Source organism: Miscanthus floridulus, chromosome 18, assembly GCF_019320115.1.
Source record: "Miscanthus floridulus cultivar M001 chromosome 18, ASM1932011v1, whole genome shotgun sequence".
In the NCBI taxonomy this organism is placed as follows: Eukaryota; Viridiplantae; Streptophyta; class Magnoliopsida; order Poales; family Poaceae; genus Miscanthus; species Miscanthus floridulus.
In genome coordinates this window covers 9,185,049-9,257,137 of record NC_089597.1, presented here as the reverse complement: position 1 = coordinate 9,257,137, position 72,089 = coordinate 9,185,049, and the positions used below count along the sequence as shown (strand labels likewise).

General features: G+C 43.6%; 2 protein-coding genes, 1 long non-coding RNA gene and 1 pseudogene across 3 annotated transcripts; 3 read left to right on the top strand and 1 right to left on the bottom strand.

The window, feature by feature from the left end:
• The first annotated feature begins 21,013 nt into the window (after positions 1-21,013).
• LOC136523818 (coronatine-insensitive protein homolog 1b-like) lies at positions 21,014-24,437 on the top strand. Its single transcript, XM_066517370.1, has 4 exons — positions 21,014-21,427; positions 22,997-23,070; positions 23,171-23,376; positions 24,051-24,437. The coding sequence occupies exons 1-2, from the start codon at positions 21,198-21,200 to the stop codon at positions 22,998-23,000; spliced, it is 234 nt and encodes a 77-aa protein (XP_066373467.1). The 5' UTR covers positions 21,014-21,197; the 3' UTR covers positions 23,001-23,070; positions 23,171-23,376; positions 24,051-24,437.
• A 25,368-nt stretch (positions 24,438-49,805) lies between these two features.
• Positions 49,806-51,084, top strand: LOC136523250 (probable cinnamyl alcohol dehydrogenase 8A). The gene is made up of 2 exons (XM_066516994.1): positions 49,806-49,942; positions 50,136-51,084. Exons 1-2 carry the CDS (start codon positions 49,806-49,808, stop codon positions 51,082-51,084), a joined length of 1,086 nt encoding a protein of 361 aa, XP_066373091.1.
• Positions 51,085-52,292: 1,208 nt separating this feature from the next.
• LOC136523819 (uncharacterized) lies at positions 52,293-55,475 on the bottom strand. Its single transcript, XR_010776166.1, has 3 exons — positions 54,669-55,475; positions 54,308-54,376; positions 52,293-53,142 (listed from the first exon to the last, which is right to left on the bottom strand). It is a non-coding gene; the product is annotated as an uncharacterized lncRNA (long non-coding RNA).
• A 1,634-nt stretch (positions 55,476-57,109) lies between these two features.
• On the top strand, positions 57,110-59,773 carry LOC136523249 (uncharacterized; annotated as a pseudogene).
• The last annotated feature ends 12,316 nt before the right edge of the window (positions 59,774-72,089 follow it).

Here is a 72,089-nt window from a genome sequence, read left to right as displayed (position 1 = left end):
GGCTTACGTCCTATAGTCAACACGGCTCTGATACCAATCTGTCACACCCAATTTTAGGGATAAAATGGGGTGCAAAACCTTATGTGCGCTCAGAGATCAATCACACACATAAGCCGACAAACTATGAATAGTATCATCACCAATGTTTATTACATCACGAATAAGACAGAGTTATTACATAATTATAGCGAAGGTAATAAAAAGATCTCTCGCGGAAGCTCCATTTCACAGGGACGTCGACTGGTTGACCACAAGTCTAGTAGTCCTCAGGAAAATCATCATACCCAAAGTCATATGTTACCCATCTGGGATTTTTATCCAAATAATGAAAATAAACAAGCGTAAGTACATGTCGTACTCAACAAGTGTAACACGGGGTTCATGAGGCTCAAAAGGCTTGACATAGGTTTAACAGCATTCATCTTTTAGTTGTCACACTTTTAACTTAAGGGTAGCAACAAGTTGTTTCCAATTCCCAATGCAAAGCACATGATCAAATGTAAACATGAGTAATGAATAGCATAAACAGATATTACTTAGTGATCATCTATTCCATAAGGGTTCCAAGGCCGCTCGTGACTGTGAGCACGGCTGATATACCGGTTTTACACTCTGCAGAGGTTGTACACTTTCACTGTGAGTCGTGATACCCATATACCCGGGTTTATAACTCCCAAAACACTTCCAAGGTAAGCAGGCAGGGGTCACTATGAAGCCTTTCAAAGGTTCATCTAACAAGTTAGGGCCGCTAGGTTTCTGTGGCCTACGAATGTAGAGCTCCCCTTCTGGCAGGCACAATGACGCGCAGCCTATACACTGACGGATAGAGGCCGCACTATATCCAACCCGGAACACACCCCTCTTGCGCCATAAAGGTAACCACTAACAAGCTAGAAAAGGTCCTCATACTAAACTAAAGTCAGAGCCATGTAGCCCTCACAGCTGTACTGTAAGTCCCGGATGATCACTTACAGATAAGTCCTTAGGGAGAGGAATCTGAAGCATTTAGAAAGTAGCTAAACACTCCAGCCCCCTGTTTCCATGTTGCTAAAAAGTCATGTTTTAATGTTTATTGCGTATACCATTAGTCAAGTTACAAGATCATGGTTTGATTGAGCTCTAGCAAAGCTACCTAAATGCATAACCCATAGGTGACAAGGCAATAGTTCAATTCTAGGGAATCCCTATCAAGATGACACATGCAACATGAATTTAATGAATTAAAGTGAATAGGTAACAAGCATGATCCCATGCTATACTTGCCTTGAGCAAAGTACTCCTGCTGGTCCTGCTCGTCAAAGTCGTACCCTTGATCTCCCACGAACTGCTCACCGTCTATACTCGATAACCACAGCAACATACAAGCATCCAGGAGCAATCATGCAAAGCAAACAAGGCTATAGATTAGAACAGTACACCAACAGCAAAGAATCAAGATGAAAAGTTTGGAAAACGAATCTACGTCTCGCTACGAACACACAGACGCGAAGATCACGAAAATCGGATCTAAAACGGAAAAGTTATGATTTAAACAAGATTTCCTATAGGCAAATAATAGATTAAATCTAAGCTCGAATTTTAAAAGTTGGAAATCTACTTTACAGTAACATAAACATGTAGATCACATAATTATGAACCTAACGCAACTTGAACGGATCAAATCGGAGCTAAAACGAAGATTTCACGGCTAAAACAAGTCGAATGGCAAAACTGTAAATAGCTGAAAACGTATTTCAATATAACCGAACCAAAGTACGCTTTTAAAAAGAGAAAACGAAATCTATAAACGCGCTTTGGACTGCGGGTTAAACCGGGAATAATTGTAAGGGCTTATACGCAAAATTCCTATCGAAGGGGTATCCTTCAATTTGAACCGCCGGATTAGATCTAGACGACTTGGATTTAATCTGGCGGAAGGCACCATTGCCGCCTTCAATTTATACGCAAGCTTCCGACGGCGGCACCATTGCCGGCTTGCTGAAGCACTCTGTTCACGACCTCCAGTGCACTATTCGACCAAAGAAAGGTACCGGGAGAGAGAGGAAGGGATGGGGATCTCACCCGAACCGGAAAACGCGAGAGGAAGGTAGCGAAGACGGCTTGGCGCTCGGTGGACAGCGGTGGTCGGCGGCGGCGCTGGAACGAAGCTCGGCTGCGGCTGCTTGGCGAAAAAAACGGGTGCCAGATGGGATAGGAGACAGAGGAGGGGTGCGGGCGCTATTTATGGGGCTAGATTCCCTTGGGCGTCACGGCACCACGGGTCGTGGCCGCTCCAGACTCGGCGGCGACGCTCGGAGGTAGAGTCCGTCCCGGCCACGGCGAAAGGAAGGGGAAGCCCCTGACCTGCGGGCCAGGGCTGTCAGCGAGCGGAGGAGGCTTGCACGGGCGTGGCTTGCGGCTGGCCAGCGAAACTGGGCTGCGCGAGCTGGGCTGCCTCCAGCGGCTTGCGGCGTGGGAGAGCGTGGGCCAGCGCTGGAGCAGGCCGAGTGAAGCACTGCGGGGAGAGAGGGACGCAGGCCGGCGCGGGGAAGAGGTGGGCCACAGGCAGCAGCGGGCCTACGGGCCGGAAAGAGGAAGAAGAAAGAATTTATCTTTTTTTTTTCTAATTTCTTTCCAAAGCAATTTTGAAGACAAAATTCAAATCAAGTTCAAATTTGAGTTCAAATCAAACCATTCCAAAAATTTATATGCAGCAGCATGAATGCACATTCATTGTTGTTAACCTATATTCAATTTTAACTTGATAAACTTTATTATTCTTCCTAAATTTAAATGCTCACAAAAATGCTTAATAAATCAATTTTTTCCTACTTTCAATTGTTGTAAAATTTAGGGTGTTACAACATGCTTGCCTAGCATGCTTAGTTACTCACCACTTAGCTGCTGATACTTCGATTACCATTCTAACCAAGGCCTGGTGGAGTGGTCCATGGAGGTGGAAGTGGACCTACTGCACTGTAGTTTATTTGAGTGCCTGATCCATGGGTGTCAGTACGTACATTGCAAACCGACCAACAAGGAAGGAATGGCCGCCTTGTTTGAAACAAAGGTACGCTGTACGCGGTGGGCAACGTAGCAGCACTGCTTTAGTGCACATAACAAACAAGCATGTGCCAGCCCGCTGGTTACAGGCATCAGCTGTTTTCTTTTGCCAACTAGTGTGTGTATATCTATCTACTCCAATTTCATGAAGAGTTCCCTGTTGTAAACTATATATCTAGTACTAGCATGGGCCAGCACTATATGATACACATCATGGCCACTCCCTTAGCTCCCGAACTGGATAGCAGTTTCCATAGACATATCATGGATACCTTTAGGTCCGATGCAAGTGTCAAAATTGATGAAATTAAATACCCTGTAATATTTTGTCCGGTAGTCAAAGTTGACATGCTCAGGCTCCCCGCTTGCATGCATAATACACATATACATACACATCTTTATCCAATTGTGATAGACTTCCGTTACACCAATTAGTTTATATGCTTCATTGTTTGGCGTATATTTAGTTGAAACAAGTTGATCAACCTGTGTTTGATGTGGAATCGATATGCTCATTTCTTTTTGCATACACGTACGTACATGTGGTTACAATGGCAACATATATACATCATGTATAAATTTTGAATTAGTTCTTTTAGATCAACAATGGTAGAATTGAACAATTTACAAACATATATAGTGTACTTTGATATGTTTCTTTTGATAATGACTGAGGTAGGTAATTTATATGTACATTTAGGATTTGTTTGTTATTTTTAATAATGGCAGAGATAGTTAATTGATATGCAAATTTAGGACCTTATATTAGGTTATTTTCATAATAATGACATTGGTGGTGATAATTTAGATGCAGGTTTAGGTAACTAGATAAGTTAGCTTCTTGACCGGACTGGCGCTGTAGTGGTTGGGTAAAAACACTAGATGAAGCTTAGTGCACATCTAGATATATGCTTCATTTAGGTTTATATATATATGATCAAACAATCCAGTGGAACCTTAGGCGAGTTTTTTTAAGGGCATAATTCACCCTGCCCCTTCAGGACATGCATGCACTGATTCACTGCAAATATAGAGTGTAAGGCACGTTGCTGATTCACACACTCTAATGTAGTCCCTCCAGGGTGAGTGTTCCATGGATAACCAAGTCGTAACTTCCAATCATTGCTAAGATTTTCTGGTGGTAGCTTGACCAGGAGGTGAACAAGTGTGTGGATAGATGGCTGGGAGAACACGAAGCATGATACATTCTTGCATGAACAGCTTTTTATCATTAGACAGTGACATATTTAAACCCTACCTTCTAAACAACCAAAGCATAGGAAAATCATGCTTGAAATAAAACCTATGTGTGATCGTATTATTCTAGATTTACATATACGTTTGGCCTTAATTAGTGCATCGTGGGGGGTCTGCTTTATATAGTTGTCCCTGTCTGGCACCACTAGCAAGAGCAACATAAATATTAGTAAAATAATAAGCAACATAAATATTAGTAAATTAAGTATAAGCGCAAGGAATTCTAATAATTAGAATGGAAGGCATCTCAAAAGGAAAGAGGCCAGCACTTGCTCTTTGACATGATCCATCCTAAAAAAACTCGATCCGCGGTGGCTAGACAGCCCTTGGGTATTGCGGCTTAAGAAGAAGATCTTCTCACGCAGATCGAGAAAACCCCCGAACCCTTACCTCACCCATATATAGCGGCACCACAGCTCCGTGAGATGAGCTGGCCACAGACCTGTACTTTGGATGGGAGTTTTTTCCCCCTGGTCACTGCAGGACATGATCCATCCTTAGAACTGACCATTAGTGGACAGTGATAGATCAGAGTAGATGAGAAGATGGGCACTATTCTCAACTGTGAGAATGAAGATATATATGCACCTCATGTTACGGATCAGAGCGGAGCATTGCTGAGCCATTCAGTCGTCAGCTTTAGGGCTGGTGTAGGCGGTTGGACAAAAATTAAGCCACAGACGTGTTCAACCATTAACTATTGTTCAGCACTACTAGTTAGGTCGCTACTGTTCAGAACACGGATATAATGGGATGGAATCGGAGCAGGAAGCCACGAACAGCCATACCGCCGGAAACCCCTGTGAGACTGAGGTGCTGGACTTCGTTCTGGTATGGTGTGCCATTGCTCTAGTCTGCAATTTTGTTTGTTACCGTGGAAATTTCGAATCCTGGTAGTGTGTGGACACAATAGTCGCAATGGAAGAGTTTGGCAGGCTATTTCCGGGAGACTACCATTCCTAGTGACCACGCGCAACATGCTCTTTTATTTCTTTCTCCTATGTTGCATGATAACTTGCTTGGTTGGTTCATTTCAGGGTATTAGGAAGGGCAAGTACCATAGTGGTGCTTCAAGTAGCTACAATCACTAAATATATATAGCAATACCTACTCCCAAAATTTAAATATATTCCTGCATATTATTGCTTGCATTTGCATTGGTAGGTAACACACCATGATGGACACCATGACTTGTTTGCATTGTGAAACTGAATCACACCATATATAGTTCAGAGGGCTTATATTTACTTTTAGCAATGTAAATTTCATTTAATTTATTGACAGGAAATGATTCCTTTGGATACACGAGCTTTAATTCTTTTATATTGCTTTACACTTGGAGCTGGCTGCAAAATATCATTCCAAATCACAAGTGAATTTTGCACTCACATATTGTGTACTGTATTTCACAATCAATACACCCACAAAACAAATAGTAACTTGCATTATATTCTGTACCATGTGGCGTTTTGAGGGTGCCATTATATACAACTATATAGTAGTATTTGTTACTAGTTGCTAGCCAGCATAGCTTGCTTGGTTCTTCTGTCCAGCCAGCCATTCATTCTGCATACATTTCCATCAACATTTTTAGACGACTATACATCACTAGGAATAGAAGGTGCCGGGATGATATGTCAACATGCACAGTCATTCGAAACTGGACCTTAGAAACACGAGCCATTGTGTAGCTGAGCAGAAGTGCGCAGCAAGACGAGTTAGCTGTGGTGGTTGTGCAGAGGCATACTCACACCTGCTGGCATGTATGCAGAAGCGCAGAGTGCAATGGCAGCCTCACTTAGCACGAGGCTGATGAGAACAAAACCTGCTACAAACGAGAACAAGTGATCCTCCATCTATTGCTAGATTACATAAGATTGTGCACCGATGCTTTGCCCAAATCCAGAATGTTGGCTGGCCATCATTGTCTACATGCGAGGAACGGATGTGCTGGTAACTCTCCATTAAGTAGAACGTACTCCTCTCCTACAATGCATTACCTTTCCTAAGACTCCATTAAGTAGAATTGAGGAGGTGCCAAACCTAAAGATCAGCTCCATCTAGCTCAACCATTTCATTCCAAATCTCCACTTCAAAATCTCCATCATGAAAGTGTGCTCAAATTTGTCAAAAGTTTCTTCAAAATCTAATTTTAGGATGACAAGCTCTTTCTTTGTTTGATGACTATTTCTAGTTTACGCTTGTCACAATTTACTTGTTCTCATGTGGTATATAATATATTTGCCCATAGTGCACCATGGGCTCTGCTTTTATATACTTGTAACGTATTTTTTCTTTAGTATGGCACCATTAGGTGCAAAGGGAATAGAAATTTGCATAGAGGAGAAAGAGCAAGAAGGGCATGTTGCAGCGAATGAATTCCTACAACAAGAATGGGAGGCAGGTTAGCTAGCACCAGCGCTTGCACTTTAATATGTGTTCTTGTAATAATCATCATCATCATGAGCGACATATCACCCACCACCACTATGCTACCTTACTCTTCCCTTCTTATCTTTAGTTTGTCATTTCTAGGAGGAGGAGCAATAGAAATTGCATCTGCAGATAGGCTTAAGTAGCACCTAGCACTAATCGGGTGGTTTCAATGCATGTACCTGTGTGTAGCAAATACCAGCTTCCTTGAATGCAACGTAAATGCACTAATTCATTGTCATAGTACATGTACATCCACCAAACAACCGGGATGTAGGGTTTGTTGGAACTGAGCAGCGAACTCAGGCCAAGATTGGTGTTCTGTTAACTCCCGGAATGCTAAGCAGCCATCGAGCACGGCAAACTCGAACATACACAGATGGACCTCACAAGAGAAGCTAGCTACCTAGTGGACACACGCACACAGAGTTTTGCGGCGACAAAGCCCACGGCGACCAACACAATACAGCTGAGTACAAGTCCAGCTTTAAAGGCCAGCATGTCGAGCAACAACCTGATACTGCTGACCACTTCTCGCGTGTGCACGAATGCACGTCTCCACGAGCCACGAACTCGAGTAGTGCGAGTCACCGAGACCTACGCGCCACCACGTGTAGCATCTGAAGAAGCGGTCCTCACAGACACACAACCACGCCTCTGCAAGCTGCTATTGGACTTAGGATCAACAGACTTAAGGGCCTATTTTTTTTTGAACTGTCAAGGGTGGGGGAATCCCCACCTGAATAATACTGTGATGAACAAAGTACTACTATGATCTATTCATGAGTACTGTAATGACCTGTGGTGACTTTGGAGCTACATGTGATCTGTGTTGTGATGAACAGAGTACTACTTTGATCTGTGTTGTGATGAACAATGATTTGTTACTGTGATGAGTTTGAAGCTAAGTGAAGTGGCCTGTGTTTTGTGTTATCATGTTATATATGTGAGATCTGTGTATGTCATTTGTGTGAACCTGTGTGTTCTATGCTGTGATGTGGCGGCATTTCTGATAAGTGCCAGAAAATAGACCGGAGCTTTAAAATGCGTCTGTAGTAAGAATAATACTACAGACTCGTGTAGACTAGCAGCGTCTGTTGGTGCACTTTTACTACAAACGTGTTTATAAAGTGTCATCTGTAGTATTGTTCTTACTACAAACGCATAAAAAGAAAACGCGTCTGTAGCAACTTCTTACTACAGACATGTCTTGATTTCTTACTACAGACGCGTCTTGACTTCACCCATCTGTACTATAAGCAAATAACAGATGCGTGTTTAAGTATCAGAGATGCGTTTAGAGTTCACGCGTCTATAGCATATGCTTATTACAGACGCAGATTTACGCATCTTTGGTAAGCGGTAATCACAGACGTCTTATGGGAGACGCGTAAAACCACGTCTGTGATACACTACTGGATTCAGGTTCTTTGCCGAGTGCCTGAGGCACTCGGCAAAGGCCAAATTGCACTCGACAAAGAACACACGGCAAAAAATTGATCGGCAAAGCCCTCTTTGCCGAGTGTCTTTTATCGGGCACTCGGCAAAGGCTTTGCCGAGAGCCCGAGGGCACTCGGCAAAGAAAAGCGGCCGTCACGGCGCCGGCCCCGTTGACAGTGGCTTTGCCGAGTGCCAACCCTGCAGGCACTCGGCAAAGATTTTTTATTTTTTAAAAAAAAAATCTTTGCCGAGTGCCCTCTGGCCGGCACTCGGCAAAGTTTGAATTTTTTTTTAAATTCTTTGCCGAGTGCCCTCTGGCCAGCACTCGGCAAAGTTTGAATTTTTTTAAAAAAAATTCTTTGTCGAGTGCCCTCTTGTCAGCACTCGGCAAAGTTTGATTTTTTTTAAAAAAAAATTCTTTGCCGAGTGCCTTCTGGCCGGCACTCGGCAAAGTTTGATTTTTTTTTGTTAAAAATTCTTTGCCGAGTGCCATGGTCATGGCACTCGGTAAAGCTGGAAAAATGGTTTTCCGAGCGATCATTTTCTAGCTTTGCCGAGTGCTGTGACCATGACACTCGGCAACGGGGTCCTTTGCCGAGTGCAACACTCGGCAAAGTGACCCAAAACGACAATTTTTAATTTTTTTTACATTCCATCATGACAAATAAATTCATATAATCATATGTCTCATCCATCACATATATATCTCATTCATCACATATATATCTCATCCATCACATATATATCTCATCCATCCACACATCCATCCGCACATATCACATCCATCACAATATATATCACATATATAATAATAAGTGCTCAAGTCCATCCAAATAAATCCACAAGTCCATCAAAGTCTACAAGTGCATCACAAGTATATCACAAGTCCATCACCAAGTGAACAACAAATAAAAAAAATACAACGTGCACTCATCTCGGCAACTACGACTGTGGTGAAGGCCCAGTTCCATCATTCGGAGGTGCATGAGGTGGATTATTCGAATCACTATCAGATGGAGACTGCACAAAGGAGAAAAGATTGCATGTGAGACAAGATTATTTGGATAGCTAATCTATGAAGGTAGAGGCCATACAAGCAAAGCACAAGCGAAAGTAAAAAACTTTCATACTCACAGGAGTAGCTAGAGCTGCAGGACGCGGAGGCAGAGGTGGAACCAATAGCCCAGCTGGCAGAGAGAAGCCCACACGTTGCCCAAGCCATTGTAGGAACTCCATAATGTCCGTCAGCCTCTGCGCCTGGGCCTGCCGCTCGGCCCGCTCGGCCTCCCGCTCAGCCCGCTCGGCCTCCAGCTAGGCCGCCATCCTCTGGTGCCCGGCCTCCAGCTCCAGACGTTGTCTCATTTCTTGTTCCAGCCGGGCCTGCAATATTTCACTCCAATGTTTCAGTAATGCAAGCTAATTAAGGTGTGTAAAGATCAATGTGTGACGAGTAAAACAGGAATAACCTCGAGTGCGTCGACCCAGTGCGGTGCAGCGGTCGACCGTGTGCGAATGGCCGGGCTCTCGCTCGTGCTCCGTGCTCGGATCTGGGAGAGAGAGGGAGTAGAGGCCGTGTCGATGACGCCGTCGCCAAGCCAGAACCACCCATGCTTCTTGCCTTGCCCCGCCCTCATGACAGCCTCTCCATCTAAGTCCTGGGTGCTCGGATCGTGGTCTGACCCATGGAGCGACCTCGCCACCTCAGTGTACTCACTAATGCAGGAGTGGACGCTCGGGTTCGTGTATGCCTCGGGCGGGTCCTCCAGGTTGAAGGAGACGTTGGACGTCGCATTGCCCTTGTGGGCCATACACCATGCCTGGAAGTCCGAGCAAGCCTGGCCACTATGTGACGTCGACTGCGAGAAAGACAGCACGATGATTAGAAATCAGGTAGAACTGAGCGTCACAATAGATAAATGAATTCGCGTACCCATGCTTGTTTGTATCCGGCGAGGCTGCGACTGCCTTGATGGTGTGCTGGACCTTGCATCTGCAAACGACGGTCCCGGGCATCCCTATGCATCTTGAGGTACTCCTCCGTGAACCACCTCTCCACCATCATCGCCCAGCACTCGGGATACACTTGGCACCACCAGGGAATTATCTACACGTCATCAAGTATTGGACATATAAGAAGATCAAATTAAACCAACTTAATCTCAAAACGAATCAATATTAATGTTCTTCATTTACCTCAAGGTACTACTCCCAGGTCAGCTATATCTCTCTTGCATCTTTCTTGGTTTTCCTCTCTCCATGCTTCGACCCATAGTAGGTTACGATGGCCTGGATGCGCACCTCGTGATGCATGTCGATGATGAGTTTTTTACAAGCTTTGGTAGTCACCTGCTCCGCCCTGGCCTCAAATCCCTCCTCGCATCTATAAAAAGTCTGCATACAAAAGCGATGTATCCATTCATTATTTCAAGAAAAGTCCAATGAATACGACGTATTGAGCAATGTTGTGCGGGGGAGACTTACCCAAAACTCTGCCTTCACCCGTGCCGCCTTGTTGGGGTACTCCGCATCGGTGGCGACGGCATAGTGGTCAAACGAGTTGGCCGGCTCCATCTTCGATGCGTACGTGATAATGCCGGGGAAGTGTTGCCTGCACAGAAGACCCAGGATGCTGTTGACTAGCCGTGCGCAACCACCCAGTTCCTGCACAAGTGATTAAGAAAAATTATTAGTTTTTTCTCATCATATCATATGAAGTAGTGGTGATAACATATAAAGTTACTTACTTTTGCCCTTCGGGCGAATCACTGGGCGTTGGTGAGGAAGCAGAACCTGTGGGAGGCTCGCGGGAGCTCGCAAGTAGACACTCGAAGAGGAGTCGGAGGAAGTGGAACCCGTGCCTACCGCCTCCAACTCGTCGTCCTCGTGCGGCCCCTCCTCCTCGTCCATCTGCCAAACCAGCTCATCGTCCGACTCATCCACGGGTGCCACCTCCTCCTCCGGCTCCTCCTCACGCGGCGTGGGAGGAGACAGCCCCCTCCTACGTCTGGCAGTCCTCCTCCTCCTCCTCCTGTCCGATCCCTCCGCCGCCCCCTCCGCCTCCTCCTGTAGCCGGCATGGTCTTTGGTAAATCGAGTTCACGGACCTATGACGGTCGCCCGCCATCTTTGTTCAATCACCTACAATAAAAAAGAAAAACAAGACGTAATTAGAAATAGGTGCAAAAATGAACAAAACATAATTACAAAAAACATAGTAATACATGTATTAGAAATATTTGCAAAAATGAACAAAACATAATTACAAAAAACATAGTATTACATGTATTAGAAATAATCTTCATGATTGAGATTAGCTGGATCATAGGTCTCGTCATCACTTTCAACATTGTCCAACTCATCAACACTATCCGAAGGAGGAATGTTGTCTTCATTGTCATTGCCTAAACGTAATCGCTCAAGCATTTGTATGTCCTTCAGATTTCGCACCTCGTCTCCAGCGTCCTCGTCATCATCCCTTTCATTGTCTACTTCCTTTCCTATCTCTTTGGTTAAGTCTATGTCAAACCTCCCTTGTAGTCCCTCTTCTTGATAGAACTCTCCATCATATGTGTTTGGGTTGAAGTTGTAATCTTCATCATTTGGGACAGGTAGTTTACCATGTGGCGATACCTTGTGCACAATAGACCAACCCTTAAGATGCTCGGCATCTTTGCACGCGTATGACGTATAATAAACCTGGACGGCCTGTTGAGCCATAATGTAGACATCTTTTCCTGGACAGATGGAATCCTGTCGAATCTCGACTAGCCCAAGCTTAGGGGTCTGTCTCGTTACTCCAGGATGAAACCAGTGGCATTTGAATATGATAGAAGTAAGAGGTTTGGAACCATAGAATGATAGTTCGTAGATTTCTTCAATTCTTCCATAATAGTCGAGTCCATCAGTGCCGGGCGTAACAACTCCGTTGTTTGTGGTTTTTCGATTGGGCCGACTCTGCTCGTAGCTTGCTATGTGAAAATGATATCCATTCATGTCATAACCGGTAAATGACTTGACCCTAACGGCACAGCCATTTGCAACCTGTCTCAGCTCGTCACTTATAGGCGCATCAGTTTGGGCTTTCTGTTTGAACCAACAAATGAAATCAGGGCTCCTTGGTCCCGCACCCTGTGAAAGAAGGGTATCATTTTCTTGCGGGGTAGGTTTCCTTGATCCATGCCAGGATTGACGAAGAAATTCCCTGTACCAATGAGAAACAAGGGGGTTGGACGAAGAAACAAGGACATACGGCGAAATGAAACAAGTTCGTTCAGAACTTACCCAATGAATGGCTGCACCTCGACAAGGTTGGTCAACATATATAGCATGATACTACGCAACTCTTCATTTTTCAATTGCTTAGTGGTCGATGCACTTGCGCTTCCGAGTTGCCCTTGGAAAAGGCTGAGGTTCGATTCATTTTCGCCAGCATTGTAACGAGGGGGTGGATTATAAATGCTAGGAAGTTTCTCAGTGTAGTATTTCTCTGTGAAGTTCGACACTTCCTCTAGAATGTATGCCTCTGCAATGGAAGCCTCAATTTTGGCTTTATTTCTACTTTTTTTGTGAAGAGTCTTCAGACATCTCTCGATTAGATAGCACCAACGGTTCTGCACGGGCCCCCCCATCTGTGCCTCATACGGGAGGTGCACAATCAAATGCTGCATCAGCAAGAAGAAGCTAGGTGGAGAGATCTTCTCCAACTTACAGAGCAACACGGGTGTCGCTTTTTCCAAGTCATCAATGACGGTCCGAGAGAGCTCCTTGGCACAAAGCTGGCGGAATAAGTAGCTCAACTCTGTCAGCACTTGCTAGACATGCTCCGGAACATAGCCTTGAACCATCGCCGGAAGAAGCCGCTCAATCCATATGTGGTAGTCATGACTCTTCATCCCGTTGACTCGTAGAGTGCCTAAGTTCACTCCCCTCTTTAGATTCGCTGCATACCATCAGGGAACATTAGCGTCTTGATCTATTCAAGTACTTCCCTCCTTTGGTCCTTTTTCAAGACGAAATCAGCCTTAGGCCTTCTCCAGGTCTTGCCACGACTAGGAGGCTGCATCTCTTGATTTGGTCTATCACACAACGTTGCCAGGTCCACTCTAGCCTTAGGGTTGTCCTTAGACTTTTTAGTGTCCATGAGTGTTGCCCAAAGTGCCTCGGTGACATTCTTTTCAATGTGCATTACATCAATGTTATGTGGCAGAAGAAGGTCATCGAAATAGGGGAGCCTCGTCATGCCCGAGATATGAGTCCACATATGTTGCTCACCATATCCCACAAAACCATCTTCTTCATTGGGCACGAGAGCATCTATCTGAGCATGAACCTCGGCACCAGTCATCATCCGTGGTGTAGGGTTTGTCACTTTGATACCTTTCATAAAGTTCTTGATGTCTTGTCTGAATGGATGGTCAAGAGGTAGGAATTGACGATGTATGTCGAACGATGAATACTTGCCACCCTTCTACAACCAAATGAACCTCACACCTTCCTTGCATATTGGGCATGGGAACTTCCCGTGAACACACCAGGCGTAGAATATCCCATACGCCAGGAAGTCATGCAGGGAGTAGTGGTACCAAACGTGCATTTTGAAGGTTATCTTTGTAGCTCGATCATATATCCATACCCCTTCGTCCCAAGCACGGACCAATTCATCAAACACGAGCTCCATGAACACACCCATATTACTCCCTGTGTGTCTAGGAATTATCAACGACAAGAATACGTTATGTCGTTGAAAGGAGACATGGGGGGGGAGATTAAGGGGGATAACGAAGATGGGCCAACATGTGTATGGGGCAGCCATCATTCCATAAGGATTGAACCCATCTGTTGCCAGCGCGACACGTATATTACGAGCCTCATCTGCTTTGTCACGATGTTTGTCATTAAAGCAGATTCAAGCTTCACCATCGGATGGATGTACCATCATGTCAGGATTGTACCGTTTGCCATTTTTGTGCCATGTCATCTATTTCGCAGATTCCTCGGTCATGTATAGCCGTTGGATCCTCGGTAGGAACAGAAGGTACCATAGGATTTTCACTAGGATCATAAGTTGCCTCTTCTGGCCATCATCAGAGTCTACCTCCAGGTACCTGGAGGATTTACACTTTGGGCATAACTTTGCATGCTCGTGTTCTTTCCTAAATAGAACACACCCCTTCGGACAAGCATGTATCTGCTCATACGACATCTTAAGTGCACGAAGGAGTTTCTGTGACTCATACATGCTCTTTGGCAGAATGTGGCCCTCCGGAAGCAGGGTGCCAATCACGGCCAACATCTTATCGAAGCCAGGTCGACTCAAGTTTAACTCGGACTTCAACCCCATTAAGCATCCAATGGCATCTAGTTGAGACACCATTGACCGATCGTGAAGGGGTTTTTGTGCTGAGTCCATCATGTCGTAGAACGCCTGTGCAACTGCCTCCATCTCCTCCTTCTCACATCCCTCATCGAACTGTTCTTGGTGAAAGTCATCTAACATGTCTGCTACCCCAGCATCAGCATCAAAAGCCTCCACCCGTGGTCTCACCACCTCCTCTCTCATATGATGGGCTTCACCATGGTGGACCCACTGGGTGTAGTCCGGCGTAAATCCATTCTTCACAAGATGTTACCCATTTCCACCTTGTTTATGCTTCTCCTGTTTCCACATTTGCTGCAGGGACACAAAACTAGGCAATGACCTTTAGCAGCCTTGCCAAATGCACTGTTCAAGAAAGCATCAGTCTTGTTCATCTATTCCATGGTGTAATCACTCTGACTTCTCCAGCCCGTGTACATCCACTGACGGTTATCCATCCTCTAACATATGTATCGGCGAGTAATGTAACAATCAATTGCATCTACATGGTGTTCCTACTGTCTAATAGGTGAGGATAGGTCCTAATCCCACCCGCGGATGCGTAGATGAGGTTAGTTTCCATGCTCTACTCCTATCCAAGACAGAATTTCGGCAGCACCTCCCCGCTGTTCTCTAGATACAGGTCCTGCCAAAGAAGAGTGCGTATCCGGAGAACAACATGGAGGTGATGCCAAAACTCTGTCTCGGACCGAAGCAGACCATGGAAACTAACCCATCTATGCATCCGTGGGCTGTCCAAAAAACATGGACAATCCAAAACAGATACGGTCATAGATATGCAAAGATCTGCATACCTCCAACCGTATCTCTTTCGAACAGGAGACGCCTAACTAGGTTACGCGATCTACGACCATAATACGGAAAGAGGGGTTATACCTAGGGTGGCGGCGGAGTCAGGCTAGCGGGGCCGTGGCGGGTCTGTGCAGTGGCAAGGCGACACGGTGCAAGCAGACCGACACGGCAATGGGAACTCTGACTCGGCTCCGACGGGCTCTTCTCTACAAAAATGGAACAAAATACTGTCATTTAAAAAAAATTTGGCAGAACCTCCCCTGCACGGTGAGGTTTCCAAAACCTATAAAAAACAACGGCACGATGGCCGACAAGCACATATGTCTCAAGAGAAGCCATGTAGTTTGGATATCAATCCATGCAGAAGAATATATCCAAGTAGTACCACTACTTCTACTACTACTTCCACTATTGCTACTACTACTACCACTAGTTCTACTACTACTACTACTACTACTACCACTATTGCTACAACTACTACCACTAGTTTTACTACTACTACTACTACCACTACTTCTACTACTACTACTACCACTAGTTCTACTACTACTACTACCACTATTGCTACAACTACTACCACTAGTTTTACTACTACTACTACTACCACTACTACTACTACCACTAATTCTACTACTACTACTACCACTAGTTGTACTACTACTACTACCACTACTTCTAATACTACTACTACCACTAGCACTACTAGTACAACTAATACTACTACAACTATCACTACCACGATAACAAGAGAGAAGGCATACCTGACAGGCGGCCGGGGTAGGGGCAGGCGGCGTCGGGCGGCGTCGGGGTCGGGGTCGGGGTCGCCAGAGTCGGGAACGGGGTCGGGCAAGGGCGGCGTCGGGGCGGGCGGTCCACGGGGCGCGGCCGGGGGCAGGGCGCGGCCGGGGGCAGGGCCGGCGGCCGGGCAGCGGGGCAGTCGGGCAGCGCGGGCGAGCGGACGGTGGCGCGTGCGTGTGTGCATGTGTGCGGGGTGCGTGGCCGGCCCAGGGGTTAAATCCATAGTTTGCCGAGTGCCCCCGATCTGGCACATGTGGAGATGTCCTGGTTTGTAAGCATCGTACGTGACAATGTGCACCAAACCTTCTCAAATTTTTATCATAGCCTCCACATACGATATCACGACATCTCAACAAGTTTCATGATTTTCGGACTTCGTTTGTTTTTTATAGAATTTAAAAACACTTCACACGCAAGTTCGCGGTCATGTTTCGTGAACAAGATGTCCGAAATTTCGGGTCCGTTCCTGGATACAGCCCCACACTACTCTCAGTAACATGATTATCATTTTTTGAATCATTAAATTCCATTATTCGTACCACGTACAGTTCAAATTTATATTTTTCAAAAAAAATCAAGTAAACGAAATAAAGTAACTAAATATATCAAAAAGCCACAAAAAATCCCTAAATTCTAACTAGGAGTTCCTGATACCTTAAAAGGGCTGCACAAAAATTTGGAAAAAAAAACTTTGCCGAGTGCCGGGGCATGGCACTCGGCAAAGGGGATCTTTGCCGGGTGCCAAGAATAAGGCACTCGGCAAAGAGGGTTTTGAATTTTTTTTAAAAAAATTTCCTCTTTGCCGAGTGCCTTCACAGGGGCACTCGGCAAAGACATTTCGAAAAAAAAATTGCTTTGCCGAGCGCGTGTCAGGGGCACTCGGCAAAGTATTTTCCAAAAAAAAATCTTTGTCGAGTGCCAGATCTAGGACACTCGGCAAAGAATTTTTTTTTAAAAAAACCTTTTGCCGAGTGCCAGATCGGGGGCACTCGGTAAAGTATTTTCCAAAAATAAAAAAAAAATCTTTGCCGAATGCCAGATCTGGGACACTCGGCAAAGCATTTTTTTTTAAAAAAAACCTTCTTTCCCGAGTGCCTAACAGCAGGCACTCGGCAAAGAAGGACGTGGCCGAACACCGTTACGCGGGGCAGCCTATGCCGAGTGCCGTGCTTTTGCCGAGAGCCTGACACTCGGCAAAGAAGTCCTTTGCCAAGAGTCTTTTTTTGCCGAGTGCAATTCTTTGCCGAGTGCGGCACTCGGCAAAGAAGGTCTTTGCCGAGTGCCCGATTTTTGACACTCGGCAAAGCAGTTTGCACTCGGCAAAGATCCCGTTTCCAGTAGTGATATGAGTCTGGACGCGTCTGTGATCAACTTTTTTTTACATAGTGAGATGAAAGTGTTTATTGATGGATGGTACCAACTCAGATGCAAGGAGATGAACGTGTTTACGGATGGATGGTATCAAGACTCTACAGATGATCTGAGTGGTTTAGTGGGAACCTTGTGTGACGTGGCTTCACGATGTTGCTGAAAAAATATGATTGTGGGGTTTTGCTTTATAAAAGATATATAGATTTGTTGAATCAAATAGTTTCAAAGTGTGTAGGTAGCAGGTATTAGTACAATTGAATGCAATGAAAATACGTACATTCAAACACTGTCGTATTAAATACACTCACCAATCAATCAATATAATATGTTGCTTTATCTTATTGTGTACGTGGGGTGCTCTGAAGATGGCATAGATATATAGTAGCAGCATGTATCTGTTACTACATAGCTACCTTACTACCAAGAACAGTAACAATTGCTTCGCGATCCCTTCCAGCAGCTAGCCGCTCATGCTTGCATGCATGCCAGTATTTTTAGTAGTATAGGAATGGGAGGTGCCTGGATGTAGGTTTTCACAGTCCATTTCCCAGCCGGCAACAGGAGCTTGCAGACTTGTATGAATGGCACAAATCACACCTCGCAATACTGAGAAGATTGGACCTAAGCATGTTTAGCTGCCCACAACTTTGTACAATATGTTAGAAAGCCTGAGGAACCACGCATGAATGCTCATATTGCCCACAACTTGCTGCAACACCCAACAGGGCTGAACTGCTTATTAAGGAAACAAGCAAGTCGATCGAGTAGCGATGGCGTATCATAACATGGAACCTCCAAGAAGGAAAAAATGCTTGATGATCCATCTCTCTCTACAGTGAAGTTTATCATCATGTACCTACACGATGGTTGAGTAGAAATAATATACTTGTCAATAATTCTGTTCCGTTCTAGTGGCCATTATATTCCAGCCGATCATCAACTGAACCAACTCATCATGTGTACTATACTTGCTGAACACAAAGATCAGTTGGTGATATCTACGTACAGGCAGAAACAAGAAACTTGAAACACTGTGTGGACACTGTTAAAACTAAACAATAGAAGAAGAGCAATAGTTATATCTTCCTGCAGGCAGCGTCACTAGTTACCATTTGGAACACCGCCATCATAGCGGTATTGAATCCGAGCAGGAGGCAGATATCACTACTGGAAACGGAATCTTTGCCGAGTGCAAACTGCTTTGCCGAGTGTCAAAAATCAGACACTCGGCAAAGAATTGCACTCGAGTGCCGGGCACTCGGCAAAAGCACGGCACTCGGCAAAGAACTTCTTTGTCGAGTGCCAAAAGCACGGCACTCGGCATAGGCTGCCCCGCGTAACGGTGTTCGGCCACGGCCTTCTTTGTCGAGTGTCTGCTGTTAGGCACTCGGCAAAGAAGGTTTTTTTTAAAAAAAAAATCTTTGCCGAGTGTCCGAGATCTGGCACTCGGCAAAGATTTTTTTTTTGGAAAATACTTTGCCGAGTGTCCCCGATCTAGCACTCGGCAAAGGTTTTTTTTTTTAAAAAAATTCTTTGCCGAGTGTCCCAGATCTAGCACTCGGCAAAATTTTTTTTTTTGGAAAATACTTTGCCGAGTGCCCCTGACACGGCGCTTGGCAAAATTTTTTTTTTCGAAATGTCTTTGCCGAGTGCCCCTGTGAAGGCACTCGGCAAAGAGGGAATTTTTTTTTAAAAAAATGAAAACCCTCTTTGCCGAGTGCCTTATTCTTGGCACTGGGCAAAGACTCTCTTTGCCGAGTGCTATGCCCTGGCACTCGGCAAAGTTTTTTTTTTGGCCTCTAAATTTTTTGTGCAGCCTTTTTAAGGTATCAGGAACTCCTAGTTAGAATTTGAGGATTTTTTGTGGCTTTTTGATATATTTAGTTACTTTATTTCGTTTACTTGAATTTTTTTGAAAAAATATAAATTTGAACTGCACGTGGTACGAATAATGGAATTTAATGATTTAAAAAATGATAGTCATGTTACTGAGTGTAGTATGAGGCCGTATCCAGGAACGGACCCGAAATTTCGGACATCTTGTTCACGAAACATGACCGCGAACTTACGTGTGAAGTGTTTTTAAATGCTATAAAAAGCAGACGAAGTCCGAAAATCATGAAACTTGTTGAGATGTCGTGATATCGTATGTGGAGGCTATGATAAAAGTTTGAGAAGGTTTGGTGCACGTTGTCACGTACGATGCTTACAAACTAGGACATCTCCACATGTGCACCAAACCTTCTCAAATTTTTATCATAGCCTCCACATATGATATCATAACATCTCAACAAGTTTCATGATTTTCGGACTTCGTTTGCTTTTTATAGAATTTAAAAACACTTCGCACACAAGTTCACGGTCATGTTTCGTGAACAAGATGTCCGAAATTTTGGGTCCGTTCCTGGATACGGCCTCACACTACACCAAGGTTTAAAATAGCGGGCTATTGCAAATAGCGGCATCTTTTTTCCAGAAGCTATAAAGCTATAGCGCAGCTATAGCGAAGCTATGACAGATAGCAGTTTTTAAGAAAACCATAAAAAATCAAGTAATTATTTCATAAAAACACAAGAATAGTAAAAATTACTGAACATAAATATATTTTCAAGGCTTTAGGAGTCTAGGAAATATTATATAATATGGCATTATAGCACGATTTGTGAGACTCAAGTGTTCAAGTTTCTAAAAGATCAACTTAACAACAAAAGATAGATATATAATAAGTAGATTGTCACTCTAAATGCTAAAGTTGAAATAGCAGCGCTATTTTAAAGTCACAGCTAATCAATTTAGCGACGTTAAAGCATAATATAGAGGTTATAAATAACATAGTGGAAAAATAGAAATAGCGTAGCGGGAGCTCTCTCCAGAGGCTATAGCAGCGCTATAGCGTTGCTATAGCCCGCTATTTAAATCGGTGCACTACACTCAGTAACGTGACTATCATTTTTTTAATCATTAAATTCCATTATTAGTACCACGTGCAGTTCAAATTTATATTTTTCGAAAAAATTCAAGTAAACGAAATAAAGTAACTAAATATATCAAAAAGCCACAAAAAATCTCCAAATTTTAACTAGGAGTTCCTAGTACCTTAAAAGGGCTACACAAAAAATTTGGAGGAAAAAAAAACTTTGCCGAGTACCGGGACATGGCACTCGGCAAAGGGGGTCTTTGCCGAGTGCTAAGAATAAGGCACTCGGCAAAGAGGGTTTTTAATTTTTTTTAAAAAAATTCCTCTTTGCCGAGTGCCTTCACAGGGGCACTCGGTAAAGACATTTCGAAAAAGAAAAAATTCTTTACCAAGCGCCGTGTCAGGGACACTCGGCAAAGTATTTAAAAAAAAATCTTTGCCGAGTGTCAGATCTAGACCCTCGGAAAAGAATTTTTTTTTAAAAAAAAACTTTGCCGAGGGCCGGATCGGGGGCACTCTGCAAAGGGATTTAACCCCTGGGCCGGCCACGCACCCCGCACACACGCACGCACCGCGCACACGCGCCACCGCTCGCTCGCCCGCGCTGCCCGCGTGCCCGGCCGCCCGCTCGCCCGCCAGCGCCGCCGCCCCCGCCCGCGCTCTCGTGGAAGCACGTCACGGTTCCCTTCTGCTACGCCGTGTCCCGGTGCGGCTGCTCGCGCAGTTCCCGCGGCTCGAGTCGCTGTCCGTGAAGGGGAAGCCCCGCGCGGCCATGTACGGCCTCATACCCGACGACTGGGGCGCCTACGCCCGCCCCTGGGTCACCGAGCTCGCCGCGCCGCTCGAGTGCCTCAAGGCGCTCCACCTCCGCCGCATGGTCGTCACGGACAACGACCTCGCCGAGCTCGTCCGTGCCAGGGGCCACATGCTGCAGGAGCTCAAGCTCGACAAGTGCACCGGCTTCTCCACGGATGGACTACGCCTCGTTGCCCACTCCTGCAGGTACTCGTACTCCTCGATTCTCTTGCTCTTGTTAGCTCCAATCTGGGTGCTGGAGGAAGTAAGATCGAATTGGGGTTACTGAGATGGTGACAATGAGGGGGCGTAGCTACTGTCTAGTCGTTGATTCCCCGAAACGGTTGTGGAGTCATAGCACCCATCACTTTCTGCAAGTAGAAACTTGTGCTACCTTACGGAGAGTTTTTACCAAAAAGCAGGTTTGAGATCTAGCGCTAAAAATTGGGTGGACTGCCCTCAAATGATTAGAGATCTTAACTAATAATCATAGAAGATCCGCAGAAGTCTTAGGAGTGCATCTTCAAACCTGTATCATTACAGTTCGTGGCTTCTGCTGTAGTTTTCTCCAAAAAAGAAAGTTTAATTGATGGTGTTAATTGTGAATAATTTGATTATGGGATGCCTTATTCGATATATATTATATATAAAGAAAAGTTGAGTCATCGAGCAAACCACTGGGAACATGGAAGGTTGGGCTGTGTTTTGTCTTTGGATAGATCTACCAGAAAAGGAGTCTTTAAATGACCCCAAATTTACGTGTAGCATGATTGTTGGGAATATTTAATGCAAGTCCAGTTAAATTAAAACAAGGATAATATCCACTGGCTGAGTTGAACTTCTGTGATTCTCTTGGTTCTAAAATTCTAACAAAATGCCCAAGCAACATGTAAACAGTGCGTAGGTCTTTCATTTTCTGTATGCTGCTAGGAGCTTTTGGTGTTTCCTGATCACCCCCGTGACATACTGTTTTAGGTGTCAGGACAGGGATTGTTATTCGTTGATTGCTTAAAAAGGGGGTTACATTTATTTGCCTGTAGGCTGTAGTGCATCCTTTTGTTATTTGGTTTTCCCCTTTAGTATTCTTTTAGCTGCTAATATTGTGACGAAATCATCACACTAACTTGAATTGCTAAATTTCATCAGATCACTGAGAACTTTGTTTCTAGTAGTTTAGCTTAGTATAGCTTTACTTCAAGTTCATACATGGGTTTTGCTCATTTATTAGGTTCAACCATATGTTCTTGTCACCTCAACAACCTGTCAAATTTTTGTATATGCTGCTTCGAATAGCCCTATCGCTTACCTTGTTGTATTCTCATGTAAAATAGAGTTTTCTGTTCAATCCATGGTAAACAATGGTTGTCACTTCTTTCACAGCACAGGGAGAAAGCATGGTTTTCAAGTTCAGTGAAGTCGAGATTGCAGTACTTAGGACCACACAGCCAAGCATTCCAGTTCTAGATGACGAGCACGTTAAGGGCGTTCATCTCGATCCATTAGCTGGCCCAGTAGATGCCTTTTGCCTTATGGTTCTTGATCCGGAAAAGGTTAAGCAGCCTTTTTTCACTTTCCAATTGTTGCTCTCATGTTTTGTGCTACCATGTATGATGTTTATATTAAGAGTGCCTTATGTTCAATTTCCATCTAGATTAGAATCTTGACCGATATATCTGCACTCCTTTTCGTTTCAGGCTACCTTCCAAATGGATTTGGCATTCTGCCCAGTATTTAAGAATTTAAAGACATTTTACCTTGAGAATTGCTGTTTGACAGGTGATCTGCATGCACTACTTCGCTTCCTGCAACTCACGCCAAACCTAGAAAAGCTCACTATTGAACTCTGTGAGGTATGTCTTCCATATATACAATACAAGAGTTCATTTTTTACATTCTCTGACCTGCTGTGCATGTATGCAATCATGAGAAATTTCGTTTATTTGTCTACAGAAAAAACATGCTCACAGCTGGAAGTAGAAGACTACCATCCAATTGATCCACCAATTTCATTGAGGTGACTTAAAAAAGTTAACATCAAATGTCTGACAGTGGATGAAAGGATTCAGAGAGCTTTGAAGACAGTCTTTACGGATACTGGGATTGGAAATCTTGACAAATAACATATAGAACATTAAGATTACACATTCAACTATAAGGTACCATGCATCCTTTCTAACCATGTACTTCTGTTATTCACCCATGTTTGATGCAGAAGAACCCATCCTAATTAACGCTGCTCATGTTTATTGAGAAAACAAAGATCACAAACCTTTCCTTGGTTTTATAAAACATCAAAGCATCAAACTAGTTATAACACAAATATGATTAACAACAGAAAACTGAGTTACTGTTGACACCCAACGTCCCAACCATGTTAAACTTTCGCAGTTCTGCTGAAGCATCCATGGTACTGAACTCCACAAAAATTATCAGATTTACCTTGAATTTTTTGCATAAAAAGCTGAAAGTTTAACTTAGGGACAATTTTTTGTCCATTGTGATATTACTTTATTTTGTTAAGATCGTGATTTTGCACAGACATGTTTAACTGATTGTTTGGCTTTAAAGAATAATCAAATTTCTGCAGATGCATTAGAAATTGCTAATTGACATAACTAGAAAACTCTCCCAAACTACTAATCATAATATCCAATTGACTCCATATTTGTAGAACTTTTTCAGATTATAACTTTATGCTGCTGGTCATCAATTGCCCATCCTTAGAATCCTATTATTTTATTTGAAGTTTCCATGTAGAGTAACTGAAACTTTTTGTTTCTCCTCATGTAACGTTTCTCTAAGCTTATTTTGTGCGATCAAACTTTTTCAGGTATTGATTACTGAGTGATGTTGGGCCCTATATATGGCTATCAATTAATGGATCCATTGTCTCTTTGTGGCGCATCAAGTATGGTTTCTTTTGTATGTGCGATTTTATTCTAGGATCATTTCAAGTGCAGAATTGGCAATATATAATGTAGCTAGTTCAGTCTACTGGTTGTAACTGGTTTTTCAAAACATTTTATTTCGTTTGAGCTTCAAGTCGTGTGTGTATCTAATCGGCCATTGGACTCATGGAGTGATCATGTTGTTATTGGTACATTTTGCTACCATTTATTACCCTTTCGAATTAAGTGGACCTGGTCTCTTGCATATGTATCTTATATGTTTATCGCATGTATTCTTTTTTCGTGAGCACTAATATATCAAAAATACAATTTACAGTGCTATATGTCAGCTAGTGGTTGGTTTGCCACGTATATGCATATATATGTCAGCTTGTGGATTTATTTGGATGGACTTGAGCACTTATTATTATATATGTGATATATATTGTGATGGATGTGATATGTGTGGATGGATGTGATATGTGCGGATGGATGTGTGGATGGATGAGATATATATGTGATGAATGAGATATATATGTGATGAGATATATATGTGATGGATGAGATATATATGTGATGAATGAGATATATATGTGATATATGTTTGTATAAATTTATTTGTCATGATGAAATGTAATAAAAATTAAAAAAATACCGTTTTGGGTCACTTTGCCGAGTGTTGCACTCGGCAAAGGACCCCGTTGCCGAGTGACATGGTCACAGCACTCGGCAAAGCTGGAAAAATGGGCACTCGGAAAACCATTTTTCCAGCTTTGTCGAGTGCCATGACCATGGCACTCAGCAAAGAATTTTTTTTTAAAAAAAAATCAAACTTTGCCGAGTGCCGACCATAGGGCACTCGGCAAAGAATTTTTTTTTAAAAAAAAATTCAAACTTTGCCGACTGTCGGCAAAAGGGCACTCGGCAAAGAATTTTTTTTAAAAAAAATTCAAACTTTGCCGAGTGCCGGCCAGAGGGCACTCGGCAAAGAACTTTTTTTTTAAAAAAAATTCAAACTTTGCCGAGTGCCGGCAGGAGGGCACTTGGCAAAGATTTTTTTTTTAAATTCAAACTTTGCCGAGCGCCGGCCAGTGGGCACTCGGCAAAGAATTTTTTTTAAAAAAAATAAAAAATCTTTGCCGAGTGCCTGCAGGGTTGGCACTCGGCAAAGCCACCGTCAACGGGCCGGCGCTGTGACGGTCGCTTTTCTTTGCCGAGTGCCCGATAAAAGACACTCAGCAAAGAGGTCTTTACCGATCAATTTTTTGCCATGTGTTCTTTGCCGAGTGCCGCACTCGGCAAAAGCTTTGCCGAGTGCAATTTGGCCTCAGGCACTCAGCAAAGAACCTGAATCCAGTAGTGTATAGACCCATTCTAATTTCTATGCTGACCACGTCTTCACAACACTCAGCAGCTTCACTGTGTTCTGCTGCACTAGCTATGAATGATCGATCACTCGGTCCAGGCTAAGCCTAGTGCGATAACACTACCCAACCAGCTTGACATAATTCCCAAGAAAAACTGTGGCCAACGAATAACATGCGATGGATAACTCCTAGTGGATGCCCTTAGCATATTTCTTTGCACCTTCCATTCCATTCGAAGTGGTTTTCTATATTCTGTATTACTTTTATGGTCTTGTCTCATGCACATTATTAAGAGTGAAAAGTGTGATGATCACAGCTTGCTTGAATTGGAGTAACCACTACTTTTTGGCCATTGCCTCACATAGCTTTGTTCCTTGCATCTAAACCATTGACTCATAATTGTTTAAGAGAGCATGATGATAGACAATGAAACAATACCGCACTGGTAATGGAACCATTCATCCCAAGAACTCTTTTTCTAAATAAGGAACGGATTAAGCAGCTAGTGCATATGTTTTTTTTTTTTTTGCTGAGTTAAATGAATATGCACAGGAAATCAAACAAATCAAAAGCACGTGCCTTGTAGATAGAGAGTAGTGAATCAGGTACATCTGCCTCGTGTCAATCTTCTTGAGCCTAGAGCCATTCTACTACTCCCAGGAAGGAGAAAGGTAAATAAGTTTTGGATGGGGGATGAAGACCATGGCTGTGAACAAGGTTATAGTGGTAGACTGTGGCCGTGGAATGAGTGTACTTGCTTGATCAACCTAAGCACAAGAAGATATTTTTAATTTGTTGAATCAAATAGTATCAGCACTATGGAATGCAATGAAAATACGTAAGTTCAAACATGTACTGTCATATTAAAATCACACCCACCAATCAATCAATATATATACTAGCTTGCATTATCATACTGTGTACATTTGGCGCTTTGAAGGTGGCATTTGCATCTATATATAGTAGCAGCACGTACCTGTTACAATAGAGCTACTTACTAGCGAGAGCAGTACCAGTTGCTTCTGGAATCTCATTCCCTTTCAGCAGCGTAGCCGCTCAAGTTTGCTTGCGTGCATGCCACTATTTTCAGTAGTATAGGACTGGGAGGTACCGGGATGTAGGTTTTCACATGCCACTTCCTTGTCAGCGACAGGAGAATTTAATGATGGGTTCAGATCACACGCATAATCATTATTGGCACGAGGGACAACTTTGGAGACATTCTGAAAAATCACATGTCGCGATACCGAGATGTACGACAAATTGGAGGTAAGCATGCTTAGATGCCCACAACTTGCTACGATATTATATTAAAAAGCTTGAGAAGCAACGCATCCGTGCTGATATTGTCCACAACTTGCTGCAACGTAACAGCCAGCCAACATGGCTCAACTGTATGCTTATTAAGGGAACAAGGAAGAGTAGCGATGATGTATCGTAATACGGAGCCTCCAAGAAGGCGAAAATGCTTGTTGATCCATCTCTCTACAGTAAACTTGAGTAGAAATAATAAACTGGTCAATTCTGATCCGTTGTAGTTGCCATTCCGGCCGGTCATCAACTGAACCAACTCATGTTTACTGTACTTGCCGATTACTACACTACTACAGGATGGACTTGTTGTTCCGGGCGGTAACGGCCTTTAGTCCCAGTTACCGCGCCGGGACAACGATCCCGGGACTAAAGGTGGAACCTTCAGTCCCGGGTCATCGAGCCAGGACTAAAGAGGGACCTTTAGTCCCGGTTGGGGGACTAAAGCCCCTCCAGCCGAGCAAACGTGGCCGCACCCTTTAGTCCTGGTTGGTAACCCCAACCGGGACTAAAGGTTCCTTTTCTTTTTCTTTTTTTTGTTTAATTTGTTTTCAGTTCAGTTACACATATTTGTTTAATATATAATATGTTTTTATGTATGTATTCTACGCTGCTAATATAAATACACGCACGCATATAATTACATCTAATTCTCATCTCGAGCATTATTATATTCGAATAAAGTATGAAACTATATATATTATAGATATATATGTATATATATATAACACTTTCATAATCTTGTTCTCGAAAATAACGATATCAATAAACATTTAATTTACATCATTAGTTCCTTAGGATCAAAGTAGAACTCACCGTTAGGATTTAGCACTTTTTCTAGAAGATATCCTGCTATTGACTCTTGAACTGCTTTCAGATGGTCTTTTTGCATGACCCTTCGTTTCAACCATTCAGTCTTGCATTTGAAATAAAAGGAAAAGTATTCATACATATATATATATATATATATTCATTTAAAAATAAATAAAAAATTGATATATATGTACTCTGAGGACATCTTCAGGAGTTCTTCTTATGTGTGTAGTGATAAATTCACAAACGTAGTATCCACACAAGTTATTACCTGGTTGCTGCCGCAAACACCACTATACGAGAAGAAGATTATTCTCATCATCTCACACGTAAATTGAAGTACGATATAGTAATTAAACACGTGGAGAAGTATATATAGTATAACTTACTGGTATTTCAACTACATTAAGTGGTGCCTTGCAATCCTTACGGTGTTGCCGAATAAACTCTTTCCAAACCCTGTGCGACCAATAATGTACGATCGTTAATAAATTATGGCAAAGTCTATTCAATAATAGTTGTGCGCGAGAGATCGAAATTACCCCTGGATAATGTCTATCATATCTTGGTATAGTGCCCGCTCTTTTCTCAATGAGTCCAATATTACTAACCGACTTGAGTTTAACTCAATGACAATGAGTATCCAGTGAAACCTGCATTGGTTTATACACACACGTACATGCATATAAGTTGTATTGATATTACATAAAATGTGTAGACTACATTATTATTAACACTTACTCAAAGTTGTAGGGGAAAAGTATTGTTGTCTTGTCGTGCTGCTTCACGAAGAACTTCATGATATTCGTCTGTGCTTCAGATACCCAGTGCTCCTTGACAATAATATCAGTTTTGAATACGATATAAGGATCAATGAAGCCAACACTGGTGTCTTGTATTCTTTGGAGCTCTGACATCTGGAATCTGTATATAAATATAAGTTACATGTGAGGATAATTATATACACGTACGCATGGAATTGAGTTTATTAAATAAAAGTAAGAATCACTTACAAACAAAAGGAGCTAATGATTAATTTGTCCAGAGCGTCCAAGTGGTATAGTTGATGCAATTCTTCAAAACTAATATGTAAGATGTCATCGCCACGGAAGTAATGATGGTCTCTAAATCTGACAAAGATCCACTGCTCACCCCTGCCACACGCCTGCATGTACCACTTGTTGAGCAAGTACATTTGCGTACCCAATTCATTCAGAGCCGCAGAGTTGTACAGACTTTTGCCAAATTTATAAGTCTTCCAGGTATCAACTTCCAGGTTCTAGATTGGAGCTTTGCCCGTCAATTGATCCAAGGTTAAACCAGTTAGTTCAATAAAAGCATTAAGGTCTTGAACCGACACTTCTCCAGAGTTGTCTGGTCGATAGACTTCTATGTTGGAACCATATTCATTAGCAACAATAAGATTTTGCATTGATTGCTTCTGTTGTCCGAGCTGTGGGACATCCTTCCCTGATGCTCTTTTTCTTTTCTTATGTGCATCATGTGACTTCACGAGGGAGCGGTCATAGTCTGATAGTGGCGGAGGCTTACGAACTTCAAGCATCTTTTTCTTGTGAGCTTTGACCTTCTGCCTCAGCTGATCTCGTGGTATGTAAAAGTATGACTTCTCCTTAAGCTTCGCTTGTCTCTGCTTTTGGATATCTATAAAAAAATCTTTCACTTTTTTGTCTTCTTCAGCTGCTATTTGCTCATCAGTCTTTTCAGTAAGTATTTCTTGAGAAATAACTCTTTTTTTCGGGGTCTTCTTTGCCGCCGGGACCTTAGACGTCTTTGTAGTGCGTCACTGTGGAGGGGGTGGGGGCGGTGTTGGAGACCGGCGTGGAGGCGATGAGGCCGGTGTTGGAGTCCGGCGTGGAGGCGTTGGAGATCGTTGTGGAGGCGGTGGGGCCAGTGTAGGAGTTGGAGATCGTTGTGGAGGTGATGGGGCCTGTGTAGGAGTTGGAGATCGCCGTGGGGATGAAGTCATCTCGCCCCCCGCGACGCTGTGATGAGATGGGGAATGAATGATTGGGCTAGGCTGGGGGGAGACCCTGCTACAAAAACAAGTTGTGGGTCAATTATTTTTGAAGCCAATATAAAATTAATGGAAAATAATATTTCATTCACTTTCATTCGTACCTAGGGTGAGGTAGGGGAAGCGGTGGCGCCCCAGGAATGATGATGAAGCGTTTGCGCCATTGAATAAATGTCTTCTCTGCTTCTCCTAGTGTCTTCTCCTCATCACCGCCTTCAATGTCAAGAGGAACATTGCTGTAACCTTTGAGCACTCTATCGACCGAGACGCTAGCATATCCAGGTTGAATAACTGACGCATGGATTCTTGGTGTCTTCGTTCGGTCTATTGGAGATACAACCCCGACAGCCACCATGATTGATGCATTATTACCATATGGAATGTGCAGCTCACATGTTGTTAGAGGCTCGGTAATGTCATCAACAGGGAAGCGCAACCCAGCGTCACCTTGAATAACTGGCAGCTCCGTGGAAGCACAACTGCTTTTCATCTGACCAACGGGGCGAATGGTGACTCCCGGCGTTGATTGCGATTGCATTTGACTCATTGCTAGCTGCACTTGCCTCTTGATCTCCTCCTACATTCTTGCCTCAAGAGATTTTTCTCGTTCACGTGATTCGAGCAATGCTTGTCGTGACTCATTAACAAATTGCTCCAATACACGGATTCGGTCTACCTCCTCATCCTTCTTTCTCTGGCGGCTTCTATAGGTATCCTTATCTGCTGGGAATGCTTGTAGCCACAGAACCGCCCCATAGCCTCTTGTTCGACCACCATGTTCAGGATTCTCTAGGGCATATGTCAATTCATCCTTTTCTCTTTGGGCTTGAAAACACCACTATCAGCTTCTTCCCTAGCACGAGCTAGTCTCTGTGTTGCTCTCTCAATTTTTTGGCCGAAAATTAGCTTGCCAGTGTCTGGGTCTAGGCTTCCCCCATGAGCGTAGAACCAATTCTTCACGCGTTGAGGCCAATTCTTCTCTATTGTTTCAGGTATGATTCCCTTGGCAGTAATCTCTGCTTCTAGGTTCTACCACTTGGGAATAGCACTCCTATAACCACCTGATCCCATGCGATGATGGTATTGCTTCTGTCGAGCATTCTGCTGATTCCTCATCACACGTTCCTCACTCTCTTGAGATGTCTTGTATTGTACGAAGTCATCCCAATGGGACTCCAACTTGACAAACGCCTTAGCATTGAAATCCGGCGTTTCATTCTTCAAGATAAACTTTTTATACAATGTCTTCTTCCAACTCTGGAACAATGTTGCCATCTTCTTCATTGTCCAATCCCTCACTAGCTCCTTCAAAGCATCATCTGCTTGTAATGTGAAATGCTGAGTGATATCTCTCCAAGCTAGGTTCTTGTCACGATCAGATACAAAACTAACATTAGGAGCGGATATCTTCTGCTTCCATTCATGAGCACTAACTGGGATCCTATCCCTTACAATGAACCCACATTGATTGACATATGTCTGAGCATGTGGTCCCAATGGTTTGCCGATGTCGGTGTCGAATTCTGATATTATGAAACTGCCCTCTAATGGCTTTTTTGGCCCTCGGACTTTCCTACTCTTGCCGGTGGTTGATGTAGATCCAGAGACCGGCTACATGAGTAGAAACACAATGATTAACAACAAATATACATACGCATGCATCTATAAGAGATGATAGATAATCGAATATACCTTGCCAGTATTTTCTTGCGCGATAATTTGTTGATCTTCAACCACCGGGATATTTAGGATATCCTCATAATCAGCAAAGTACTGACTCGTGTCATCTACATCCACATTGGTGTCGGCGTTGATAATATCCGCCATTATGTCATCATTCAAGTTATCATCCGGAGCAGCCATTTGTATCTTCAAGATAACACATAGATAGAATTACTATGGCACATAACATAAGTACATGTGATAACACATATAGAATTACTAAATCCAATTAAATATAATAACACATAATATTTCATAAGGATAAACAATAATAAGGTATAGGCTTTGGAATTGAATCAAAAACACTTTCGATCCAAAAACATGGAAATAAGTACATGTATATATACACATAGAATGATACAATTTTCTCTCTCTCTCTCAACACATAGAAATAAGTGCATATGTATATATCTCTAGATATGCATGTGATAACACATAGAATATCTCTCTAGATACAATTTTCTCTCTCTCAACACATGGAAATATTTAAGTACATGTATATATACACATAGATATAATTAAGTACATATATATGTATACATATAGAATCTCTCTCTAGATACATGTGATATAGATAGAATTACTAATAAAATATCCAAGTGATATATAGATAGAATTACTAAAATAAAATATGCATGTGATATAGAGATAGAATTACTAATAAAATATGCATGTGTCAATTACTAAAACAAAATTAAATCTAACATATATAGAGAGAGATAGAATATAATTACTAAATCCAATTAAATAAAATAACACACATATATCTAGATAGAATTAATTACTAAATCTAATTAAACCTAACATATATACATAGATAGAATTACTAAATCAAAATTAAATCTAACACATATATAGAGAGAGATAGAATAATAATTACTAAATATATCAAAAACTATAATAAAAACTATCTAAAAAAGTACTAATTAAATTTTAATACATTTAAATCTAATTAACATATATAAAAAACTATCTAAAAAACTAACTAAAAAACTATCTAAAAAAACTATTTAAAAAAATATGGCCGAGCTATAGCTAGCAGGCGGGCGGATGGCGGGCGTGCTGGCCGGCCATGGGGCCGAGCTGAGCCACGCGAGGACGACGTACGGCGAAGACGAGCTCGACGGCCGCCGGGCGGGGATCGACGACGAGGCCGGGCGGGGGTAGACGACGTACGACGGCGGCGCGGCGGAGCTCGACGCGGCCGGGCGCGGCAGAGACGAGATCGACGTTGTAGATCAAAAAGTAGAAGATGAACAGAGGAACCGTTTGATATATATAGGCCGGGACCCTTTAGTCCCTGCTGGTAAGCCGAACCGCCCGGGACTAAAGGATCTTTAGTCCCGGTTGGTGTTACCAGCCGGGACTAAAGGTATTTTTGGGCGGGCAATTCCGCCCACCCTTTAGTCCCGGTTCCTGGCCTGGGCCGGGACTGAAGGCCTGAAAATTTTGGCAGCCCGCCAGAGTAATTGGAAATGCTTGGGATTTTGATTTTGTTCTCCTTGTTTAATACTAATTAATTCTATAGCAACTTCAATACTTTCCAATATTTATTTTAAAAAATACTATTGATTAACTAATTATTTATTGTAAATAGGAAAATTTTGTAACCTAAAAGTTTTTAATTTCTTTTATGAATATAGAATATAAATGTTACTAATACTAAGTATTTTGTTAATGCAAAAATATATTTGTAACTTAAAATTAATAAAACTAATATTATTCGGTAGGAAATTTATTATCACATTATTGTAACGTCAATGTTTTAATTTTTTTTCGGTTTTTGACCAAAATGACAGGAAATTTTTGTTGAACCTATAAAAATAAAGAAAATATAGTATTTTTGTTCTACAACTTTTTCAAATGAAAAATGACCTATATAAGGATTGTAGATCTTGATGAGTTGAACAAACTTAATATTCAAAACTTTTTAATTTGAGACAATCTAGGATTCCGAAAACTAGTTTGTAGGCGTCGAAATTTAAAAATCACAAATTTGAATCATCTAAACTTTCTCAAATGGAAAGTTGACCAAAACAACAATTGTATATATTGATGAGCTGAACAAACTTGGTATTCAAAACTTTTCAATTGGAGACAATCTAGGGTTCCGAAAAATAGTTTGTAGGCGTAGAAATTTAAAAATCACAAATTTGAACCGTCCAAGCTATCTCAAATGGAATGTTGACCAAAACAACAATTGTAGATCTTGATGAGTTTAACAAACTTGGTATTCAAAACTTTTTAATTTGAAGTCATTTAGAGTCCATAATACTAGAGTCAAAGTGTTGTATTTTCATTTGACCAAATTTGACTTGGTCAAACTTGCTCAAATGAGACACTAAATGACCTCAGATGAAAAATCTCTGAATACCAAGTTTGATCATCTTAGCAAGATCTACAATTGTTACATAGCTCATTTTCCCATTTGAGTAAGTTTTATCAAACACTAGTCACAAATTCTTGAATCTCATATAGACTTTCTAAAACTATGTCACACACTTGTAAAATTTGAACTATATTTTGTTCAAACTTTCTCAAATAAAAAATGGCCTATATAAGGATTGTATATCTTGATGAGCTGAACAAACTTGGTATTCAAAACTTTTCAATTTGAGACAATCTAGGGTTCCGAAAACTAGTTTGTAGGCGTAGAAATTTAAAAATCACAAATTTGAACCATCCAAGCTATTTCAAATGGAAAGTTGACCAAAACAACAATTGTAGATCTTGATGATATTAACAAACTTGGTATTCAAAACTTTTCAATTTGAAGTCATTTAGAGTCCATAATACTAGAGTCAAAGTGTTGTATTTTCATTTGACCAAATTTGACATGGTCAAACTTGCTCAAATGAGACACTAAATGATCTCAGATGAAAAATCTCTGAATACCAAGTTTGATCATCTTAGCAAGATCTACAATTGTTACATAGCTCATTTTCCCATTTGAGAAATTTTTATCAAACACTAGTCATAAATTCTTGAATCTCATATAGACTTTGTAAAACTATGTCACACACTTGTGAAATTTAAACTACATTTTGATCAAACTTTCTCAAATGAAAAAGTGGCCTATATAAGGATTGTAGATCTTGATGAGCTGAACAAACTTGGTATTTAAAACTTTTCAATTTGAGACAATCTAGGGTTCCGAAAACTAGTTTGTAGGCATAGAAATTTAAAAATCACAAATTTGAACCATCCAAACTATCTCAAATGGAAAGTTGACCAAAACAATAATTGTAGATCTTGATGATATTAACAAACTTGGTATTCAAAAATTTTCAATTTGAAGTCATTTAGAGTTCATAATACTAGAGTCAAAGTGTTATTTTTTCATTTGACCAAATTTGACTTGGTCAAACTTGCTCAAATGTGACACTAAATGACCTCAGATGAAAAAACTCTGAATACCAAGTTTGATCATCTCAGCAAGATCTACAATTGTTACATAGCTCATTTTCCCATTTGAGAAAGTTTTATCAAACACTAGTCATAAATTCTTGAATCTTATAGACTTTCTAAAACTATGTCACAACAGTGCATCGTTGTATCATGCGGGCACAACAATTGATGTCTTCGTTTTTTCCTCTCTTTGATTTTGTAGACATGTCTTTCACATAGAACATATGACTCACATCGGCAGCAAGGACGAATGATTCGTCTTTGTACCCAATATTGTTGAGGTCTACTGTTGTCATTCCATACTCTTTGTCGACTGTTACCCCTCCTCCGATCAGCTTCACCCATTGGCACCGGAACAAAGGGACTTTAAAATTAGGTGCGTAGTCTAGTTCCCATATATCTTCTATGCAGCCATAATATGTTTGTATATTCCCATTTGGATCTGTGCCATCTATGCGAACACCACTATTTTGATTGGTGCTCCTTTTATCTTGGGCAACTGTGTAAAATGTATTCCCATTTATCTCATACCCTTGGTACATGAGGATATGCCACGATGGTTGCCTAGCCAACAAATACAGTTGCTCATCAATATTGTCATCGCCTTGACATTCTTTTCGCAACCAACCACTGAAACTTTCCATGTGCTGACGCCTAATCCAAGCTTCAGTCTTCCCTGGAAACTTGGATCGTAAGAACTCCTTATGTATCTCGATGTATGGATGCACCAATGACGAGTTCTGAAGAACTGTGTAGTGTGCTTTATTGAAATAATCGTGTTCCATGCCAATATATGTTTTCTTCCCTAAAGTTCCTTTACCACTGAGTCTCCCCTCATGTCGCGATTCGGGAACGCCAATCGGGGCAAGGTGAGGAATAAAGTCAACACAAAACTCAATGACCTCCTTTGTTCCATAGCCCTGGGCGATGCTTCCTTCAGGCTTAGAATGGACTTTCACATATTTCTTCAAGACTCCCATAAACCTCTCGAAGGGGAACATGTTATGTAAGAACACAGGTCCAAGAATACTAATCTCCTTCACCAAATGAACTAGGAGGTGTGTCATGATATTAAAGAAGGATGGAGGGAACACCAACTCAAAGCTGACAAGACATTGAACCACATCATTCTGTAGAGTAGCTAGTTCCACTGGATTGATTGCCTTCTGAGAAATTGCATTGAGGAATGCACATAGCTTCACGGTGGCTAGACATACATGTGGAGGTAGAATTCCTCTTAAAGCAACTGGAAGCAATTGCGTCATAAGCACGTGGCAGTCGTGGGACTTTAAGTTTAGGAATTTCTTCTCTGGCACATTTATTATACCCTTTATATTGGAGGAGAATCCCGATGGGACCTTGACGCTGCTTAGACATTCGAACATGGTGTCCCTCTCTTCTTTGCTAAGCATGTAGCTAGCAGGACTTAAGTAATGACGTCCATCATCTGTCTTCTCTGGATGAAGGTTGTCTCGTTCTTTCATGCCCTACAAGTCCTGGCGTGCTTCAAGTGAATCCTTTGGCTTCCCGTACACACCCATGAATCCTAACAGGTTCACACAAAGATTCTTTGTCAGGTGCATCACGTCGATTGCATTGTGGACCTCTAGGACTTGCCAATAGGGTAGCTCCCAAAAGATGGACTTCTTCTTCCACATGGGTGCGTGTCCCTTAGCATCTTTGGGAACAGATTCGCTGCCATGTCCCTTTCCAAATACTACTTTAACATCCTTGACCATTGCGAGTACATCTTCCCTGGTTCGGTTATGAGGCTTCTTCCGGTGGTCTGGCTTACCTTTAAAATGCTTACCTTTCTTTCTTACTTGGTGATTCAAAGGAAGGAATCGACGATGGCCAAGGTACACGACCTTTCGACATCTTTTCAAATATATACTGTCAAGGTCATTAAAACAATGTGTGCATGCATTATATCCTTTGTTTGTCTGACCTGAAAGATTACTTAAAGCAGGCCAATCGTTGATTGTTATGAACAACATTGCTCATAGGACAAAGTGTTCTTGTTTGTACTCATCCCAGACACGTACACCTGGTTTGTTCCATAAAACTAGAAGTTCTTCAACTAATGGCTTCAGATAGACATCAATGTCGTTGTTAGGTTGCCTCAGACCTTGGATGAGGATCGGCATCATAACGAACTTTCGCTTCATGCATAACCATGGAGGAAGGTTGTAGATACATAGAGTAACTGGCCAAGTGCTATGACTAGTGCTCTGCTCCCCAAAAGGATTCATACTATCTGTACTTAAGGCGAACCTTAAGTTTCTAGCCTCATTTGCAAACTCTGGAAATTCCCTATCTATCGCTCTCCACTGGGACCCATCAGCTGGGTGTCTCAGCATATTGTCTACCTTACGGTCTTCTTTATGCCACCGCAACAACTTTGCATGGTCTTTATTTCTGAACAAATGTTTTAAGCGTGGTATTATAGGAGCATACCACATAACCTTGGCAGGGATTTTCTTTCTAGGACGTTGTTCACCCTCGACGTCACCGGGATCATCGCGCCTGATCTTATACCGCGCTGCTTTACATACCGGGCATTCATCCAAATTCTCGTATTCATTGCCATGGTAGAGGATGCAGTCATTAGGACATGCATGTATCTTCTGGATTTTTAATCCCAAAGGGTAGACAACCTTTTTTGCTTCGTATGTAGTGGTGGGCAATTCATTTGGCTTCGGAAGCATCTTCTTTATGAGGTTCAATAAATTCCCAAATGCCTTGTCGGATACACCATTCTTTGCCTTCCACTGTAGCAATTCCAGTGTTGTACCCAACTTTTTTTGCCCCTCTTCGGTCGTCGGGTATAGCAACTTCCTATGATCCTCAAGCATGCGCTCGAACTTAACTTTCTCTTTTTCACTTTTCGTATTCTTGTTGTGCATCACGAATGGCATCGCCAAGAGCATCACCGAGGTCATCTTCTGCCGCTACCTCTTCTTCATCTCCCCCCATTGTAGTATCATCAAAGGCACCATACTGAGCAATAATGTCATCAATGTCTAAATCTTCTCCTTCACCTTCTTCCATCATGACCCCGCTTTCTCCATATGCTTAGTCCAACATATATAGTTTGACATGAAACCTGACTTAAGCAAATGTGAATGAAGACTCATTGAGCTTGAATATTCCTTTAAATTCTTACATATGGCACATGGACAGCACATGAAACCATCCTGCTTATTTGCCTCGACCACACCTAAGAAATAGTGCACGCCCTCAATAAAGTCTTGGGAGCGACGATCGGCATTGTACATCCAATGGCGTGACATAATCTGCATTACACGACAAATTATGAAAACCTTGAACATAATTAAGTATTTTATTACACAACATAGACAACACACACATGGTTGATTAATTAACTAAGCCTGGCTACAACGTAAGCAATCCCAACTATCACTAAACAAACTAAAACTACAATGCACTTCAGTAACATAATTATTTCGTGACCGTACGCAACTAAAACAGACAAATCATTCGTCTGTTGAATATCAATAAGCTTCTCCTGCTGGCTCACTGCCTCATCATCAGCAGCCGCTACCTCAAGCGCACCCGAATTTTGCACGTATGTAGCATAATCTTCCTCCCAGTACCAACCATCGCATCCATTGTCCTCCCACTGAAATTAAAGCCAAAAAATATTTAGTCAAAAATATTCAAGAAAAGCAGGTCAATTAGCCATAATAATCAAATGCGTAAGAAACTCACATCGGATCCGGGCACTTGTAGAAAACATGACCCTTGTTGGGTCCCTGTCTCTTGACTCGATACTCCATCACAATCTTCTGCTTACACTTGCCGCAGATAATGAGAGGGAGTTCTGGCCTCAGTCGTTTCGCAACCGAACGAGAGGCCGAGGATCCAGTACCAGATGTCATCTACTTTCTATACTTATTTTTGCAAACTAGTGTAAATTTCACATTTTCTAAAATAATATATTTAAACAAAACTAAAATTATTTATTTATCTAACTAAACCATGAAATATGTACTATGTATAATAGTAAAATACCAAACTATCAAGTGATTTTACTATTGTAAATCATCTGTGATTTTGAGCTAAAATGACATAGAAATAACATAGCTCAAAAACATGTTTCAATAAATAACCATCCGTACTAGTTGAACTTGCTTACGTGATCATCTCGGCGACCATTTCTCCACCGGACGGCACCGTACTTGGCCAAGGAAGAGCTCCGATTCTACGAGGAAGGGAACACGGTCTTCCACGACCGTTGCCGCTCTCCCTCGTAGAATCAAAGCTCCTCCTTGACGTCCATTACCGCTCGGCAGAGAACATGCTCGCCGAGATGAACACGGTCCGCAAGTTCAACTAGTACGGATTTTCTATAATTTTCTAACTATTTTCTAAGTTTTTCATTTCATGGAAAATTTAATTCTAAAAAATAAAAGGCATGATTTCTAAGTATTTCATTTCATGGAAAAAATAATTCTAAGTGACCTGCTCGATATCGGCGAGCTCGCGGGCGTTTAGGTTGCCGAGGATAGTAACATTTGTAGATGACATTTGTAGGCCTGAAGTTATCAAATATCCATCAAATTATAGCTCAAAAACATGTTTTAATAAATAACCATCCATACTAGTTGACCTTGCTTACGTGATCATCTCGGCGAGCATTTCTCCACCGGACGGCACCGTACTTGGCCAAGGAAGAGCTCCGATTCTACGAGGAAGGGAACACGGTCTTCCACGACCGTTGCCGCTCTCCCTCGTAAAATCAAAGCTCCTCCTTGACGTCCGTTACCGCTCGGCAGAGAACATGCTCGCCGAGCTGAACACTGTCCGCAAGTTCAACTAGTACGGATTTTCTACAATTTTCTAACTATTTTCTAAGTTTTTCATTTCATGGAAAAATTAATTCTAGGATCACGTAAGCCGCCGGGGACGAGGATGGCGCGTGCTCCAGCGAGGACGAGCGAGGCGTGATTTTGATGAACTAATTTAACTTTTGTTTATCCAAACATATATGCAAATCATCATGTGATTTTGAGCTAAAAATGACATATAAAATCATAATAAAGTCCAACATATAAAGTTACACATGCATCTACATCGCAAAATGAGATAAGCTACTAATAAAACATAAGAGGATTAAGTTTGTTACCTCCAAAATCGAAGAGCAACACCAATGGAGGGGGAGAGAGCAAGAACAACAGCAAGCTGAAGAACAGAGGTAGTGAGTTTGAATGGAATGGCTCGGGCTCGGGAGGAAGAAATGAGCTGGTCTATAGGCCGGGATAATTAGTCCCGGTTAGGGGGCCAAACCGGGACTAAAGATTAATCTTTATTCCCGGGGCATCACCCAAACTGGGACTAAAAGCTTTAGTCCTGGCTGGTATTACCAACCGGGACTAAAGGTAAACCTTTAGTCCCGGTTGGTAATACCAGTCGGGACTAAAGATCCCTGCCCCGCGGACGACCGTTGGGCCGGAACCTTTAGTCCCGGTTGGTATTACCAACCGGGACTAAAGGATCCTTTAGCCTCGGGAGCAAAAAATGCCGAGGCTAATGCCAAATTGGGACATCGTTCTAAAGTCTGTTCTCTAGTAGTGCTACAAAGATCAGTAGTTGATTAATTTATACATACAGGGAAACAAGGAACTTCAAACATACGTGGACACTCTGTTAAAAGGTTAACAGCAGAAGAAAGAGCAATAATGCCGGATATATCTTCCTATGGGTGGAACACCGTCGTAACAGGATACATGATGATTTCCTCAAATGAAAAAGGGGAAAAAGAAGGACAAATAAAGAAGAAAGCGACCACGCAGCAACATCTCTCTAGACCATGGGATGCATGATGCATTTGTATGTCTTTAGGATCGACTAGGGGTTGATCTTAGCGGGTGGATTCACTTCTATTTAGGATAAAACGACCTAGAACATGATCTAGAGAGAAAGGGAAAGGGGTAGAGGTAGCTGACCATCGGTGGGCTTGGCGAAAGAGCTCGCCATGGCGACGGTGTCAATGGCGCGAGGTGTCGGTGAAGGGGTGACGCAGGAGCGATGATTGTAGGAGAGGCATGGACGTCCGCGGCGCAACTCTCGTGGCTGCGACGGCCCTGCGACGTGGTGGCGGAGCTTCCCATCGCTTCAGCGCTGCCCTCTAAGATTGGATTAGGGTTAGGAATGTCGGTGGGGAGCTGGCGGCTGCGGTGAACCTCGTACCGAGTGCCCTGACCCCCACCTTCCTCTTTATAGCGCTGCACGACGGGGGCCCACCTGTAACAGCACCGACCAAATCATAAGAACGAAAGTACAAAAACAATCACCGAAGCGATCAAATTCCTGTACTTAAGCTCCCATAATCCCGGTAGTCCGGAAATCACGAAGGATTTCAACCAACTCTCGACATACGTTCTCAACACATTCTCCTCGTGCCAGGCTTCATTCCGTTGGTTCATCACGTGAATCAACATACGTTCACAACTACGGTGAGCAACTGTCAACCTCTGAACCTCCAGGGTCTCTTGGTCCCGTTCCTGTGTTACTTGCTCCAAACGGTGCTGAGCCGTATTCCTCTCAGCAGTCACCCGGGCCAGCTCTGCCCTCAGCCTTTCCGCCTCAGTAGGCTCTAGATGGGGCTCACGAGAGCTAACCGGTGACGAGGCGCCCTGCCTCCAGCGGACTTGCGAGCAGTGAGTTTCGTGCGCGCCATATGTAGCAAAAAGTTGCAACGTAAGGGGAGAATCATTTAAGGGATACGAAATTTAATTAGTCGAGACCATCAATTTTTAAAGGAGGGAGTAATGCAAGAAATGCCATGTATGCTTGAACATGATGCATGCACGATCCGTACGTCCTCACAAACCTAGAAAAATTTAAAGGCAAGCGAAATATACTGTGGCATACATACGTTCTCTCATATACGGTAGCTAGTCGATCTACAACGATATGTTGTTAGTATACCTGCAGAAAATTTCATTTTAGCCCAATAATTTCCCAAAAAGGCATATAAAGTAAGCATTAAACTAAATACTTTCATACATACATCCCCCGATGTATATATTCTAGTATCACAGCTACCCGTCAGAGATACCCACAATTAAGTACTCTCATAGATACATGATCAAACATGTAAGTATGCGAGCTACCACAACTACTCTCCCCTAGACCGACGGTTGGACGGTCATGCTCTCACAACTCCCACTTACCAGAGCGTAGAGGTACTTTGATCCATACATTACCACCCAAGCGGATGGCATCCATACAATAGCACGTCGTATGGACAACGAAACAGAAACAAGTAGGAACCCCCCAAGTTAGTACTTTAATAAGCCACCTAAGAGTCCTTATTTGGGCATAAGGGATATGACCACTGGCAATACTTAGTATTTAATTTAGGATTTTCACAAATACTTTTGTTTTAAATACACAAATGACATGTTTAGTGTCGAATCTTGCTCTGATGCCAGCTGTAACAGAACCGACCAAATCATAAGAACGTAAGTACAAAAACAATCACCGAAGCGATCAAATTCCTGTACTTAAGCTCCCATAATCCCGGTAGTCCAGAAATCACGAAGGATTTCAACCAACTCTCGACATACAAACCAAGACCGTAGTGATTCAACATAACACATCATTCGTTACAACATTTCACAAGTAGCATTCGGATTACATCCATCATAGTTCAAATAAAATATTACAAACCAAGTTCAAGTTCGCGGAAGCAACATAGTTTAGTACATAACTTCATAGTTTCAAATACATTGCCAGATCTGAGTCATGTCCCACAAAAGCATCATCAGGTACGAGAACTAGGAGAGACCGTGCCCAATGGTCTAGTCTTCATCCCCAGCTGGGAGAAGGTAGTACTTGCAGCAACCAAAGTAGAACTGGTAATCTGCAACAGGTGGGAGATAAACCCTTAGTACAAGAAGGTACTCAGCTAGACTTACCCGTCAAAACCAGAAATAAAAGACACCAAGGGTCATGCAAGGCTTATGAGGTGGGCTAGCTTGACACAGTTGCATAAAAGAGCTTATGATTATAGTAACCAATTTAAACTTAGCATCAAGCTTATCATCATTTACCTGTCCACTAGATTAGCACCTGTACTAGAGCACTCACTTATTAGGAGCAAACAATATTAACCATAGCAGGTATAATAAGGCTGTCATCATCATATCATCATTTCCGAACCATTAGGTTATTTAGTGTATCTACTTTGGAGATAAGCCCGTCAAGTTCTCACTAACCGGGAGAGACGGCGACTCGAATCGAATTACAACTCAGCTGAGGGGGTATTCCTAACTCTCACCCTAGCATACTTAGCAAGGGTAGCCGTGGGTCACCTTTGGAGCAACTCAGGAACCAAATTCGTGGGTTCGATCAGCGCCAGCACTCTCAGGGATTACCCTTCTGCTAGGACGATCAGGACTTTTAAATCACCTGCCCTTGGACTCACACCTACGGCTCCCTTCCGAGGCGCACTTTATACTTATCGACTCCCGGCCTGAGGTGAGCTACTCGGCTTTGCGGTCGGTCTTCAGACACGGCCAACTAAGAGAGAGGCATGCGTTCAACATGAACAGTAAAGGCTCCAAGATTCAGTCCTTAATCGATACAGACAGAGTCACTGCAAACCGGCAAGCCTCCGTCCGGTCTTCATTTCAAATTAAGACTGGTTCTTTTCCATGATAGCAAATATAGCCAACCGTGCCATATGTATCTTCCTATATCTCACAGGTGACAGGAAATCACCTGACTTCTACCGTGTTTTAGCAGGGCTAAGCACTACTCGAGCCTGAGCTACATAGGATTAGGGTATCAATATCTGGACAAGGATTGGATAACCAATGCAGCAAGTGTTTGCATCCAACACCTAAACTTAATGCAACAATATATATATGTAACAATAATACTGTAACTGCATTTCGAAAATTAGGAGGCTTAATATGCTCCGGGGCTTGCCTTTCACAAAGTTGTACGGACGGTGATCCAGGCACTCAACGGTGACCTCGTCTGGCACTTCTCCTGAAGGCTGCACCTCCTGAACCTCCGGTGTCGGCTGCTGCTGCTCGCTCGGTTCCTCGAATTCCAGCAGTGTCACACCTTCCGGTACACCTATTGCATACCGATGCACAAGATAAATATCATGGATGCATAAGGAATGACATGATGCTCATGATGAATGAATCACAGTAAGTGTTTAACGAAACATCACTGGACACTCGTTTACCGATTAAGAATAGCTCTATTCAAATCACTTTAAAACATGTATCTAACTTAACTTGAAGAACGAGAACTACTTACCTAACTTGCATAACCTAAGATAAAGGTGCTCATCTTCAGTTAAAGGCCTAACACCTAGGAACATTACCACAAGCTTAGGAAATAGTAAAGGCATACTTAAATCAAAGTTAAGGTTTTACATGCAACGAGTAGTTCCTTAATTCAATCATAACCAGAGTTCTATAAATTCAAATGACTTGCAAGAGGACATTCTGGAAAGCTTATGAAATTCTCTACAAATCATTTGTAAACATCAAAGCATGATTCTTACGCTAACCAAATCAAATTCAAGCAAACCTAGAATCTGTCCAGAAATGACAGGTTTACTAAATTAATTATTTAGTGATGATGCAAAAGCATAATTGGACCAAACCAAGTTTACTAACTTGTTGCACATACCAGAGGAATATCAAAAAGCATAGTGCCAACCTCTAAATAAATTATTTAATATCATTTTCTAGTTTATTTAGTTAATTAGGTGATTAAAGCAATATATAGTAAAACTATTCAGAAAAATCTACAAAAATTACAGTAGCTATCTCATGCTTCACACAGGCTACCATAAAAATTTCAAAGCCATTGGACAAGCAGAACTTGCTATATCCAAAATAACAGATGGCAGGGCTATTTTTAGCATAATTAGAAAACCCTAATGAAAAGTGTCAAACAACAGATTTCACATTTTTCCTAGCATCATTCTAGCATAATAATAGCACTCACCAAATTTTACCTTTACTGGATCTGTAGAAAAATTATGAAAATTCACACAAGATCCATCCATGCAAACAAGAGAATTTTCTATCTCCTACATACAGTGTCCAAAATATATGAAAATTTAACTACAAGCTATTCATGATATGAGCAGTACACCATAAAAATTTCATGCCATTTGGAGCTACATAGAAAAAGATATAATTACCCCTATTTCCTTCCTGATTAAAAGAGATAATTAGCAACTCCATTTTTCATAACAGAACATGGCATAGATTATATTTTTAATAGAAACTAGACATTATCATGAACTCAACAAAATTGGAACCACATCATTTGGATCTACCAACTAGGAGATACATATTTTTGAATATATACACAAATCAGTGAAAAGAATAAAACAAAACACAAATAAGAAAACCTATCTCAGCTACTGGGCTGGCCCGAAAGAACGGCGGCCCACAACGCACGCGCGTACGTAGGCGCTGGCGTGGCCCAGAAACAGCGCGGCCCACGCCGGCTCCCGCCTGCTTCAGCGACTGACAACGGGGTCCCGCGGGTCAGCGAGAGAAACAGGGGAGGAAGAAAAGGGCGGCGGCGAAGCTCGTCGCCGGTGACTCCTCCGGTGAGTCCAGCGGTGCTACGGCGTTCACCTCACCCGTGCGCAACTATTGGAACCATCTATTGAAGCTATTGCCGTGGCTAAAGGCAATGGCGACGGCCATGGCGGCGCACGGCCACGGCTTGGCCGGCTCCGGCGAGTCGACGGCGCTTCGGCTCTAACGGTGACCCTACGAGCATCAGTGGCATTCACTGGACCTAGCGCAAGGGAGAGAAGGGATGGCAAGGGGCGCGATGACAGTTGGCCGTGTGGAGCGCCAACTCCGACGAGGTCCCGCCATGGCGGCGGTGGAGGAAATGGCGATTTCGCCCTTACCCAGCCTCAATCGCCCCGGCTGAAAGGTGGAGGTGGTAGAGGAGATCACGGCGAGGCTCTGGGCGAACTGGGCAACGCATTTTTGCAAAGGCGCGGGAGCTAGGCGATGGCGATGCCCGGTCGGCAATGGTGGAGCTGCTGCTCTATTGCTGCGGAGCTACGGGCGAGCGGAGGAAATGGAAATGGGACTGGTGAGCTGGTTGACAGGCGCGTTGGGCGAGCTCAAGTCGTGGCCGGCCGTGCCAAGGCGTCCGCGGCGCGTGGCAGCGTGAGCAGGTGACCGATGATGCGCGGCGTACACGCGTCGGAGGTTTTCTGAAACGGCCAGCACTGTAGCTGGTCTGAAACGTGATTCAGTCATCAATTGACCCGACTGACAGAGCAAGTTTGACGGTGATTAGCTCCTAATCCGTGACGATCTAGATTATGCCATAGTTAACAAAGTTGAACATCTATATGTGAACTACAACTCTTACCATTGGAGCTCGAGCTGGTTTGGCTTTGTTAGGGATCTACAAGGTGAATAAGTTGGGTACACGAAACTGAATCCAGTTATAACACTTAGAAATTTTTCAAGTGTCTGAATCAGCCTTCAATTTTGACTTGTGGGCCATGTTTGAGGCTGTTCCACACATTTTCATGAGTTGATCATAAAACAACTTTTGTTCCTTGATAAATTAGCTACAACTTTGGTAAAGAGTGCACAGCCATGCAAAGTCTCTAAGTTGGTCGTTTGAATCAGTCAAACAGTGCCACTCTAGGGTAATTTAAAGTCAAACCTCCACTTGAGGGCATTTTGGTCATTTTGATCTACATGACAATGTCCCAACAATTACCCTAAGTGTAGTTAAGGTGTAATAGACCCTAATTAACCACTCTACACAAGTGCTATACAAATTTCTAATGATCACCTGTGATGAAGCAACAAAACGATCAATTCACTCAAATGTTGCAATTCCATGTTTCACATATTTCATTACTTTTGTTGCAATTTTAACTGGCCACATTCCTACCATGTTGCCATGTTTCAAGCTATGAGAAACTTATGTTGCATTCACATGTTACACCATTACTATTCACAACAATCAAGTATGAAACACACACAGTTGAAAATGTTGCATATGCATGTTTCAGTAACAATGGCATGATGAGATAGATGATGCACATGTTTATGAAATGAAATGCAATTTAGTGGAAGCCAAACACCAGGGTGTTACACCACCAACCATGATTGGGTTGGGCGGCCCGGGCCAACTTGGTGGAGATCAACCTAACAGCATTATCTACACATTTGGTTGTTGCTGAGCAGTTTGAGGCCACTAATTATAACTCCAAGCAAAGTAGTACACGCTGATAGTTGTTTCGCTCTCTAATTAGCTCTTCAAACTACAAAGTACTACATACGATGTGAAAGCATGATGCATGAGTGTACTTGATCAAACAAGGGAGATATTTTTCTGAATAATCAACACTACCATATAGGCTATTTTCAGAGATGGTCAAAATCGATTTTTAGGGGCGGTTTCGAAACCGCTACTATGTCATCAACTGTAGAAATGAGGTTTTCTTAGGGTTAGTTTTAAAATTTCTTATAAAAAATGATTTTCAGAGACATTTTTATTATGTTAACTGCCGGCGAAAGGGTGTGTAGGGGGATACCACACAATCGAACCTATCGCAAGGTTTAATTACACACAAGTGTCAAGTGTGTTTGTGGGGAATCAGACCTGTGACCTCTTACACCTTGCGCTTACCTCTCCTACAATTATAGCACAGTGATTTGTAAACCAAAGTACAAGATGCTATCCTTTTGTGTATTGAGATTTATGAATCTTCTATTAAATATTTCTTCTCCTAAACAATCTCAAATTGAAAGAATTTCAACTATAGAGTTAGTTTTAGATTTCATGAAGCACTACAACTTTAAAACAGAGCATGTTTCCATCCGAGGTAGTTTGAGAAATTCTGAAATTTAAATTTTAAAATATGAGAACCTAAATTGTACATTCGTGCCTCTAAATGATCTCAAATAAAAAAATTATTCAACCAAAGTTTTAGATCTCGTCGAGCTATACAATTTTGATATAAATTTTGTATTCCTCTGACTTCACTGGAAAAATTTCTAAACTTATATGTTTGGTACCTTGAAAATCAGTTTCTAAGGGTGGTCAATCGCCCTAGAAATCACCTACTTTTAGGGGCGGTTGATATTAGAAATTGCCCGTAAAAAGTATGATTTTTATAGGGTGTTGTTCTCAGTGGTGGTTTGTAAACTACAGTACTTAAAAATTTTATAGAAGGCCTTCGATGTTGGAAAAAGTAGAAGGCGATTATAAAAATATTTTTTGTGTAAGTACCCAAATGGATTCTACATGCATGTTATTAGCACTTAAGGGTATGAATGAATACAATAGATATGATCTCACACATTGTCAGATAGATTAATTATTACATCCACCTACCAAACTATAGTACTAACTTGCATCGTGTGTTGTATACCAAGTGGGCCATTTGATGGTGGCCATTATATTTACATATATAGCACGCACCCGTAAATAGCCAACTCGCACAACTTGTTTCTCTCAGCCTGCACATATACATTCGATCCTAGAAGCATTCTTAGAAGGCTATATTTATTTATTTATTTATATATAGTAGGAATGGAAGGTACCGGGACGTATATTTCCTCTGCAGATTGGCACGATAGGTTGGCATACACGATGAATATCCATATACGACACTGGCCCAGAAGACATACCTGCAAATAATGCTTATTAGTTACTCGCCACTTAGCCGCTGATACTTGGATTACTATTCTAGCAACCAGGTTCAGGTGGAAGTGCAACTACTGTACTGGACATTCATTTACGACCAGCATTATTATATATATGATACACACCATGGCCACTCACCCTTAGCAACTGAAATGGAGATATAGCAGTTTTCATAGACGTGTCATGATACATTTAGGTCCGGTGCAAGTGTCAAGATTAATTAACTTAAATACCCTATAATCCTTTATCCAGACGGTTGTCAAAATCGATTTATGTTTGGGCCCACATCTTTCGTGGTTCCTGAACTATGAAATTCAGCATGCACATCGCTCCTGCCGGCATGTGCATTTTGACTCACGAAAACACATAGAAGTAAAATTTGTGTTTGATCAAATTAACCCATAAACGTGGAATAAATGAGTGAAACTTAGATTTTTATTAAATTTTCTTGTATGTTGACATCATAGTATTTTGGATTCAAGTATATATCATAGAGAGAATTATGTATTTGGCACTGAAACAAATCGGTCTTTCATATTTGGCACTAGAAAATTTGAACTTCTTTATCTAGCATCGAGTTGAAATTTTCTTTCGTAAATGGCACTGCCGTCCATTTAGACCAGTAACGGTGTCAAGTGGCTAGCAAAATGACATAAATGTCCTTGATTGTAGCAAAAGTCCATGGTGCTAAATAGGGAAAAAAATAAATAGATAGGTTGTCAAATAAGAAAATCATAAATATCATAAATATACTTTGAACTAAAATGTGGATTTTTGATAATTGAAGACTGCAAATAAATAATTAATAAATTTCAAATTGGTAATAGCAGGTACAGATTATGCCCCTCACTCTTCCTTTCATCTCGGCCACATATCAAGGATGCATAGCTCAGGATGGCTGCTGGTTGAAATACGTAACTTATATTTTCAAGGTATTTATCTTTTAGTTTTCTAAAAGAAAAGGAGAGTATATGTCATCATCGTAACATCATGGCTAAAGAGCAGAGCACACCGTGCATGGCTCGGCCGGCGTTTGACGCCGAGTGCACGTGGCCGGCGGAGCACGCGGCCCGGGCAACGCGCGGAGCACGCAGCCGGGGAGCTCGCGGCCTGGGCGCGCAGTGTGCGGAGCACGCGGTCTTCGCGGAGCTCGTCCGACGTGCTGCTGCTTCTCGCCATTGACGGCCGTCACGGAGCTCGCCCGACGTGCTGCAGCTGCTGCTCGCATTGGCGGCGCACGAAGCTCGCGGCCGGCGCGAAGCAGGCGAACTGGGCGGCGCACGGAGCACGTGGACGGCGTGGAGCGGGCGAGCCGCCGCAGCGGCGGCCACATGGCCATGCGGGCAAGCAGCAGCACGTCAATATGGGAGCTCCGATGTCATGCGGGCGAGCAGCAGCAGCACGCCAGCCGCGTCCTCCGCACACCGCCCAGGCCGCGAGCAGGAGAGGCCGCGTTTTGCGCAGGAGAGGCCGCGTTTTGCGCAGCATAGCCGCCGCTCGTCCCACACCCGGAGCCACATGACCAGCGTCGCGTTGAGCTCCAGCGCCATCGCGTCATCTCTGGACCGAGAAGCTGCTCGACGACGTCCTCCTCCTCGCCGAGACGCACGCTGCGCATGAACGGCCGTCGCGGAGCTCGCCTCGTCGCGTCCCCCGCGTCGCCGTAGCTGCTTCGTCGACTCGTGCCGCAGCTGCGATAGCTGCAGCAAGGGGTACGAGAGCTACTGCCCGCAGCTCGTGCCAACCTCCAACGGCGTGGGCTTGGACGACGGCGGCGCCACAACCCAGGGGGGCTTCTCCGACATCCTCGTCGTCCGCGAGCACTACGTGGTGCGGGTCCCGTCCAGCCTACGCCCGCCGGGGCCGCGCAGCCCGCTGCTGTGCGCGGGCGTCACCGTGTTCAGCCCGCTGGTGCAGTATGGCCTCAACGCCCCTGGCAAGCACCTGGGCGTCGTGGGTCTCGGAGGCCTCGGCCACCTGGCCGTCAGGTTCGGCAAGGCGTTTGGGATGACGGTCACCGTCATCAGCACGTCGCTGAGTAAGCGCGAGGAGGCGCTCGGCCGCCTCGGCGCCGACGCGTTCCTGGTCAGCCGCGACCCCGCGCACATGGAGGCCGCGGCGAGCACGATGGACGGCATCGTCGACACGGTGTCGGCGGACCACCCTGTCACGCCGCTGCTGGACCTGCTCAAGCCCATGGGGCAGATGGTCGTCGTGGGCTTCCCGAGCAAGCCTCTTGAGGTGCCTACCTTCGGCCTCATCACCGGCGAGAAGCGTGTGGCCGGGAGTGCCGGCGGTGGCGTCGGGGAGTGCCAAGCGATGCTCGACTTCGCGGGTGAGCACGGGATCAGCACTGGCGGGCGAGGAACTCCCAGCGCGTCCCCCGCACCTCGATCTGCTGAGTCCGGCGGAGAGGCCGCTGCGCCTCCACGAGCTCCTGGGCAGGAGACGAGCCGCCGGCCGCGAGCTAGTATAGAGGGGCATTTTGGTACTTCCGAAAGAAACATGACAGGTCAACGCAGTCAACTGACGGATGGATGCACTAAATGGATGGTAGTGCCATTTACAGATGAAAATTTTAACTTGATGCCAAATAAGAAAGTTCAAAAATTTTAGTGCTAAATAAAGAAGACTAATTTGTTCCAGTGCCAAATACATAATTGCCCCTATATCATATCCATGTGTTGGGGACGTAGAAGTTGGAATAAAGGACATAAACACATTTTTTTATCTGTTGTTGTCTATTGATATCACAAAATATCCTAATTCAAATTGTGACACACGTTCATCATGTCAACACCCGCTGCCTATGGCATGCGTCCTCCGAGAATGCTCCAGTAGGACACGGGTCTGTACCTCTTTAGGGTACACATGTTCACAGTGGGTGTGTGGTGTTGCTTGATGTGGATGTACTTACACTCTCTTTTTCACTCTTTCAAATGGTTCATTTTACATCCCCATATTGAATGTTATTTATAGGAACTGTCATCCTAGTGAACAGGCAAACCGATAACAAATAAGGCTCTGCTTCAGTGTGGTTTGGTGGTTATATATATCAAGTTAATCCACCACGATAGGAACCAGCTTATTCTTCCCTTCTTTTTCTTTAATTTGAGGTCTCCAGGGCAAGAGTAACAGAAATTAAAATAGAGGATAATAGAGAAGGGATTCCCATGAGAATGAAAGGCATCAGGAGAGAGGTTAGCACGGCTCCACTGTCATCGGGATCTGCTAGTAGACTGAGAGGGGACAATTTGTTGGGTTTGTCTAGATAAGCTGGGGCTTGTCGGTTGAGTCTGGGTGACGCTGGTCATTGCATCCACTGTCATTTTGCTCTTGCCGTCATGCAGCCCCTGTGCCCGCCGAGTCGGAGGGCCGGCCGGCAGGGTGTGGAGCCTTCCATTCCGTGGGTTCAATTGCTCAAGGGGAGGCAGCTGCATCTACTCTGCCCTGGGGCGCTTCAGATGCTGAAAAGGAGATGTCTGTCGTGGCTGAAAAGGAGATGGTTGAGAACACCCTGCCTCCACCTACTCAACAGGACTTTCTGCCTCGGGATGCCAGTCTCACCGCCTCCCCTGCCGCTCAGAAGAAACCTATCATTTCAGATTCTCTAGTCAGGCGTAGCTGTTGTATCCATGCTCTTAATGAAGGTTTTAAGCCATCTGTCTGTAAGGATCGAAATTGTCTTGGATGCTCCACTAAACACCCACTCATCTTGCGGGAGCTGGGCGCCTCTTTTTGCAAGATGAACCCTTCAGAGCTCACTGATGAGAAGCTCCATGCTAAACCTTCCTCCAGAAGGCCAGTGGGTGAGCCAAAGAAGCCAAGGACTTCCTCGACAGATTCTGAGCAAGGGGAGGATCTGGAAGATGGAGGCAGCTCCAAGAAAGGACTGAAGCCTCTGTTTTCGTCTTTTGCTCGCTCTTAGTTATCTAAGTAGCCCTTTTGTCCTTTTACTTTTCTCATGGATATTAGATCTTGGAAGATACTCAGTTCGAACATGCGTGGCATAAACTCTGATGAAAAATGGAATGCTGTAAGGGACGGCATTGTTGAAAGCGGCTGTGTATCGTTTGCTTGCAGGAAACCGAGCGTTCTCTTTCTGATCTTAGTTTCATTCGCCTTTTTTGTCCTCCTACTTTTGATCGATTTGAATTTCTCCCTTCGATTGGCGCCTGACCGCCTGTGGAGGGTCGATCATTATCTAGAAAAGTGGCCTTTTCGGGTTCTCTCGTTTTTCAGAATCAATATGCAGTTTGGGTTGAGCCCGGGTCTTGCCACGTCGCCGGGTCGTTCTGCTCTGCCACACGCCGCCCAAGGTCCGAGGACACGAACAGGCCGCATCACGGCAGAGCGAGGGCCACGCTCTATGGCGAGGTGGAGCACGGGCTGCACGGATGGCCGGCAGCGCGGGTCTGCGGAGCTACGAACAGGCCGCGGCGTAGCGCCGTGAGGGCCACACGGACGGGCGGCGAGGCGGCGCCCTGTCCACACACGAGCTCCACACGCCTCGCGTGCCTACCGTTCGACAGAATGCCTCCAAACACCAGACGACAGCAATGCTCACACCGGCCCATGTGAAGATCCACGTTGCGTAAAGACGGAGGTGCAGCGCCGGCTGACGAGCTCCTAGCTTTTGACACCCATTCACTACTCCTTCAACCTCCTGCGTGCCTGAGCAGTCAGCAAGAACATGTTCACATACGAAGGTAAATTTTTTCCCCTTTCAAGTCCTACTTGACAGCGCAGGGCAAGATCCATATAAAATTCCACATTTTTAGATAATGAAACAACTTAATTGCAAGCTTTGTGATGAAACAGCCGAAGTATAGCGACCACTTGATCTTCTCAATTTGGTTTTCATACTTATGTTCCTCAACATTTTAGCATATGCTACATTTTTCTTCCATCTGAGTTTGTGGAAGAAAAAAGTTCTATAGGGTTTACCTTTTCTAAAATCTTAGCAAAGGGCTTCCATACTCATGTAAGATTCTTTCTTATAGGCACTCATCATATTGGGTATTATCATTTGTTTATGTTCTAGGTGAGTCTGCAGCTGCAATACCTACAGGTTGTAGTGGTGGCTTACTACCATGCTGCTTAATAGGGTTACATAACTATATATAGATAAAAAGTAAAACTTATTTTATATGATTTAAGATATTTTAGTAATATGAAAGCAAAAAATACATACTTATACCTTTTACTACACATACAGTTCAAATAACAGGCTCTAAAATAGCAGCTCATGTATGTCAAGTTGTTGCTTGACATGTGATTATGCTAATCTCACTGCTTTGATTAATGGTTAGTTCTTTGCTACTTGTAGTTGGGAAAATACAGGTCACAGCCAATTTTTTTGGATATGACTTCAGTACCAGCCTCACTATAATGTGCATCCAGAAATATTGGAATAAAAAATATGGTTTTTGCTCACTACGGGATACAGTAGTTTTGCCGAGTGCTAGGGGCACTCGGCAAAGTCCCAAAAACACTCGGCAACTGCTTTGCCGAGTGTAACACTCGGCATACAACACACGGAATCTGTGTGTCGGCAAACAGCTATTTGCCGAGTGTTTTTTATCGCGCACTCGGCAAATGGTTTGCCGAGTGTCAAATTTGACACTTGCAAAAAAAAGTGGTTTGCCGAGTGTTTTTGGAAAAACACTCGGCAAAGGACTATTGTTTGCCGAGTGTTTTTGGGAATTACACTCGGCAAACCTTTTCTTCAAAGAATTTTTTTTTCTCAGCATACCATTGTTGTTTGCCCAGTGTTTTTCGGAATTACACTCGGCAAACCTATTTTCCAAAGAAAAAAATAATTAGGAATTACACTCGCCAGCTATGCTGCTTGCAGTAGCGCAAGAACTGGCTCTCTTTGGTCATATTGTTCCAAGTCAATGGGAAACTGCAAGAGGCATGAAACTTTCATTAGCAACCAAATTCCAAGCAATCCAAAAATAGATCACACACAAGTGAGAAATTGGCTCTTCAAAACAAGCTGCTATCACTTCCCAATTCGCTATCATACATGACAATTTCCAATACACAGACAGTTTCATGCTAATTAGAGAATAATTTGCAAGCAGCCAACCAAACAAAAAACTGAAGGTCTGCCAGGAGATCCACTTCACTGACTCTAGCAGATATAAGTTCAGGAGAAGAAATATAGAATTTATACAGCTAACAGCGAGATGCACCTGCTGCTACTGGATCCTACGCTCATGTGCCTGAAGCAGGAACAAGCAACGAACGGAGGGAGTCGGACCGAGCAGCCTGGGAGCGGCGGGCTGCTTCCTGGAGTTCGACTCCTTTTCACGAATCAACCAGAGAAAGAGAAGAAACACAGAGAGAGGAGGGAGCGTACCAGCGCAGGGTCTTTGGACCTTGAATCCGGTGGCCCAACAACGGTACCACACCGGTGTGCTCTGTGCGCTAGCAAGCACGGACTCGGGCGCTGGGTGCGCTCCTGCGGACGCGGGACAGAGCCGACGGACTTAAGCAGAAAAGGGACGCGACCAAAAAAATTCAATGAAAACTAGATAAAATCAAAACGAATCGCTCCCAAATTTTGCACAGGCAATCACAGCGGAGGAGGGAAGCTATTCTCAAGAAATCATTGCCCAATTTGAACTTTGCCTCCGGAAAATTCAGATCGAAGCCAAAGAACGAAAACTTTTCCCAAAACCGAAAATCAGCTCTCGTCTTGATTCAATCAAATTCATTTATAGAGCAACATCAGCACATATCATTGCACGAATCTAGCCGACCGAAACACCCCCAAAACCTCGAATCAAACAGATCGAAGCAAGAACGAAAAAGGGGGAAAACTAGAACACAGTAGCACGAAAATCACATACGGACACACGTGATGAATCCCGGAGGACGACAGGAGCATTCGAAGATTTCTGCGGCGGCCGGAGGGGAAGAGGGCGGCCGGGAGAGGAAGGGAGGGAGGCGGCGCCGGCGGGAGGAGAGGGGGCGCCGGGGGCCGGGAGGAGAGGGGAAGAAGAAGGGGTGGGGACGGGAGGAGAGGGGGCGCTGAGCGCTAGTTAAGTACGATATTTTGTTTGTTTGCCGAGTGTCTAGATCGGAGCACTCAGCTAAGTTTTTTTTTTATTTTTTTCTTCTTCTTTTCTTCCTTTGCCGAGTGTCCTAGATCTGGACATTCGGCAAAGTTTTTTTTTTATTTTTTTTCTTCTTCTTTCTTAAAAAAAAAAATTTTTTTTGCTTTGTCGAGTGTCTTAGATCTGGACACTTCGTAAAGTTTTTTTTTTCATTTTTTTTCTTCTTCTTCTTTCCTAGAAAAAAGATTTTATTTATTTGCCGAGTGTCAAAAAAAACACTCGGCAAACCCCCTCTTTGAGTGTTTTTTTTGACACTCGACAAACCTACTCTTTACCGAGTGTTTTTTTTCAAAGTGTTTTTAGAGCAGCACTCGGTAAAGAACTTGTTTGCCGAGTGCCCGAGAGAATATCCTCGGCAAACATAAAAACACTCGGCAAATTTGACGTTTCCGGTAGTGGCTGCAGTAGATCCTAATTTGACATCTAAAAAGTAATATTGCACTTATACAAGTAGATTTTAGTTATAGAAAGTCCTGCAATGATGCTATTGGAAACAAAAATAAAATATGAACAGTACACTAGTAGGTTCCAACCACTGCACAGTTCTTCGGGTTGTTCTGAAGTTTACCGCTCTGTTTCTTTATTAACTCTGTCCTTTCTCCAAATTCATAACCATTTTCATCAGCACATGTCAGATATGCAATGCAAAGAAAATATAGCAAAAGAAAGAAAAATATAACATAAGTATCAAGAAAAGCCCCAAGAACTTTAGAATAGGACAAACTATTCATCCAAGAAGAAAGACTATTGCTAAGAGAGGACTTTGAATCTATGTAGGTGTAGCTTTGTAGCATGTACAAAACAAAATTTCCAGGTACTACTTATTTTCCATTGAATACAGAGCTCTTGAGAACCAACGTTAACTAGCAGCTAGCAATACACAATATTCACAAACACCCTACACTTGTGCACTGTTTATAATCTTGTTGCTGAGATCAGGTGAGAATCCATCTAATGATTTGTTCATGAGCCTGTTTTATACTTCTTAGGTTGATTTAATGCCAATGTTTTGGTTTCTTATCTCTTAAACTGCATGTGCATGCGATGGATACACACCATGTACTCAGTGGTTTGCCTCTGTGGAATGATCTGCTGACTAATAAACAAACTAAGTAACAAACAAAACAAACATGCATGTCAGCAGCTAATTATAGTTAGTTCCATTGATATTTATTCTGATCAAGTTATGTAGTAGACCCAAGATACTTTATGATATTTAATTAATTGTAATGTGACTCAAGTAATCTTAGTTCAAAATCCATGTCCACTTCCTCAAAGTGAACACTTCTCGGCGCACAAGATGCCTTCTCTTGGTGTTCATCAGGCTGCTCTTCTACGAATTCAGATGACAAACTTTTTTCCTTTGTTCAGTTTTCATCACTCAAGGTCAACTTGTCAGATGCCTCCCATTTCAAATATATCGTGTTTGGGACAAGCTCCCATTTCCTTATACCTTGTTTGCTAAGTTCCCAAAATGTAAACCATGTTAGCATTTGCTAAATTCTAGAAGTTGCATGGGTAATTCATTGTTGCAACTTATCATTTATATTTTATTATGCACAAATAGACGAGAAACAAGAACAAAGCTCATCACATTTTATGAATTATGACTGTGCACTCTATAAGGAAGTTGTAGGCTCTCAGTTCAGCTGGACACTTATAATCTGTTATACATTCATTTTCTTTTCAGTGGGCCACATGTGTCATTATAAAATATATATTCAATAGTTGGGTAAGTTTTATGTTTTTTTTTTCACTTGTGGCTTGGCAATTGGCGTCAGTTTCTAGATATGTACTGATTTGCATCAAGAGTTTTATAGATGTAAGTACTCAATTATAGATAGGAAGTTGCAGGCTCTCAATTCAGCTGAACACTAAATCTATTTAGTTTGTGTTGTCACCCCAGCCATGCCATCAATTTATTCTTCACTATAAGTCGTGACAATAATTCTTAAAAACTTCACCAAATACTCAATTTCAGATCAACTACATTTGCCCAACTAAAGCTCATGGATTCACGTCTTCAACAATCTTGTATTGCTCCTTCATTTTTGTGAAAGACTATTATCGCTGATTTATCTTTGTCATGGAATGGAATATATTCTTATCACATTAGACGAGAAGATGTCTAACACCTAGAGCTTCCTATCGAGCTTCAGTACTTTATTGTTTAACCATAGGCCAATAAACTCACATGGGTTATCAAAGATGGCGCGGCAAAGCCGCGCCCAGGTTTTCTAGTCTGTTAATAGGAATCCTGCTACCAAACCACGGGCAGACCCGCTATCCACGTCATCCGATAAGCTCCGAGCCGTTGGATCGAGCGAACTCACGATATGGGCCATCCGATTTCGGATCGGTTCGGGTTTCAACCATTAAGCCGCCAGCACGGGCGTTTGAGAATCATCAGGAAACTGCATGTCCGTTTGGCCTCCACTTGCCACCATAGACCGAGCAGGGGGCGCGGGCATGGTGTCCCCGGCCACCCCGGCGCGAGCGGGGGGCTCGGGCGCGGCAGCCCCGACATCCCCCACCCCCCACCTACGGAGACCCCAGCGCGGCACTGGCCACGGACGGCGAAGGCGCAATCGCAGCAGGCTAGCAAGCGCATTTGCGCGGCCACGGGCGGCGGCGGCGTGGTGCGAGCGCGGCCGAGGTGGAGGACGGGCCACGGACGGCGGCGCATCAGCGTGAGCTGTTCGATGGAATGCCCATTAGGTAAGAAGCGGGAACCGAGGCGTCGTCGGTGTGGGGCCCGAGCCAGGCGCCGGTGTCGCTGGTCAGCCTTGGCCTCGCCGCCTCCATCATCGGCCCGCAGCTCTACTGTTATGCCGCGGAGGCACTCAAGGCGGCGGCCGTGTGCCCCGCAGGCGACTGCAAATGCGACGCGCGCACGCTCCTCGACCTCCCGGAAGGTGCGCCTCCTTCCCCCTCGCTGCCTCTTCTCTTTTTAGATCCGACACGATTGGGTTGTCCTTCCGTGTGTTTTTCTATTGTCCTTGTTTATACACGTGCACGTGCTCAAATTTCCAACTCTTATGCAAAATGGCATGTGATGACTGAATGAGCATTGCTGATTAGATTCGACTTCTTTCACCCAATATTCAAGACAGAACTACGTTGAGGAAAAACAGGATCTTGTATTAGTGAAACTCAGTTTGTAAGGACAGTCAGACAAACAAAATGGAGCTCAGCAGATTACATCATGCACTGCCACTAACGAGGGTCATGTTGTATTGTTAATCATTACCACGTTTGATACGTATATCACGAGTTCATCAGTACTAAAATTAGAATCTACCTGTTGTGGACTCCATTGTTCGTGCTGTTGTAACTTCAAAATTGATCCTGTCACTCAAGTGTCAAACTGGCTACATATCCTACAACTTTAAAATAGAGGCTTGAGCGTCCTCCAAAAATATTGGCTTAATCATTACCCTGAGGTTCTATATCGATGTCTAGATGCTAACCATAGAACAAAAAATATATTTTACTGCCTTTTCCGTTGTCTTCTCTGTTTAGTATTTACTCGTGTTATATGCCACTGTCTTGCAGAATAGTTTCAGCTAGCAAGTGATGTGTCCTTTGTTCCTTTTTGTTCTATGTGCATTTTAATGTTACGCGCAACTAACGTATTGAAGAAGTGCTGAGAGCCGGACATCACAATAATACCATATCTCAAAGTAGATTTTTATCATTATGCCATGATATATTAGAATTATCTTCGCAATAAACATAGGGGCCTGATTATGTCTTTGATTGAGACAGACATGACAAAGTAGAGTTAATCAATTTCTGATTACTGTGCTTTAAATGAAACTCACGCCTTTCCATGTTTTCAGATTGTGCTAAACACTTCAAAGGGGTCAAGAGTCGCGCATCCGGTGAACAGACAGAAAAAAGTTTCAGAGCTGCTTGTAGAAGAACTAAAACAGAGAGAAGAGGAGGCAACACAAGCCCAGCAAGAGGCTGATGTTAAGTTGGTCGAGGCCTAGAAATTAGCTTCACAGTATCAGAAGGAGGCTGACAAATGCAGCTCAGGCAACACCTGTGAAGAAGCTAGAGAGAAGTCATCTGTAGCATTGGTCCAACAGAAGAAACTGACTTCTTTGTGGGAGCAAAGGGCTCGGATCAGTATCTCAATACAACTCCTAGCATTCTTACCTCAGTTTTTTTAACCTGGGCCAAAGATTTAGATGGAAACATCATCAGAGACTATATCTACTCACCATGGCGCGGATTTAAGTGGATACATCATCTCGAGAGAACTCTAGGTCACTATGGCTCACAGTCTCACACCAAATTCTACAATGGCACAAATCTGGTGTAGGCATGGCAAAGCCATGCCCATGGCGGTTCTAGTAAACAGCTATAGCTAGCTTCTCTCAGAGATCAACACGAATACAAATATAATGGTCTGGCCGGAGATGGAGGTGGAGACAAGAAAATATCAATTAACATGCCATTATCATCGGTGGATCTTCATGTATGATCTATATATAGGCACGCATGGGATGCACGGGGAATTATATCCTTGTATATCAGGCAGGGACACTATATATCTAGTATCTGCTGCTAGGTGCTAGCTACTACCACTACTGGAAACGCGTGCTTTGTCGAGGGCCTGAGGCTTTGCCGAGGGCCAAATCTCGGGCACTCGGCAAAGACACTCTTTGTCGAGGGCCAGCCACAGGAGCCCTCGGCAAAGAACGGCCCTCGGCAAAGAGGCCTTTGCCGAGGGTACGACCCTCGGCAAAGACAGGCCCACGGCAAATCAAATCTTTGCCGAGGGCCGTGGCCCTCGGCAAAGATGCCCTCCGCAAATTAGGCCTGTTGGGTCACGGCGGCCATTTCCCATCAAGCTTTGCCGAGGGCCACCCATTAGGCCCTCGGCAAAGGTTTTTTTTTTCTGTGAAACCAGGTTATTCGGCAAAATTTTTTTTAAGTCTTTGTCGAGGGCCCTAGACCAGGCCCTCGGCAAAGATTTTTTTAAAACCAGTTTTTCGGCCAAAATTTTTTTTATAAATCGCCTTTGCCGAGGGCCCGAGGCTAGACCCTCGGCAAAGAAGCCCTTTGCCGAGGGCCAGGATAGGCCCTCGGCAAAGATTTTTTATTTTTTTTAAAAAAAATTCTTTGCCGAGGGCCACGGGCCAGGCCCTCGGCAATTTTTTTTTTGGTTTTTTTAGCCCAGTTTTTTTGTGGTGCTACAATACATTGTTTTGAACTCAATTTTAAAATTTAGGCCAATTTTGATTTTGTTTTGTATATTTCCTTAATTTATTTTGATTCTTTGATTTTTTTTTCGAATATGTCAAATTTGAACTGCAGGTGCATGGAATATTGCAATGTAGTGTTTCGAAAAATGTTATTCATGTTAATTGGTGCATGTTGAGTCCCTATCCACGAACTCGCATCAAATTTTCACGCATCTTGTTCGCGTAACATGACGACCGACTTGCCGGAAAAGTGTTTTAAAATTATATAAAATCCATACGAAGTCTGAAAATCACGAAACTTGGCGAGATATCATGTTATCGCATGTGTACGCTGTGGTAAAAAATTGAGAAGGCTTCGAGCTAGTTGCGACGTCGGATACCTGAAACCCAGACATCTCCACATGTAATACATGCGATAACATGACATCTCGCATTTGGACAATTTTGACAGTGATGATGAGACCTATGATCCCAATCATGAAGATTATTCCTAATACATGTAATACTATGGTTTTTTAATTTGTGTTTTGTTTATATATTTTGAATCTATTTCTAATATATGTACTAATTAGTCTTGTTCATTCTTTGTGATTGCAGGTGATTGGACAAAGATGGCGAGCAGACGTCCACGCCGTGACACGCCCTCGGTTTACGGGAGAGACCGCCCTCTCCTTCGAGGTGAGGGGTCGTCGTCCGGGGTAGCATCCGCAGGAGATGACGAGAGGAGGACCAGGGGCAGCCGCCGTAGGAGGCAGCGGTCTCCTCCCTCGACACGTGACGAGGTGCTAGAGGAGGAGCACGTGACGGCCACGGCCTCGTCCTCGTCGGAGGACGAGAGGGGTCAGCAGACGGGTGAGGGAGGCGAGGCGCTCGAGGGCGAGGGAGGCGAGGCGCTCGAGGGCGAGGGAGAGGGTACCGCTACCCGGACTCTCTACGAGCGAGGTCCCGCGAGCCTCCCTCCGGTTCCGCTTCCTCACAACCGCTCAGTGATTCGGCCTATGGCAAAGAGGTAAGTAACTATGGATGTTATCACAACTACTTCATAAGATATGTTGGAAATCTTAAGAGAAACTGATAAATTTTCTTAATCACTTGTGCAGGGCCTGGTTGGTTTTGTCGGGTACTCCAGCACGCACCCCCACGAGCATCCTTGGTGTTTTGTGCAGGAAATGGTACCCCGGCATTGTGCAACTGTCCGAAGAGCCGGTGGTGCGGGAGCCGGCCTCCAACTGGGACAGGTACGCGTTGGTCACGGATGACACTTACCGCAACAAGCAGGAGCGAGTATTGGCGGAGTTTTGGGTAAGTCTCTCTCGCACAATATTGCTTAATACATCGCATTCATTGGTTAAATCTTTTATTAAAATAATGAATGGATACATTGGTTTTGTATGCAGAAATATTTCAAGGCCAAAGAAGGACTTGAGGCCCAGGCGGATCGGGCGGCTGCCGCAGCTTGTAGGAAGTACGTCACCGAGATGCACCACCATGGACGCGTCCAGGCCCACATAGACTACTACAGGTCGGTACTTAGGCAGTCCCTCCCCAAGCCTCAAGCAAGACGGATTACGCTGACCCGGGACCAGTACCTTGAGGTAGGCGAATAACATTCATAATGATTCGTTTTGATATTAAGTAGGTTCAATTTCATCTTCTTATATGTCAAATACTCGATGACTTGTAGGTGATTCCCTGGTGGTGCCGATTGTATCCCGAGTGCTGGGCCATGATCGTGGACAAGTGGTTATCACAGGACTTTGTTGACACGCATGAGGCAGCGGGAACAGCGTCTGATGAGGCAAGGTCCAACTCACCATCAAGGCAGCCGTAGCCTCCCCGGATACAAACAAGCATACGTAAGTGATTTCTTTCATTTATTTTGACGCTCAATTCTGCTTGATTTCTCACCATCTTCCCGTCTTTCTCGCAGGAGGCTGCGCACCCGGGCGAGGAGGTCTCGGAGTTCTCTGCGTGGGCTATGTCCCACATGGGCAGGGCGTCGTCCTCTGTCTCCTTCAACCCGGCTGCCCCGCCCCAGGTGTACTCCGATCCGAACGTGTACACTAAAGTCCAAGAGTACACGTCAACGGTAAGGGAGATCTATGGGGAAGATTACAATGTGCGCACTGAGCCCATTGATGCAGAGGCGATCATGAGGCTCGGAGGAGACAAGAAGCACGGACGGCTGTGGATTGCAGACGGCGCCATCGACTCCACCACTGTTCCCTCCCTCGACGCTATCCGAGCACGGAGCACGAGCTCCAGCCAGCCCATACGTCCACGGCCTTCTCCAGCACTGCAGCAGGTCCAAGCACTCCAGGTAATTCCTGTTTTACTCATCGTACGTAGATATTTACACACCTATATTAGATTTGCATTACTGATACATTGGAGTGAAATATTGCAGGCCGAGCTGCAAGAAACAAAAAGGCAAAGTCAAGAGCAGAACGCGGAGCTGACCGCACTGCTGCAGGCCCAGAAGGTCGCGTTCGAGGCCGCGCAGAAGCAGATGGCGGAGATGATGGTGATCATGCAAAGTCTTGGGCAAGCATCGGGTGTACCTGTGCAGTTTTCAGCTCCTCCACCTCCTACTCCTGCAGCTACTCCTGTAAGTATGAAAGTTCACTTTTCGCTTGTGCTTTGCATGTATGTCGGCCTTCGTGCCGTTGTGGATGTCGGCGTTCGTGCCGTCGTTTCTTGCAGGTTTTGGAAACCTCCCCGTGCAGGGGAGGTGCTGCCGAAATTTTCAATTGAGTCTAATCTTTTTGTATTCCTACAATACTAGATGCAATCTCTAAGTTCCAAAACTGTTTTCCCGGATTACTCACACATGCAATCTCTGCTCCTTTGTGCAGCTTCCGTCCGCGGGTTCCAATCAACCCGCTAGTGCGTCACCGGGTGATCCTGCTTTTCCTTCACCATCGTCTCATAGGCTAGCTTGATGAGGACTCGTGCTAGGTGATGTGGTTGGACTTTAGCGTGATTTGTGATTTATGGTTGTGACTTGTGCTTAGATTTCATTAACTTGTCGTAATAAACATGTGAATGATGATGAACATGTGACTTGTCGTTGTAATATATTGTGATTTGTGGTTCACAATTATGGTTGTGATATATTGTGAGAAAATGGGTTCTGTGTGATATATATATGTATATATATGAAATGCTTGTGTCGATGGAATGCAAAAAACAAAAAAAAATTAAATTTCTGCCTCTTTGCCGAGGGCAATGACCAAGGCCCTCGGCAAAGAAGGGTCATTTGCCGAGAGCCCAAGCAATAGCCCTCGGCAAAGATTTTTTTGGAAAAAAATCCTGACAATTTCTTTGTCGAGGGCCAGGGAGCATGCCCTCGGCAAAGGGTTAAAAAAAAATTCAAAAAAACCATTTCTTTGCCGAGGGCCAGCCCACGGCAAAGAATTTTTAAAAAATCCTGAAAATTTCTTTGCCGAGGGCCAGGGAGGAGGCCCTCGGCAAAGGTTTTTTAAAAAAAAATAAAAAGATTTATTTGCCAAGGGTCTGCCCTCGGCAAACAAATTCAAAAAAAAAACCATTTCTTTACCGAGGGTCGGCCCTCGGCGAAGAAACCACCAACGGCGCCGGCGCCTGACGGCTTCTTTTCTTTGCCGAGGGCCGTCCTGGCCCTCGGCAAAGGCTTTGCCGAGTGCCCGATAAAGGGCCCTCGGCAAAGACCCCTTCGCCGTCTAAAAATTCCCCGAGGGGTCTTTGCCGAGGGCAGTCCTCGGCAAAGCCTTTGCCGAGGGTTTCTGGGCCTTTGCCGAGAGCCAGGCCCTCGGCAAAGCATGCGCCTCCAGTAGTGTACACACAACTCGCCTCTCCCTTGGCACCACCAGTGTTAAGTCTGCACATGTACATGTATGCCAGCATTTTTAATAGACTATATAGTAGGAATGGAAGGTGTCAGGATGCAGGGTTTGTTGGAACTGAGAAGCGAGAACTCCGGTGAGACCGGTGCGTCGGCAACTCCCGGAATGCTGAGCAGCGAGCTCGCTTGGCAAACTCGAACACACAGACACACACACAGATGGACCTCACGAGAGAAGCTGGCTAGCTAGTGGACACGCGCACACAGAGTTTTGCGGCGACACAAACGCCCACATGCGGCGAAGAACGCCCTTTTTCTGCATTTTCTGCACACAATACAACTAAGTACAAAGGCCAGCTTGTCGAGCAACAACCTGCTGCTGATCACTTCTCGCGCGTGCACGAACGCGTCTCCACGAGCCACGAACTCCAGTAGTGTTGAGCAATGGCCAATGAGCAGCTTCCCCGCACTGCACAGCATATGGTGGACCTTGTGTTGATCTTGTCACTTTGTATATATTTGGGTTTCGAATTGAATTTCATGGCCACTAATAACTCCAAGCAAATTATAGCACATCCAGGTAGTGTTTTTAGTTCCTACTTCTGGGAACGCATAAGAAAGCCGTACCAAAAAAATATCTGTGACACAGGAAAATTTCCTACTTCTAGCATAAACCGACCTCTGTCGACACAAATCGACACAAAAATTGATCCACACCTTTAGAAAATTATTTTTTGTGTTGATAATCGACACTCAAAGAAAAATTCTCAGCTATCCTATCACATATTTTTTATGTGTGCTTTTTGGAAACCGTCAGTTTAATTGCAACAATCCTGTTGGTTTACCCAATCACCGTTAAAAAAAATTATCAGGATCAGTGAAATTCCAGTTTCCAGTAGTTCTCGTTAGCACTCCATCAATCAGTAACCAATACGATGCTAGAGTAGTTAACACATAGTAGCACTGCAGCAGTGCGGTGGAAGAAGACCGATTGAAGAAAACAACTGGGCCGCAGCAAGATTACTATATGATGATGCATAGGCGTCAGGTTGCCACTGAGCAATCAGAATGACCACCGCATACCATAGTGTGTACCTCATGATATTCTCACCTTATACTTATGTTTCTAAATTGAATTCTTCTAGGTCCCAATTAAGCAAATACTACATGTAATGGTTTTACTAACTACTTTGTTTTGTAGACCACATTATATTAATTACCACACCAGAGCCATGGCAAAAAAATCAACATGTCAACAAAATTGATGTCATCCAATGAGGGAGACAGTCTCACACATTGGCTCATGTAATTTTTTTTGGAAGAATCAGGAGGAGCCAGAGGCTCCTACTGTAAATGCATTAAAAGGAACACAAAGTGCAGTTACAAAGAGCAGTTACAAACAGGGCAAAGAAGAAGAAGAAAGGAGGGGAGTTAAGGGACAGCAAAGGAGAGAAAAAAGGCCAAAGAATTACAAATTGGAATTGATCCATGATTTTAGGAGGGGGTTGATTCTAGCTTTGCATCTATGCAGGAGTAGAAGTGCCTCTACTGTTAAATATCTTTTGCAATCCTGCACTTTGGGGTTTTTGTTTCTGAAAATAACATCATTTCTTATCATCCAAATTGCCCAACAGAGAAGAATGAAGATGTCCAAGGAGAACTCAATCTTCACCAGAGATTTCCAAGCTTGAAAGATTTTCTGAATTGAGAGCTGATCAGCAAAGTGGAAGTTCATCAGACCCCAACAATTTTTGGCAAAGGGGCAGTAGAAGAGTAGGTGCATAATTGTTTCCTCTGGGGGTTGCTGGCAAAGAACGCACTGGTAATCATCTAGGTGCATTCCTCTTCTTCTGATCATGTTTCTAGTGCTTAGCCTATCATTAAGTGCCAGCCAGAAATTTTTTTTTGTGTTTTCCTTGGCAAGAAGTCTTCCACAGCCATCTGAAAATTGGTGCATCCTGGGAGTGACCAGTGAGTGTTTTGTATGCTTTGGATGAAGAGAACTGGGCAGAGCCCCAAATATATGTCCAGTTATCATTCATGTAAATAATTGACCAATCAAAGCAAGGATATTTTAATTTGCTAGATATATAATCAAATGGTTTGAATGTATCTGCAGGGTATCATGCTATATCACTGAATGTAATAGAGACACGCTAGCTCACACATTGTCACATACACCACCCACCAAGCTAGCTAGTAAGCAATATATAATGACTTGTGTACCATGCGGCGTTTCGGGGGTGCAGTGCCATTCTGTATATACTTTTTCTACCACCTAGCCAGGCTTGCTTCTCCATTGCAGCCACAGGAGCCAAATGTGCCTGCATGTGCCTAGCTAGGAAAAAAGGTGAAAATAAAACAAGCATGAATCTCCTCAAATTCAGTACATGCTTGTTATACTATAGGAATGCAAGGCATCGGGATGTAGGTTTCCACCAAAAAATTGCTTCACGTATTGTTCCAACACCATTCCCTTTGGCATGAAGAAGAGTTAGTCAGGGTCAGGAGTGTGAATCCTGAGGAGAAATTCATAATCGACACTAGTCCAGGAAACTAGTTATACAGGCGCAAATTCGATCGTGGAGCAGTTAAGCCATCTACGTCTTGTTTTTACTCACAATTTGGCCTGGTATTTGGACTACTACTTAGCAACCAGAGCGCGGATTCAAGGTTTGGTTGGCTCAACTACTGTGGCGGTGGGGCAAACTTTAGCACTCTGCTTGCTGCAATTGGAGAGCTTGTGTAGGGATGCTTGCTTCGATGCAGTCAATTGTGGGTGACGAAGCAGTTCACACTACACAGCAACGGAAGGGAGTGTGTGATGCGGTGGACGCCATGGGCATGAGCTGGCCAGCAATCTAAGGAGCATCAGTGCTATCTTATCTCGCCAACTAGTATATCTAATACTACAATGATTAGTTTTGTTTGTTTAGCGAAATGTATATAGTACTATCATGAGGCATCATAATAAATTACCTGCATACAAAGAGACATATGTGTACTACTATTTATTATTGTCAGACCTCAAATATTTGTTATAAGTTCTAGATTTTTCAATCAATTTTTTTAATATTTCAAACTATCTCGGTAAAACTTTGTATAGTGAATACTGTTCCCATTTGAGATCATTTTTAAGGGCAAAATATTAGAAAAAAGATTCAGAGAGACTAGTTAGAGGTGGCTATGCGGTTTTGACGTGTCTAAAAATTGTTGTGTAGTAGTAATAGTGAAAAAGATATGTTGCCCCACAGAGAAGGGTATCCCCTTTATATAATTGTTTATTTTTTTCTTTAGCTTGGCATCATCAGTAACAAGAGAAACATAACTTTTTTCACCACAGATATCTCGATTTCGTGCGAAGGACAGAAATCATTCTTTGTTGCCCAGGAAGAAGAACTAGAACGTTAGGCTAAGGAGGCTAAAATATATAGTGCCTGATTAAGAAATAAGAACCTACTAGCGAGAAGAAGAAATATGCTTAACTGTAGCAAACGACATCTGAAACAAATGCCACCACGGGCCTATTACAAGCAAAAGAGACCCCAAGCGTACAGTATCACTTAAACAGCATTGATAACAAACCATGAGACGATCTGTGAAATAAAGAGAGTGCTAAAGCAGTTATATCCAGTCTGACGCCACGTTGTTGGTGTCCTGTCTGCTGGGGTTAATGGTGAACAGTGCTCATCAGAAGAATTAATGGAGAGCCGTGAAAATATATTTTGACCGCGAATAAAAATTCTTTGTGTAGTAACAATACAGATATGTTTTCCCACAGCGCATGGGCCCTGGTTGATATGCTTCTCCCCTTATTTTCTTTGTTTAGTTCCCCATATCGTCAGGAGCAGGAGCAATAGATATTAAAGTGGTGAAAGCGCGAGGTGGTGTGGCAGAGAAAGAATTGCTATAAGAATGCAAGGCACTAGGAGAGATGCCGTTATAAATATGTTTTTCAGGATCAAAATATATTTTTAGTAGCCTATAAATATGTTTTGATCCTCCTTGTATTTTTATCTCTACCTCTGGTTGTCGATGTCTAACTCAATGGATATCCTCCTACTCACTAATCATGTCGTAACTAACACCAATTCAGAATCCCTGATAACTATATGATAACCAATGCGTGACATGTATATCCTTCTTGTAGAGCACCCAGCTAGCTACCACTCCTTCCCTGAGGTTATCGTACGATTCCATGCAATCGGGAAATTACACGACTCTTAAAGACATGGCCATGAAAGATTGAAACTATGGTTCAGGAGATAATTCATCAACTCCACCATAGATGCCATTAACACAGCACGAAACTCTCGATGGGAGAGAATCAAGTCTTTGCACAGCTGCCAAGTTGACTAGAAGAATGGTCAATGTAGAGAAGCTCGGTTGCACTTGTTGTTTCTTTTCGTCGATTGCTTCAGAGCCTCGACACAGATTCTCTCCTCAACCAGGCTTTGGTTCATTTCCTCATGTTTCCTATTCCTATATGTGCAAGTGTATTGTGTATTGGTCTTTGGATCATTTCTCCTTGTTTCCCTGTCTAAGGGCGGCCTTGCTGCCTGTTAACCGAAGTTGGAGCGCCACTATATATAGGTGTCAATGGATCGGAATGCCTCATCGAGGCATGTGGTGGTTGGTGGTGCGTATTAACATGCATACCATTTTCGAGTATTACTATACACAAAATTCATATATGACTCAAGAGCCATGTGTAGAGTACCATTATTGCGCCGGTTTACCACTCTACCTACCCAATTACCAATGGATAACCAGGGCACACAGCGATCCCTTCATTATTTGAGAACAAACAAATGTAATAACTTGTGAGAATTTCAAAGATCCAATTTTGTTTTAGCATCAATGACATGTGGACCATCCTGACAACATAGTCATAACATAAATTTTTCATCTTTTTCCCTCCATGCTTATATATACAGTTGTCTTGTTCACATGAGTGGCCAGCCAGAGCTAGCTGGCTCCATCCTTTTATGAAAGGATGTGTCATCACCGCCACTTATGGTAGATAATCTGAATTCTAATGAGATAGGAGGTAGTATAGTTGGAGAAACATGAATAGCTTGTAGCTAGGAATACGAGGCACTAAGGAAGAAGCTAGCGTTAGCTTCCGGAGCTGAGATGGCAACATGCTTAGGTGCTGTGTTACCCCATTGTCAGTCACCTTGCCAGAAGAATGAGACTTGTCAATCACTCTCAGCAGACCAGGGTCATGCTCTTTTGCCACCAGACCAACTTGTCAATTAATCACTCAAATTGTCATTGGCTCAAGTGGCATTCGGAATGCTAAGAGTGGCAAAATTTGCAAATGTAACTGTTACACACTAGGATAGATATTCCAACGTCCTTGTTGGTGCAGTCAGGTCCGTAGGCAATGAAAAACATTTTAATGTTCCTTATAAAAAAACGAAGTAGCTGAAATTCAAATTAAATGTAGATTCATAATGATATTTGCATTGACTATATAATGTGCGGTGCTGCATCCTCTGAATGTGTCTGACCAGGGACAGAGGTAGCATGGAGCAATCAAACTGAGCATTACTGAATGTCAACACAGGTTTTCAATTAGAGAGTTCATGGCCGAACATCTCTAGGACAATATTTTGACCACTCCTCTCTGAATTCCATTTATCACCATCAACACTGCAACTCTGCCATTGTTTTTTTTTTTGATCAATTCGGAAGCCTCGAACCATACAACGTTCTTCCGGCATACCAGTAGATGCACAAAGTGAAGGGGAGGAGAGTAAAAGAGCAGGGCAGAGAGGATGAGTCAAAAATTGCTACAACAAGATCGAAAGTAGTTGATTCAGGCCACTACCAAGGCCTTATCACCCTTGTATCGGCAGGCCCAGGCTCCGGCATCTTTGATGGCAGAGCGTAGAAGCCCTGACGCGGTGATGTCGGCGGCTTCGAAGATCAAGGCATTTCTAGCCTTCCAGATGTGCCAGAGGATGATGAGCATCATGTCTAGGTGCACTTCCACTGGCAGGTTAATGGTCTGCCCAATAAACTAGGCCATCTTTTGGTCACCAGCCTGGATGTTGATGTTGAGCCGGTCCCAAACTCTCGCTGCCCTTGGGCAAGCAACGAGGATGTGGTCGTTAGTTTCTAAGACGCCGGGGCAGCTAGAACAGAAAGAGTACTCTAGCGGCCTCAGATATTTCCAAAACTGGTTGGCCCGGGAATTAATTCTGTCGAAGTGCACAAGTCAACAGAAAAATTTCAGCTTCCCTGGGAGCCTGCACCCCCAGATGAGCTTCGGCCCAAGAAGAGTGGGTTCGCCTGCGTGAAGAGCATGGTAAGCTTCCCGAGAGGAGAAGGGCTGAGCTAGAGGAGTATCCATGAGTCTGAGGTCGGGGTTATCACTGAGGTGAGGACAACTGGAGTTAGAGCAGCACGATGGATCAGCAGCTCGCAACTAGCCTGATTTGTAAGACGAGTGTTGGGGCACGGTTACGAGCCGCGGAGGCTAAGGTTCACGGCAACGGTAAGGACTAACAGTTTTTCCTGTTTTCATGGGCAACATATAGGGAAAAGAGACGGAGGCTCCCGATCGAGTGACTGCTGTAGGCGAAGGCCTGGAGGCCATGGCGAAGGCTCCACCGGCACAAGCGAAGGCCATGGTTTGGGTGACGATGAGCGGAGGCCCCGACGAAGGAGTCCCGAGCGGAGGCCCCGGGACCAGGGAGAGCTCCCGCTCGGTAGCGGCGTTTGACAGTGGGCCGATGGCGGGCCGTTGATGGAGGCCCAACAAGCAAAGGCGGTTGAAGAAGAAGACACCCAAACGACCTCTGGCGGCTTGTACTAGCATAAAAATATTCCGAGGATGTACGATAACCGATAGGGGGTAGAGTTGTAAACGGTAGCCGTAGCTAACAGTGCCATATAAAAGGGGGACTCAAACCCTGTAACAAGGAAGTTGGTAAACTCATTTATGAAACCCTAGCTGTGCTGGGACCCACCTTTCACTGTCTATCCACCGAGCCTCCTCTTGGGGCACCGACTGGGCAGAGGTCCCCCTTCCTCTACCTGCTGGAAACCCCCTGTTTTCCAATAACGAGGGTGAAGGGTGGCCTCCAGGCCCTCAGTAAGGACGTCGTTGATGCTGCAGCAGGGACTGCGGTAGTGAGAATATAGACCCGGGGTTTCATTTGGAAATGTAAAATTCCTTTGAAAATCAAGTTTTTTCCTTTGGCATGTTTTCAACAATAAACTTCAGGTTGCCAAGAGTGTGGCCAAAAGAGGGTGGAAAGGGGATACCCACTGTTGTCTTTGTGGCTTGATCGAATCTGTTGATCACTTGTTATTCAAATGTCATTTGGCGAGGCTTATTTAGAGTACTGTCAAAGAAATTTTTAATCTGGAATTCTGTCCATCATCGCTAGAGGAGTTCAGCTATATCTGGTTGCAGGGCAAGGGGCCTCTGCCTAGCAATCT

Bases quoted from the DNA above. Each gene is read 5' to 3' on its own strand.
- LOC136523818 (XM_066517370.1), top strand. From the start codon at position 21,198: ATGTACGGCCTCATACCCGACGACTGGGGCGCCTACGCCCGCCCCTGG.
- LOC136523250 (XM_066516994.1), top strand. From the start codon at position 49,806: ATGCGGGCAAGCAGCAGCACGTCAATATGGGAGCTCCGATGTCATGCG. The intron at 49,943-50,135 runs GTTTTGCGCAGC...GCGTCGCCGTAG, and splicing joins TTTTGCGCAGGAGAGGCCGC to CTGCTTCGTCGACTCGTGCC.